Source organism: Drosophila guanche, unplaced genomic scaffold, assembly GCF_900245975.1.
Source record: "Drosophila guanche unplaced genomic scaffold, DGUA_6, whole genome shotgun sequence".
NCBI lineage: Eukaryota > Metazoa > Arthropoda > Insecta > Diptera > Drosophilidae > Drosophila > Drosophila guanche.
The window spans coordinates 6604086-6674253 of NW_022995743.1; the positions used below are offsets into that span (position 1 = coordinate 6604086).

General features: G+C 46.0%; 10 protein-coding genes across 11 annotated transcripts in view; 7 read left to right on the plus strand and 3 right to left on the minus strand.

Annotated features, from left to right (window-relative positions):
• Positions 1–2945, plus strand: part of LOC117582421 (phosphatidylinositol 4-phosphate 5-kinase type-1 alpha) — an 8788-nt gene extending 5843 nt beyond the window's left edge. For both annotated transcript variants that reach the window (XM_034270255.1, XM_034270166.1), the window contains exon 2: positions 1–2945. This exon is cut by the window's left edge and continues 169 nt beyond it. In XM_034270255.1, the coding sequence (XP_034126146.1) occupies positions 1–2272 (2272 nt within the window). In that variant the 3' untranslated portion in view covers positions 2273–2945.
• LOC117582347 overlaps positions 1–8775 on the plus strand; it is a 14657-nt gene extending 5882 nt beyond the window's left edge. The window contains exons 2-4 of the mRNA XM_034270040.1: positions 4897–5144; positions 5289–7055; positions 7408–8775. Coding sequence (XP_034125931.1) covers positions 4899–5144; positions 5289–7055; positions 7408–8025 — 2631 coding nt within the window. The 5' untranslated portion in view covers positions 4897–4898 and the 3' untranslated portion in view covers positions 8026–8775. The remainder of the gene's footprint in view (positions 1–4896; positions 5145–5288; positions 7056–7407) is intronic.
• A 4634-nt stretch (positions 8776–13409) lies between these two features.
• LOC117592491 lies at positions 13410–14141 on the minus strand. The gene is made up of 3 exons (XM_034286335.1): positions 13916–14141; positions 13668–13853; positions 13410–13593 (listed from the first exon to the last, which is right to left on the minus strand). Exons 1-3 carry the CDS (start codon positions 14111–14113, stop codon positions 13423–13425), a joined length of 555 nt encoding a protein of 184 aa, XP_034142226.1. The 5' UTR covers positions 14114–14141; the 3' UTR covers positions 13410–13422.
• A 22358-nt stretch (positions 14142–36499) lies between these two features.
• LOC117592492 (basic proline-rich protein) lies at positions 36500–37230 on the minus strand. The gene has a single exon (XM_034286337.1). It carries the CDS (start codon positions 37190–37192, stop codon positions 36500–36502), a length of 693 nt encoding a protein of 230 aa, XP_034142228.1. The 5' UTR covers positions 37193–37230.
• Positions 37231–37905: 675 nt separating this feature from the next.
• Positions 37906–38687, plus strand: LOC117592493. Its single transcript, XM_034286338.1, has 2 exons — positions 37906–38600; positions 38664–38687. Exons 1-2 carry the CDS (start codon positions 38034–38036, stop codon positions 38685–38687), a joined length of 591 nt encoding a protein of 196 aa, XP_034142229.1. The 5' UTR covers positions 37906–38033.
• Positions 38688–39201: 514 nt separating this feature from the next.
• On the plus strand, positions 39202–39852 carry LOC117592494. The gene has a single exon (XM_034286339.1). The coding sequence runs from the start codon at positions 39202–39204 to the stop codon at positions 39850–39852; it is 651 nt and encodes a 216-aa protein (XP_034142230.1).
• Positions 39853–40173: 321 nt separating this feature from the next.
• LOC117588455 (alpha-amylase-like) lies at positions 40174–40988 on the plus strand. Its single transcript, XM_034279745.1, has one exon. The coding sequence runs from the start codon at positions 40203–40205 to the stop codon at positions 40986–40988; it is 786 nt and encodes a 261-aa protein (XP_034135636.1). The 5' UTR covers positions 40174–40202.
• Positions 40989–45884: 4896 nt separating this feature from the next.
• Positions 45885–48344, plus strand: LOC117592495 (coiled-coil domain-containing protein 80-like). Its single transcript, XM_034286340.1, has 3 exons — positions 45885–46466; positions 46635–46851; positions 48067–48344. Exons 1-3 carry the CDS (start codon positions 45885–45887, stop codon positions 48342–48344), a joined length of 1077 nt encoding a protein of 358 aa, XP_034142231.1.
• A 254-nt stretch (positions 48345–48598) lies between these two features.
• LOC117591975 lies at positions 48599–49102 on the plus strand. The gene has a single exon (XM_034285410.1). The coding sequence runs from the start codon at positions 48623–48625 to the stop codon at positions 49100–49102; it is 480 nt and encodes a 159-aa protein (XP_034141301.1). The 5' UTR covers positions 48599–48622.
• Positions 49103–49986: 884 nt separating this feature from the next.
• Positions 49987–51505, minus strand: LOC117592496. Its single transcript, XM_034286341.1, has 3 exons — positions 51451–51505; positions 50785–51359; positions 49987–50715 (listed from the first exon to the last, which is right to left on the minus strand). Exons 1-3 carry the CDS (start codon positions 51503–51505, stop codon positions 49987–49989), a joined length of 1359 nt encoding a protein of 452 aa, XP_034142232.1.
• Between the last annotated feature and the right edge of the window lie 18663 nt (positions 51506–70168).

A 70168-nucleotide genomic window follows, 5' to 3' on the forward strand; every position in this document is an offset into this window, starting at 1 on the left:
ACATTTGCTGACCCCCAATCACGCCTTGGCAACCAGCAGCTCGGTGAACTCCATCCATGACCTGCAGGCCAGCCCCAGGACTCCGACGCCCACGCAGTCACCGCCGACACCGCAATTGAATGCCCAGCCCGGCACCTCCAGACAACTCTTCCGGGAGGCGGCCTTGGGCCACGGAGGCCTGGAGTCGACGGTCCTGCTGCAGCAGGAGCTACAGAGCATCGCGGCCAACCAGACGCCGGCGAACAAGCTGCGCAGCGCCAGCTCCACGCTGGACGCTAGCGTGTCGCGCAATCCCTCGACCACGGGCGGCAAGCAAGAGAAGAAGATCGGCCACAGGCGGGTGGCCGAGGGCGGGGAGGTGACCTATAAGAAGATCCAGTCGAAGCAGATCATGGGCTCCATACAGCTGGGCATCCAGCACACGGTGGGCAGCCTGGCCAGCAAGCCGAAGAGAGACTTGCTGATGAACGACTTCTGGGAGATGGAGACCATCTCGTTCCCGCCTGACGGCTCCTCGATCACGCCGGCGCACCACTACAGCGACTTCCGGTTCAAGGTGTACGCCCCAATCGCCTTCCGCTACTTCCGGGACCTGTTCGGAATCGCGCCCGATGACTTCCTCATGTCCATGTGCGCCTCCCCGCTCGTCGAGCTGTCCAACCCGGGGGCCTCAGGGTCCATCTTCTACCTAACGGACGATGACGAGTTCATCATCAAGACGGTGCAGAAGAAGGAGTGCGAGTTCCTGCAGAAGCTGCTGCCCGGCTACTACATGAATCTCTCCCAGAATCCGCGCACGCTGCTGCCCAAGTTCTTTGGACTCTACTGCTTCCACTACAACTCGAAAAACGTGCGTCTGGTGGCGATGAACAATCTGCTGCCGTCGGACATCAAGATGCACTGCAAGTACGACCTGAAGGGCTCGTCGTTCCGGCGCAAGGCCTCCAAGGCGGAGCGCCAGAAGGCCAGTCCCACTTTCAAGGACCTGGACTTTGCGGAGCACCATCCGAACGGCATCTTCCTCGAGACGGACAAGTACAATGCGCTGATGCGCACCATCCAGCGCGATTGCATGGTCCTGGAGAGCTTCCAGATCATGGACTACTCGCTGCTGGTGGGCATCCACAACCTGGACATCGCGGCCAAGGAGAAGCGCGAGGAACGCATTCGGAATGCGCGGGCCAAGCTGCAGCGCAAGGAGAGTGCCGCGCAGAGCGCCTCCTCCAATGCCCACCTGGACGATGACGCCCCCGAGGCGGACCAGAATCAGCTGCATGCCGTGGCCTCCTACGCCTCCATTCCGGGCACCTCGGGGGCGGCCCTCAATCGGACGCGTAGCATGAACCGCCAGCGTCTGGTGGCCCATTCCACGGCCATGGAGTCGATCACGGCCGACATGGATGTGACATTGGAGGAGGACGAGGATGTGCCGGCCGGCGGCATTCCCGCCCGATCCGAGAACGACGAACGGCTCATCCTGTACATCGGCATCATCGACATTCTGCAGTCGTACCGCCTGGAGAAGAAGCTGGAGCACACATTCAAGAGCATCCTCTACAACGGGGACACGGTGTCGGTGTGTCGGCCCTCCTTCTACGCGAAGCGCTTCCAGGACGCCATGGCCAAGCAGGTGTTCAAGAAGACGCCCACGTTTCCACTGAAACATTCCCCCTCCAAGCGCAAGACATCGGCCAGCCAGCTTCTGCGCACCCCTCAGACGCGCACGCCGGCGCAGAACACTCCCACCGGTGGATCGGGACGGCCGGGCGTCCTTACCATGATGTCGGGCATGTCCACACCCCCGCCAGCTTTCGACGACATATCCGAGGAGGACATCACTGCCGCCTCCACGACAACGCTTCAGAATCGCAGCCACACGAACAACAACCACGGGGAGGAGCATCAGTCGGAGCTGGGTCGCGTCTCTGGTGGCGGTGGCGGAGAGCCAAGCAACACCTACCACACTCAGTACTCGTACGACAGCTCCGGTCGGACAGGCAGCGCCTTGGCTAGCGACTACAGCGACGACGAGTCGACGCGCTCGCCATTGCAGCAGCAGCGCATTAGCCATCGCCTCACCAAGACCAGTGTTCAGGTGACGACGGTGGGCTATGTGGAGGATCAGCAGCTCTCCAACGCAGGCGGCCAGTTGGTTCATGCGGACACAAATGGGAAGGTTGGAGCGATGACCACCACGACCACCACAAAGACGGCAATCCTTCAGACGCCCAGTTTCACGTCTACGCTGGTGCTCAACGATTTGCCGCACTGAAAAAAGAGTGGAGCGGAATTAGATCCGCTGCTTACCGCTGCCTGAGTGTGTGCATCTGTATGTTAGTGTGTGTGCGTGTGTGTGTGTGTGTACCTGTATGTGTATCTTCAATCGATGTTTTCGCGTGCCTTCCACTCTTTTGACTTTGTTGCAAAAATTGTGTGCTTTGGCGCTCGTTTATCTTGATTAAACGAAAACGAATACGTATATTCGATATTAAAATTTATGTGGCGCCTCTCCTAATTGGCACCCCCTCTCCACCTATGCTGCCGCCAGCAAAACACACACACAAACACACACAGACAGACATTGGGGCAGAGGCAACAACAAATGTTTACCGTTCTGCCCATTAAAATGTATAATTATTCTATTTTGCTTTCATTTTGCAATTCTATCTGTTTTTCCATTCTATCCTTTCAATGACTTTTTTGTTTTGTGTGTGGCCTTAACCGAAGTTTGGTTTAAAATTGAGAAACGAAAATTATTTGGGTGCGAAATGGAGTGGGAAATGGATTAGGAAAATGTAGCCAAAACTCAGTTGTTGTCTATGTTTGTGTGGTGCGCGCGTCTGTTTGTTTTTCTGTATTATAAAGTGCGTTTACGTATTCTAAGAGATGCTCATGTGTATATACATATTTAACGAGAATAAATCTATATATTTTACATAACTGAATAACCTGTGTATGTGCCAGAAGCCATTAAACCGGCGACATGGTCGGACCACGGCTCCTGCCCATAAATCACTTAATGACTTTCAATATTGGTATTAAGTATCGTTAATTTTTATCGCCTTGCAGCATTGTTAAGCCTCTTTTGGCCGGTGGCAATTGTGGAGTATTTATTGGGCGAGAGCAGAGGCGATTTATCCCAGACAGGGCTCTGGCAATGGGATGGGATGGGATGGAGATGTATGATGGTACTGGGACTGCCAGACTGGGACTGAAAGAGCCTTGCATTAATTAGCCCATGGACCAAGCACGTTGCTTTTAATTTATATACCCTGCAATGTGGCGGGAAGGATTTGTCACACATTTTTATCATTGTTCTCCCCTTGAAACCACTGTCTCATTAGTTTTTTGCGCACATCCATTAGCTTATTATGTGTGACAACAAAAGTCGATTGACTCGTGTTGTTTCAAAGTGTAAAAAACAATGTAGAGATACCCTATAGCCATGTACGTACAAAGGATTGTAGTTGCGTTCGGGGAAAAATTTCAAAAGGTATCCGATAGTCCATAAAATCCTGATCCTGTCTCATTTATCCCCATTTAAGGGCATAAAAATGCTTTAAAAAATGCGTTAGAATTGTTTTAATTTTAATTTAAAGCCAAAAAAAACGAATTGTACTGTAAATATTAGCTGCTCTTTTTTAGTTGCAATGCACTTTGTGCACTAATTGAATATAATTTTAATTAATTGCTTAATTCATACAATAACCGCACCCTAGGGACAGGCCTGACAGGGGAACGAACAGAGGGAAGTACAGAGCTTAAAAAAATGTATCGACATGCTGTTTGCTTGAAACAAGCACTTTGTCAATATTTGCTATACCAGAGGAGGAAAAGGAAGGCCAGAGAGAAAGGGGAGGTTGGGGCGCATGGCATGCAAAATCAACTCGGCCCACTCATGCATATTACAAATAGTTGAAAATACTCCACGTAGGAGGAACACACTGCCCCCCACGCATTGTGTAATTATGGGCCTGGCCCATAAACAAACATTAATAAATATGTAAGCTGCAAAGTGCAAAAACCACGGAGCAACATAAAACAACATAAAATGAAACCCGAATATTTGACTGTACTCGAGTCGACTCTGGTTCTCTGGGTTGGGTTGTCGCACGAAAATTGTTTTGCAGGATAATTAGTTTATTTCATTTGCATAATAGAAACGGGAGGAGTCAGTGTCCCTGTCCCTGTCCCTGTCCCCGCCACACACAATGCTTGTCCAAAAATCATTTTCATTTACATTTGCATAAACCGTTACACACACACCCACACAGACCACCGCCAGGTGTCGCTCTACAGATTTTGGGGGGAAGGGCTGTGAAATCTACATAAATGCCCACAATTTGTGGCACTCACATCAATTATTTGGAAATTATTGTACAATAATATATACAGAGGAAGAGCGGGCAGGAGGAGAGTCTAGAGTCTAGAGAGTGTCCTGGGCCACATGCCAAATGTCATTTTGATGGCCCTAAATGTGGACTCAACTCTTGGCTGCCGCTTGGCTCTCGCCTTAAACTTATATTTACATAAATATATTTATGTACATTTAAATACGAAATGTTACTCAGGTGGCGGCGGGGTGACTGGGTCTCAGAGCATTTCATTGATTCAAATAATGATTTGTATCGTCGGGGCGGAAATTTAATTTTTTTGCAACGGATATTAAGCCAATGCTCAGGCATGTGTGTGCACTCTCCACCCTGCAACATTGCGAGAGTCCTGTCTGCAGGAAGGAGGCGAATGACCTGACCCCTGGTGGTGTCAAGTCTGCGAATCGAGGCGGCAATTGCATTAAATTTAATGAATTTAAGGCCATTAAATGAATGAGGCCAATTTATTTAATTGATGAACATCACTGATTTCCTCCATCTCCTGTTTGTCCCCTTTTCACAGGCATGTCCTTCCAGCGGAGCTACAGCAAGGTTTGGTGGGGATCCGACAGCCAGGAGCACTCGTCGCTGCCATCGCTCTCCTCCCTAACCAGCGGCGGCTTCTATTCGCAGTACAGCAACAATAACCACAGACAGCCCACATCGCTTCTGGGCAACCTGTCCTGCATCCAGGAGGTGGACGATGAGCAGAACATCTCCAAGATATCGTCGTGGCACAAGCAGGACAGCCCCGGCAGTCTACGCAGTCAGGTGAGCCATGATTCGAAGGAAATTGAAACGAGAGGCATTGATCGAATTATCTAAAAATCGATTTATCGCCACTTCAAGGATACTTCATTCGATATCAAAGGTTTTCCGTATTATTCCCCATGCTAAATGTTGAACTTGTTGCAGGATTCGGGATTCTCGGACAATGAGGAATCCCACCAGCTGGTGCTGCAACAGCAACTGCAAAAGGCGCCGCCAGATGAACAACAAACGCCCACGGCCTCGCCTGGATCCGTCCATTCCGTGGCCACACCGCCCACTGTGGTGCGAAGGGTGGGAAATTCCTCCTTCTACTCGCCGCTGGTCAGCGTTACGCGCCGCATTTCGTTCACCAGTGGACAGAGGACGCCCAAGGCTGCCACAGGAGAGGAGGACGACGTGGATGGGGAGCTAGAGGCCAGCCGCAGTCGCCTGTTTAATCAATTGGACAGCCTGAAGCTGGACGGCGATGCAGAGGAGTCCGCCACACCGCCACGTCCGGCCATTCGACGCCGCAGGCGACTGGCTCGCAAGCCCAAGCCCGAGCCGGAAGAGCTTTCGGCCAGCGAGGAAGATGATGTGAAGGCGCCACTGCCGCCGTACAACAATGAAACCGTGTATCTGGGCGAGGCCCCGCCGCCGTACAACAATGAGACAGTGACCTTTGGCGGCAGCGGCGACCCGGAGGAGACACTGCTCCCCGGCCTGCTCTCCCCGCTGCGCATGCCCGCCGCTGTGCGCTTCACCGCCAGCACGAGCACGCCCAAGACCAGAGGCAAGTCCACAAAGAAGGCGCACAGGGCCCAGCCCGCGCCAGTGGAGAGCTGGATGGAGGAGCAGCGCTGGAACGTGGACCAGGAGGTGATGTGCACGCTCCAGCACAAGTCCATTGCCCAGGAGGCATACAAGAACTTCACCATCACCACCAGCGCCGTCTCCAAGCTGGTCCGCCAGCTGCAGCAGCAGTCGCTGGCCCTGCAGGCGCACTTTGAGCGCAGCGAGCGAGTGCTCAGTGGCATGCAGGCCACCACTCTGAACGAGGCCCTGACCGGAGCAGGACAGCTGCTGGGCCACCTCGACGACTTCGTTGGCACCTTGGAGCGGCGGGCCATCTTCTTCAACGAGGCGCGGGTGGAGCGACGGCGCTACGAGCAGCATCTCGAGCAGATCCGCACGGTGAGCCGGGACACGCGGTACTCGCTGGAGCGCCAGCACTACATCAGTCTGGAGTCGCTGCTGGAGGATGTGCAGCTGCTGAAGCGGCACACCCTGATCACCCTGCGCCTGATCTTCGAGCGCCTGGTGCGCGTCCTCGTGCTGAGCATCGAGCAGAGCCGCTGCGACCTGCTGCTTCGCGCCAACATCAACATGGTGGCCACTCTGATGGGCATCGACTACGAAGGCTTCGCCTCGCTCTCGGACGCCTTTGTCCAAAACGAGGCCGTGCGCACACTGCTCGTCATCGTGCTGGACCACAAGCAGAGCTCTGTGCGCGCCCTCGCCCTGCGTGCACTGGCCACGCTCTGCTGCGTCCCGCAGGCCATCAACCAGCTGGGCGGCTGTGGCGGCATCGAGATCCTGCGAGACATTCTCCAGGTGGAGGCCGCTGGGGAGCGAGGCGCCATTGAGCGTCGCGAGGCAGTCTCTCTGCTGGCCCAAATCACGGCCGCCTGGCACGGACCCGAGCACCGGGTGCCCGGCCTGAGGGACTGCGCCGAGTCCCTAGTCGCCGGCCTGGCCGACCTCCTGCAGCCCGACTGCTGTGCCCAGACCCTGCTGCTGTGCGCTGCGGCCTTGAACAACCTGAGCCGCATGGAGGTCACCTCCCACTACTCCATCATGTCCAACGAGGCCATCTTCCGGCTGATAGCCACACTCGAGCACCAGAGCTGCGGCATCAGTGTGTTCCTCTATGTAAGTAGCAAAACATTTTCCTTTTCCCATTTCCCCATTTGTCATTCCCGAAGAAAAGGGAGTGCCTCGCCCGATAGGGGAGTTCGATGTGCTGCAGCCCCGTTTGATTTTTGAGCAATTTTATTGAAAGCATCCTGGCGGGGGCAGCAGGCTCGTAAAATTTATTTGTGCATTTGCAAAACGATTTCTTTGCCCCAGCTTGGCCACGATTCTTCATAGCCCCGCCCCACCCGTCCAGCCGCCTTACACTCGATTCTCCCTTCGCCATCTTCCATACTTTCTTGCTGCTTGAGTCGCTTATTTTTTGCTCATCAACATCTCTCCCGTCTTCTTTTTATATCGTTATACACAGGAGCAAATCGTTGGGATGCTGCATAACATGTCGCTGAACAAGAAGTGCCACAGCCACTTGGCCAACGGCACCATCATAAATTTCATCACGTCCGTTTACCAAACGGAATTCTACAAGACCTACGGATCACGTGCCGAATGCGATGCCCAGCGCCGCAGCATCAAGACCATTCTGCACACCCTGACGCGTCTGGCCCACGACTCGCCCACCCTTGGCGCCGAGCTGCTGGAGCAGTGGCATCTGCCCGATTTGCTGCGTCAATCTCTGGCTCTGCCAAAATCCTCCGCCTCTGGCTGCGGCTCCGGCTCCGGCTCCGGCTCAGGCACCCCTGCCGTCACTTCTGCTGGTCAGTTGGATGGCAGCTTTGCGGGGGATATATCGCAATTGGCGCGACATTTGCTCAAGGCACATCAGCAGGAGCAGATGCTGTTGGTCAGCGAGGCGACAGTTTCAGCCACGGCCACAGGAACCTTCAGTAGTGGGAATCAAACGCCCGAGGCACAGACCAGCGCCAGCTCCAGCTCCAGCTCCAACTCCAATTCTGTTTCGAGTGTCAGAACGAAGGGGTCGTCGTCGCTGCTCAAATTCAATTTAACACGTCAGGAGAGTTTCGTCTAGTTCTCACCACCTGGCCAGAAACTGGACTTGGACTGGGACTGAGACCCGCCCACAGAGCGTCTCCTCCGGGCACGTTCTCGGACAGGGACAGAAGCAGGAAGCTCAGACGTGCGTCAAGTGTTATTACTTTGTCTAGGATGTTGCGTGACCAGTTTGCTCTCGTGCTCCTCCGCGGATGTGGACTTGTGGATGTAAACCAAGTCATTTTTATATTTCCACTCAAGCAACCAGATCCAAGGAGAGTCACAGAGAGAGAGAGAGAGAGAGTGAAATAGAGTGAGAGAGAGAGGGAAATGCCAGAATAAATAGAAATACAATTTTTGTCTAGTTTTCGTTATTTTGTTTTTCTGCTTCTACTTCTGTTTCTCCGACAACACTTTGGCATTTTTGTAAGCTTTAAGCAAAAATGCTCTTAAAGTGCATTCCCCTGTCTGCCCAGATTTTTTCGTTGGATGTTTTATTCAATGCAAATGCGAACTTTGACTTTATACATTCTCATTGTAAATACTTTCACAAGTCGCCCCGCCCCACCCATACGGCTGGCAACTGACAAAAAAAAAAAACCAAAAACCCACAAAATTCCTTAGTTATATGTACTCTAAGTTGTTCTTTGTGCCAAATACTATGGAAAATGAGTAAAGGAATTCCAACCATTTATTTGTTTTGTACTTACAGCAATTCTATTGCATAACTTTTGTATCATAAATGCCAGGATATACAAACATACATTTATGCATTTACACATATGAATACGCATATTGCAATGCATTTGCATTGTTCCCGCCTCTGCATCTTGGGGGCCTTGTTTAAGTCTATTATTACGCTTTGATTACTTTGTAATTTCATCAATCGAATAAGAATAAAACTTTCAAGTGGAAACTTAATACTATTTAAAATTGTTGCTGGACTACTAAATCGTCTCGTTTCGTTTCGTTTCGTTTTGGGGATTGGGTTATTGGCCTCTGCTCAGGAAAAGCAATTTACGGAATTGGATCTAAATATTCATGGAGATTTTTTCGGCAATGAAATGACAGACAGTCCGGTTGGTTCTAATCAATTCATTGAGAAAAGATTGGATTATTGAGCCAAAATGTTAAAGAGCAAAGGAAAATCAACAACATATTCAAGCAAAATGTAATTATAATAGAAATTTCACATGCAAAACCAATTTAATCAGATCTAAAATAATATAAGGCGTTCTGACTACGCCTTGTGTTGTTTACACTCTGTTTCGAGGGATTTTGCGCTTAGTCCCAGTCTGGACATGAAAAGATACTCGTGAAAAATAAATACTAGTCCTGCACTGATCAGCATCTTGTCATGCAAATCCACAGCTTCGGCCAGACACTGCAAATCTGAGCTTAGCGTGTGAGCGAATGTGAGGCGAGCAAACGATTTAAACACATTCAAGCAAACTATTCGGCATCGAGCCAGCTGTGAACTGTGTGCCACAGAAGATGGCAAACAGGCAAACATTCCGCCCCCATATCCGAGGCAGGCATAAACAAGTTCTTTAGAGTAGATTGAAGTTTTATAATGCTGGCATATTTTGCATGGATGAGTCCCGAATGCCGAATGGGGGGTAGCTCAGTTCTTGGGGGGTGCTGGTGGGATTCCTTTAGAAATATTCCACACATACGACAGCGGCTATAAGCATGAAAAATCCTTAGTCTGTGTGGATGTGGATGTGGGTGTGGGGCTGTCAGGTTTGGTTCGAGGCATTCGGAATGCCTGAGACTCGGAGCCAAAGTGTTGCGGCATTTTATGGGTTCCTCCTCCATTCGCATGTGTGTGTGGCTTGTATTATGACAAGTATGGCTGACATTTGTGAGAAACAAAAAGTGGGAGACCAGGATACCAGCCATGGAACAACCAAAACTAGAGGTGCACCGCGCGAGGCTCATACTCGTTAGAATAATGAAACTTCTGCTCATGGCACATGACGTACGGGTTGAAAGTTTATGCATAATCTCGTTGTTCAGCGCATGGAATAAAGAATATTTTTTGAAGGAACACATATGGTAAGGAGCCGCAGAAACCGCATCTAAACGAGTAAGTTTTTGTTCAATGAAAATCACGCGATCATCTCTGGCGTTTAAGGCACCACATCGCATCCACATCGACTGACAGGACAACCCATTGACCTCGGCTCCAGTCTAACGCTCGTTTATCCTGGCTGGCTTATCTATACACATACTATATGCTCGCATGGACGTGTAGGTGTGCGACCGCAGGAGCAGGAGTGACGGAGTGATTTTTATAGCATTTGTTGCTGCTGCTGCTGATGCTGCTGCTGCTGCTGCACGGAAATGCCTTTAGTGATTTCCGCATGTGGCCGCCGTCGCCGCCACCACCGCCCTGTTTACACACCGAGCGAGCATATTGCGGTTGACACATTTTGTGCGTTTATGTTTTTGAAATGTGCTCGTTCTTTCTCCGCTCTATTCTCATACGAGGTATTTGGCAGAATACAAGGGTATATCATGGTTTCAACTGGCAGTGGAATATGATTTATATTTGTGTATTCCAAGGGGGAATAAAGCTGCTTAAAGACATGCAACTGCTGTCTTGAAAGACTATATTTGAATACATTTTACTGGTGTAGCGGGTATCACTCAGTCGGAATGCCTTCTAAATCGTGCCTCTTCGGTTTCCTGTTCCCTGACGCCGCGCAGAATGAAAGCGTTTCAGACAAATGCCATGAAAAATGCATAGCCAGAGGAGTAGCAGCAGGCGGACGGACAAGTGTAAGGGTGCGGGGTGTGTGGAGGTTCAGCTGGAAAGCGTAAACAAAACGATTTTTGAAGTAACTATAAGCTAAATAGTTTGCTCTGTGGAGCGTTGGTACTGGGGGACCAGTTCTTGTGTCATAATTAGGGCTTTTGCACGTGCCGAGGTGGGACAAGGCAGCTAACAGCAGATAACGGGTTGGCCCCAAAACTTTTCTGGCTACTATCAACAGCTAAAAGCGTTCAAAGTTGCAAGTTGCTGGAAAGTTGTACCAGCCACTGGCAGTGCAACAATGATGGTGAACCAGCAGCAATCAGCAAGCCAACTGTGGCAAGTGCCACAGGAAAACGAAGACTGGCTACCCTACAATTTCTAGCAGCTTTAAGATCGATTTCTGTTGCTGCATCTTTAATCTCAAGTTCCAGGAAGCGCCGGAGACAGAGTTTCCCTTTAAGCTGTGCCTGTGCCTGTGCCTGTGCCTGTCCCTCACTCACTCTCGTTGAGAGAGCGTAGATAATAAGGCCGGGATAAGTTTTTATGTACATGCACTCCACTTACAGGGTGTAGTTATCCGTGGGCACTTATCCGTACGTACTCCCGTGCTCCGTCACTCGGGCTGTTCGCCGGCAGCCAAGGACATGCAGGATGTGAGAACTGCACTTAAATGCAACTCTTGCAATGTTTTTCTTACACTCTCTCTCTTCTTTTTTTATCTTCCTTGGCTTATCAGACTTTTGCCGCAGGGCCATGCCAACATACAGACATCCCTTTTTTGTTGTCTTCTGGGACTCCACTGCAATTAGGATGGGGGTGAGCCAAATGGTGTATCTCGCGTCCCGTCTCCCTTGTAAGCCCGGCCATCGAGCTCCATTTTGATGCGGCCATAAACGAGTTGTCATTATTAATGCTGGCACGCCCCCATCATTCCACCATTCCACCATTCCAAAGTTCCAAAATTCCACCATTAAGCCAGCCAGCCCCTTCCGATTCCACCCAATAAACAGCAGCATTATTGAGTGCCGCTCCCGAAAGGGGAGCGGGTCCCAAGAGTGGGCGAGAACTTTTGCCGCAGCCGGGCAGAAATCCTCCGGCATTATCATGCGATTATTAGCCAATATATTATTTCGCAGAATTTCTCTCACACGCATACATCTGCTCCGTGCATGTGTGCGAGTGTTGCTCCACTCTTAGCGAAGCCATAAATTTTTATTTGTTGCAGCAAAGGGTTGTAAAGCGACGCCATTATGTTGTAGCTTTTCTTAGCTTATTTGTGTTTCTCTTTTCTTTTTTTTGAGTGTTTTCGGATTTGAATGGTCGTGGATGTGGTGATCCTGGTTTTTATTTCCCTTCGCACAGACGTGCACAAGATGCGTAGTGCTGGGCGTGGCAGCTGAATTTATGTCCGCAAATTGATTGTAAGTGCATAACAAGAGCCGAGCAAAAGTTGAGCAATTTCCGAATGTTTCACTGTGAATGATTCCCGTTCGAGTGTGGCCCACTGCTGTGGCCCACTGCTGGCCTTGTTTAACAACCGCCAAAAGACAGCAGTTGCAAGTAGAAGTGGCAGTGGACTGCGGAACGTGGACTATGGGCACCCTTAGCATGGCCACAAAAACAATCAAAACTGTTGACCGCAATTCGCAGCAATTGGTTCTGCCATTCGTTTTGTCAGTTTTTAGCTTTTTGTGGTTAAGTGATTCAGGGGATAGCAGAGGGTTGAGGGGAATAGAGTGGAGTGTAGTGGAGTGGAGTGGCTGTGGATGCCACAGTTTGGCAGAGATATGAAACAAGACAGGGAAACAGCTTCATTGCTGCTTGTTTGTTTGTTTGCTTGTTTGCTTATTTGCTTATTTGTTGTTTGATTTGATTCCTTCTTTTGCCACAGCATAGCACAGCACAGCACAGCACGGCACGGCATGGCCCTGCAAATGCATATTGAAAATTGAACAAACAAACTGTGGAAACTGTGGAAACTGGGAAACTGTGTGGCGAAAAATGCAGTAAATTTTCAGTCGTGTTGTGTTGTCTTTGCTGGGTCGGGTCTGTCTCTTGTTCTGCCACATCTGGCTACAACGAAGGATTCCCTTCTCTCTCTCTCTTGTTGTCCTCCCCCTGTCCTGACAATTGGCACATTGAGCGATGAGCTTTTTTTAGTGCAGCGAGGGGGGACGATTCTTTCAAATTATTATAAATGTTGGCAGCCAAAAGATACTATGAAATTACGAGGAGAGCATGAAAAGAGCTGCAGAGACATCTACAAAAATACCCCATAAATATAGGCGCTAAGCGCAACAAATATATTTATTTATAAAAAGAAGTAAATGCAGAAATACCTTTCATAAAAGAGTGTTATTTGTGCCAAAAGAAGGGAATATGTGCCCATGGTGGAACGGTGGATTTTTCACTCCAATCACACAGCCTAATGCCTTATTGTTGCACATCTTTGGGGCTCATTGAGCCGTCATGGATCGAAAAACGATGTACTTAAAGGCTAATTAGATAATTGGCATCGCTTCACGATTAAGTGATTCCAGATACAGAGGAGCCCGCTCAACCGTTTCGGTATTAAATCTGAATTATTAGAAGAACTATTTTGGATTATAATTCCAAACGGCCTTCCATTTACTATTTTCTGTGAATGTGAATACATTATCGAATTTATTGATTTCAGTGCTCTCTGTAGTTGGAGTACTCCATGGAGCCATTAACCGTATACTTAAGTATCTTTTTGTGATACAAACTAAACTGCAGTGCGTACTCGCCCGTCTCGATGGGGAAACGAGTGCGGAACTTCTCCACATCGAACTCCAGTTTCACAAGCTTAAGTACCTGATTGGCCTGAGATATGAAAACAGAGAAAGACTTGCGAATTTATGGCAAAAATGGATGAATAATCCGTAACATGAGCGCACCATAAAAGGACAGGAGTAACTACGGGTTATATAGGGTATGAGGTAGGCCACAGCTAGGCGAAAGATCATCCTGTTGTGGCTGTTGGGCTTGGTCTTATTCCTATTCAAGAAATCGCATACGTTCAGCGTGATGTTGTACAGAAAAGGGCGCCAGCCATTAGCACGTTTGAAAAACTCCAAGCGAACCTGCAAGAAAATGAGTTAAGGGTAAATTGACATTCAAAATCATTCAATGTTGGACAACTTACGGTCAAGTGACTGGGCACTGTGTGCTTGTTCAGATACGAAATGCTGATCGAGTTCCGGTACCGATTGATGGCTTGTATTTTGCACAGAAGAAACTCCCCATAGTCCATGTCAAAGCTGTTGCAGTGGAGGCTCTTGAACTTGCTCTCCGCCTGCGGAGAGGCTAGTAGCAAAATCCAGAGGATCGCCAGAATCATCATGGCTCCTAGACGGTTGATTAAAGACTGAACTCAGATTGCTCGTGACTCGTTTTTAAGAGCATATCTCTGTGCGGTATTTATGGTCATTATATACACCTGACTACGCCGTATAATGGAAATTAGCATTCAATTGATTGCTACAGTTCAAAAAACCCGCCAGCCGAAGCAGGTCCTTGATTGAATCACAAGGAAAGGCACTACTTGAAGGCAATTTACTACTAACTGATTACCGAGTCACAAGAAGTGTTAAAAGTCCATCAAAGAGCATAGATCTCTGAATTTATGATTCATTTTACATAAACTGCACATGCTTAAGGTGTTCGCTTGAGCGAAACCTTACTTTGCATCAATTGCTTCCGTAACAATTATCCGTTCAGTCACTCACCTGAAACGCAGCAGATGGATAGGAGCGGTTCAGCTAATTGTTCTCAAAAATTCCAGTATAATTGGTGTTTATGCCACATTATATTAAAAATGTCTATTTTTGTTTTAGACTTAAATATTTATACTTTACAAGCCACGCAAATAACGAGTTCTGCCGAGCGATAGCTACGATAGTCAGTTTATGAACATCAAACAGACCAAAGAGCACTGAGAATTATTTTCGAAGCTGACAAAGGCTAAAATCTGAGTTGGAAATCGGCAAGGCAATGGGAATATCTTACTGAAGTAACAGTCAACAAATGTAATAAGTAGATACAAAAATAAAGACATCTTTTTGGAATTTCTATCAAAGGGAAACCCTCTCCATTTGCATGCCCATTAAATTGTATTTTATCTCAATTAGCGCCAATATTTTTGTGCCGCTGCAACTGCCACTGCCTTTGCCATTGCCATGGCCATTGGTGGTAGCGTTGTAGTCCGGGGGCAAAGTGGCAGGCAGCCAGGAAGCTGACGCTGCAGCAGCAGCAGCTGCATTAGCATGGCTCCAAAGCAAATTTGACGCTGCGGCCCCCTCCTTTTATTTGCTTGGCAAATGCTTTTTCTTTCGTTTGCCCACACACCGAAAAAGAGGAGGAAAATGAGAGAAGAGAATCCTTTTTGTGCAATTTCTATTACAAACATTTGAAGAGGCTTTTAGTGGGGGGAGGATGGCTGGTGGGCGGGCGTGCGGGCGAAAATCAATTGCAAACGCATTAAAATTTGTGCAAAATTAATGACATCATTAGTAGTTGGACCGGAGCTACGTAACCCCCAACCCCGCAGCGGGAGGGGTCAAGGCTCGTGGAGTTTGTCATTTGTCAAATGCAAACAGGACCACTGCCACTGATGGCAATTTGAGTGAGCGAACAGCAGGAATGAATGAATGCATGTAATGAAAGCCAACAAAACATTAGAACTGAACCACACACAGAGCCAGAGAGTGCCGCATACAGCACGTAGCCCGGTGTCCGAGCAGAGCAGGGCAGGCAGGGTTCTGAGTCCAGGTCCGGGCCCGGGCCCGGGTTCAGAGGCCGACAGCTGATGCTGATGACGGACGTGACAGCTGAACAATGCTGGAGACCCCGCCACGACCCCAAAGAGCAGCGGGCCAAAATGAATTCTTTATAAATAAAGGTTCGCTCTCTTTTCGTTTTTTTTCTTTTTTTTAATAAATGAATAGCCCGAATATCACACGGCCTACGGAAAGTTCAAAACTGTAGCCAAGTCGAGTTGCCAACCAAAATGGAATATATCAAATGGGGAACTTGTGACCAGACCAGACCGTTTTCCATGTACTCAATGGAGTTCATTCACTAACAGATTATGGCCATATGGATTATAATACGGATGCCTGTGAGAGGCATGGCCAAGGCTCAAAAATATGAAATGTGAAAGCATTTTACTGTAGCAAACCAAGTTAAAGCTTAAAAATGAATTGGAAACTGACTTAAAAACTCTTGTGGCCAGTCGAAAAGCTCCAATAAGTACGAATCAACTACGAATTTTACTTTTATTTGTGAATTTATTAGAGTGCATAAAACATTAATGGCTCTGAATTGAATGGGGATTAAACAAGACCGTAAATAATATAGTTTTAACTGCCAGAGTAAAGAAAGCTAAAACTCTAGACGTGCTTCGCCCCATGGAAGTGTATGGCGGCATTCGCTCAGCAAAATGGCATTTTAGTTTTTTGCTGAAAGATTACTAAACTGAGAAAGTTACACAAAGCTGTGGCTGCTGCTGCTGCCCTCTCTCTCTCACTCTCTCTCTCTTGGTGAGCTTGTGGCACAGGTGGTCAACAGCGGCAAGCAAATGATGTCAGCCATTACAATGCACGAGTCAAAAGTTGAATTTTAATCAAAAAACGAAAATAAAAAGCAGACACAGACGCACAGACACAAAAAGAGAAAGAGGTCACATGTTGTCTCTGTGTGTGTGCGTGTGAGGCCAGCATGATTAATGAGACGGGGTTGACCGTTTGCCTGACATGGACCCAACCGCATACAGATACAGGCACACACACACGTACATATAAAAAGTAGCTCTGCGCCCCCATAAGTATGCAACACAAATTGAATTCAACTCGACTGCATGCGACATCGCTCAATTTGTTAGCCTTGAGAGCTGGCGACGCCGTTCAATTGTTCAATTTGCTGAAGAAAAAAACACATAAGGGTGTAGCTAGAACCTCTCGACTATTAGATACTCACTATAAAAGGGAATGGATCAGCCACAGCCTTGTGGCTGTGCAACGCATATAACCTTCTGCTTCATGCATTCCATTGATAAATGTGTACGAGTGTGTGTGCTTAGCCTAAACGCTTAGCGGCATGACCTTGCTGGACCCAAGCTGGAATTGAAATCTAATACGCAGACAAATAATAATATTTGCCTAACCTCAAAAGCCCCAAGAGCCAACAATCAGATCCCATCCAGGCACCCCTTCATGGGTTCAGGTTACCGAAGCACACACAAACGAGCACAGAAAAAACATTAAATACACTAATATGGATGTTATTTAAGATCAATTTAGTTGAAACTATCAACTGAAAGGAGAGACAGAATCCGACAGAATCCGTCTGGATGCAGCGCGAGGACTTTCTTTCTTTTCGCATATACATTTTACAGACCCAGAACCAGCACCAGAACCAGAACCAGACCCAGACGGAGGAGAGCGCACAAAATCATAAAATACAAACTGAATCTAGAGCGTGGGAGGTGCAGGCTGGCTGGCCCGGATGGCAGTGTGGCAGGATGCCTGAGAGGAGCAAGTAGTGAAATCGAAGTTCGATAATTTATTTTCCTGCCATTCCAAGCGATTTCTCTCATGCGGCGTAGTACATTTATTACTTATGCTAAGGAGCAGCAGACCTACATCTATATATATACATATATACACGAAGGATGTGTGTGGTGTGGTGTGGTGTGGCATTGGCACAGGCACAGGATCGGAAAGTTGCATGCCTCGGATTATATATGAGTGCGATTATTTTAAGTTACGTTGCTTAAATAGCAGCCAACGTATGAGGGAGCCTCCCACTGGTTTCCGGGTCAATGGTAACCTTGTTGGCATTTCATATTGAACATTTTACCCATACATATAGAAGCAATATGAGTTTAAAGAGTGAAAATCCATTTACACCCCTACCATCAGCTGTTCTTTTCGCTATCCCAAATGAATTTGCTGATGACTGAAAGGAAATTAGTCTGTGCTGCCAGATATACATAGGTAAGTCCTTTCACTGCTTTTAGTGTTTCGAGAAACCACACAAATCACCCAATTATCACTTGGCTTCACGCCCGCCCATCATTATGATAAGTAATCAGCCTAAACTTTACTCTTGCCCAATATGCTGATGGCTAGCAGCGCTCTCCCTCTCCCTCTCTCTCTCTTTCTCCCTCTATGTGCAGTCAATTTTCGGGCAACAGCAGCTTTGTAGACCGTTAAATGGCTTATGAAAACTCACTCAACTCCAGTGGCTGCCGCACAGTCAATGACACTCTCAAGAGCTGGTCACCAGCCGACGGAGAGCTTCCAAAACTCCCATCCATTTCAACAGTTTTAATGTGCTCAATGGATGGATGGATGGATGGATGGATGGATGGAGGAGTCAGGGCTGTTGGAGAAAAACTCATTAATATGGAAAACTTTTATGAGCCGATTTCGCTCTTGTTAACTTTGCTTGTAATTTCGCCTTTTAGCAAGGTATAATTTTAACGGCATTCTTCTCCCCGAGAAGAGCTCCGCGCGAAGAGCGACGAAAGCCGAGTCGGAGAATGGCATTGCATCCATCCACATCCATCCACCCATCTGTATGGAGTCGATTCGAGCCGATGATAATGGAGCACGCTGCAGCCATTGCCGTTGCCATTGCCGTTGCCGTAACCATTTCCAGCCAGGACAGGGACGACAGCAGTATACATTTCGGTTTGCATACTTTTTGGTCATTAGATGTTTAGTATAATGTGAGTTTTATGCTCGCAGCGGGCTTAACAACGATATAAAAAATTGAATTATGATCGATTGCATACCTGCCACGAATGCCTGTAATTTTTACGAGCGTGCCATTAAAAAGTGTTTCCTTCCATCATTCCATCCGCCTTTGTGCCAAAATATGATGGTCAGATGAGTGCTAGATATGGTAGCGTATAATTGAGTTTCTATGATAATTAAATGGGCATCAAACACTGGCAGGAGTGCTCTCCCGAGTGACTAATTCCACAAGGAGCATAGGATAGAAGCCAGCATCAGAAGCTACCTTTAATAAATAGTGTCGGAGCTGTGATATATTCGTTGTTGGGCTCGGAACAGACATCGCAACATTGATTGACTTGCTGACGGTTTGTTTGATGTACTCCCCATGGAAAATTCTTGGGGTATCGTCAAAAATCATTTACCAATTTTCAGCCCAATCGCCCTGGGATGCTCCCTGTTGCAACAGCTAAATTGGGAAATTTAAATCGAGGATCCATGGCCACCACCTTCCGCCACTGTTTATTGCTGCAGGTAATTTCAATTAGGCAGCAACAACGGATACCAACCGCTGAGTGAAGTGGCAGTGGCAGTGGCAGTGGCACTGGCAGCTAATTAAATTACAACATTCACTTCAGTTCTCTGTTTCTGTGTGTGAGCTCTATGCAAATTAGCATGTCCATGTCCATGTCTATGTCCATGTCGGATGCGTTCCACTCAACCAACGCATCTAACCGTGGCCTGTAGTTGCCAACGATTCCAGGTGTCCCCAATCTGACCCCATCTCAAAATGCGGTAATTTGGTTGAACGTGAACGGGCAGGCAACAAAGAGGAAAACACAATTTAAAAACTCTGATTTGTCACCGAGGAGAGTGAAATTATCATATAAATGTAATGTAATGGTTTTTTCTTAGATCAAAAGATTATTCATTGGAACATTGAGGGAGCAAGTCTAGTTACAAACAAAATGGAAGGTACCTCAAGGGAAACAATGCTAGAAATCCGACTTATCCTCTGCCAAATCGTTAACACGCTCTCCAAGACGCTTCATAGATATGTACAATAGAGCAAAATAAATTAATTTCACTATAATTAATTACGCTGATGCTGAAACGTCTGAGATTCCCCCCGAGGCATGCGCCTTAGCAGCTTAAGGCAAAACAATTCATATTAGAAAGTGCCTCACTAATACGTATAGTTTGTGCTCTAGACCGGAAAATGGTCGGAGTGACAATGGCCAAAATGCTGTAAACATTTTCGTTGTTGGATGGCAAATGAAACCGAAGCCAAGGCAAACAATTGGCCAACAAATTAATGATGGCACAACATAGAACAATGAACCGAGCAAATGAGTAGCGAACTACTGGCTTCTGACCATGGCTCTGGCTCTGGCTCTGGCTCTGGCTCTGGTGTTGTCTCTAGTCCTGACTCTGGTTCTACCCAGCTTAAATCAACTTGATTAATGGCATTTCTCCTGGCTCAAAGGCGGATTTTCATGCACGGCAAAGCTGCAGCTGCAGTTCCGAAAGCGCAGAAAGTCAACGTGGAAATTTTTGCATATCACACGGGTGGGCGTTTTCTTTCTGCCTCATTCCATTTTCACCTCTGAAGCAGCCAGAAAATTCTTTCAAAATGCGCGTTCTTTCCTCTCCAGAACGCCCACAGTTGGGGCTCGAAACAATAAAATACGTTGGATATATACCAATAAAATGCAGAATAGCAGTGGGCAAAAAATATCTCTAGACAATAAGGGAGAGGAATGCCCTGTAAAGCAAAGGATTAAGACTTTTTGTTGTCTGATAACTCAGGAACTTGACAAATTCTATCAAAGTGCGAAGGGTCCGCTTCGGTATAAAAGGGTATTCAAAGGCATTTCGCAAAAAGGGGAAAATACCTTTGGTACCTGGAGGTACAAAAAAATAACGAACCATTTTCCAATAAATTTGCATAAGTTGCAGCGGCAAAGGCTGCTGCTGCATTTTTTATTAGCTTTCTTCGACTTTTTCTCGCTGTCTCTAGTCTTCTTTGAGCTTCGGACCTTTGCGCTGGAGTATGCTCCGCGGCATAGTTGTGGGCTCGTCAGCTGGGCGCGGCGACAGTCGAGTGGCAGCTTATTTGGTGCTGGCTCCATGGTAGTCGGACTGGCAGTTGTTGTCATTGCTGCAACAGAGCGATTTAGTGCCTATAGCCTGTGGAATAATATATGTTTGTCTATATATTTTCTTCCCTTCTCTGGCAGAGATATGCTCCTTTTATTTGTGCGAAAAATCAAGCGCAGTTCCGAGTGTCAAACACTTTTGCTTATTCCAAATTGTAAGCTAATATTTGCACTTCTCAGTGACCACAACGAATAAATTGTGTGCAAAAGGATGTTTTCGAATTGATTTGAAACCAAAGGCCCAAAAAAGAGCAAGAGCAAAATGTACCGAAAACCACACAAAATAAACATGGGACTAAAGTCAATTGGGATGCATTCACAATGGCTGCAAATGAAGGCGGAAAGGCCACAACAAAAAAAAAACTTATAGCACACAAAAAACCCAAAAATGGTCAACGAAAAGCACATGAGCTGGCGATTATAAATTTTCAATGAATTGACACTTAAGGTCATGTTGGACTAAGCTCTTAATTTTGCACACGTAGCCTCCAAGGTGTCGTGGCAACGTTGCGTATGCTGGTTAAGTCCGTCCTCTGGCCGGGGACCGACCGACCGGGAGCCTTCAAGGCGAACCGAACTCGACAAAAATTCTTCTCTTGTCATTTCTTCTTTTTTTTTTTGTTTCCTTTTTGGGTAAAACTTTCATCGTCAATGTAGCCCTGAAGCTGCTGCACACAGCAGCGCACCCATCTATTCCCCATACTCCCACCTTTGCCTGGGACTCTGCCCACAAAAATTGATAGAAAAATGTAAAAGTTTTCATCGGGTTTGGTAAGGAGTGGAGCAGAGTATGCAAGCGGAGGGAGGATGCCAGGATGGCAGGATGGCAGGACTTTCAAGGACACAGAACGGCTACGGAACGCGGACTCGAACGACACCCTTGGTATTTCTAATTACCTCGAGGCAGGTAATAAATGTGCATTGAAATTAGTTAAAATCACTTGGCCACAGCCAAGAAAGAGCCCCCCATCCGTCTCCACTGCGCAGCCTCACAGAGCGCAAAATAAACTCTGAATCAAGGGATATTTTCTCTTAACGCTTTTACCCGCTCCATCTGCGACTGTCTGACATGTCTGATAATTGAATACAAAATGGCAAGCAGAAACAAAGCAAAATTAATGTCATCGCCTATATTCGGGCCAATTGAATTATCACTAGACTACAAATTTCTAATTCTGCACAAGAGTGAAATATTTATACTCGCTGCAGAAATCTCCTATGCCCACAGCCCACACAGCAGACAAGACAAATGCTAGCCGCATCATTGTTCAGAGGACCTTCGCATAATTGAGCAAACGACTAGTGTCCTTCGCCTATGAATTTGATGTGTTTGTCTCTCCGTGCCAAGCACAATCTAAACACCGATTCATCCCGAGATATTTCCATCTCGTCGTCTTGATTCTGTGATCTGCGGTCAACCAGATTAGCCTTTTCGTTACAGTACGTAATGAATGTCCATAAAGTTGCAAGTCCCTTTGATATGTGCTGACAGAGTTCATTCTTGTATGATCCAAATATGAGTAGGGAAAGTTTATTTTCTTATTTTTAATAGTTTGTGTGCAAACTTTTTTAGATTCTCTCGTTCGCAGTTGAGAAGTAATTACTTCAGTTTTAGCTGTTGGAAGTTTCGGGGAATCTGCATAGTTTATTTTTCCCATTATTTCGAGGGATTATTTTGTACTGCAGTCCTCGGGGTCAGTCAACTCCAGATCCATGCTGTAGTGCCTGCCAAAGTAAGTTTTGTGGTGTTTCGTTTCCCCATATTTTAGGTTGCTCGGAGCTGGAATTCCAGTCACTACGTACAACATGTTGTTACTAAATGAATTCCCCTAAAAAAAAGCTTGCCTTTTCTGGCAGGCAGGCAGGCTGGCAATTTCTATTTCCATTTAATAGCAAAAGTTTTTATACAACATTCGAAATTTGTGCCAAAAATATTCTTGCTCGCAAGGCACCAAAGTTTCCTGTTTTGCCATTAAACCAAAAGGTGTGCTCGAGCTGCAGGGTCTGGCATAAAAACAGAATTCGACTGGGATTCTGGATTTGCAATTTGATTCGAATTACTTTGAGCTGTTGCTCTTGATTCTTGCTGTTGCTCCAGCCCCCTCCTGCCGTACCGGTCCGTGCCACCTCCTTGGCCATTTATTAAAAGGTTAAATTTCAAAACTTGAAGATACTTCTTACGGTTTATGCAGAATTTAATAACCGAAACACGAGGAAAATGTGAAATATTTATGAGTGGCTGAGCTAGAGAGAGGCCGAGAGAGTCTCTGTGGGGTGTGGGGCCCCAAAATTATTTCCCCTCCCAGAGGGAGAGTAGCTCTTGCAGGACCAGGGGGCAAGTGTCGTGGGAGAGGGGCTTTGAATTTGCAATTTCAATTTGAAAACAATAAACTAAGTCCATCGATTAAATCCTGCGCACGTAAGGCCTGCTGGCTTAGATCTCCCCGCCCGCCAGGCAGTGTCCCCATTGTTCGGCTATTGTCCCCCACGACCATCCCTTTATTTATGCGGATTTCTGCAGGAGGAGAGGAGGGTGGTCCTTCATTATGCCAGCGATAGTATCGCCTCAAAAAAAAGAACACAGACCCAGAGGAATGGCCTCTGCGTCGGCTGTGAACCGAAATTCAAGAACAAGAACTTACGACCATAAAAAGCGGCTCTCCCTCTCTCTCTCTCTCTCTCTCTTGCTCTTTCTGCTTCATGCCATCCCACTCTGATTTGTCAGTGGTTGCGGGTGTGGCAGCATCTCTGACGATGTTTCATTTGTTGGTGAGGGCAAGAAATAAATTTAGCGCGTAATCAGGGCTTAATGCTGAGGCTGGCCAAATCCACATAACAGCTGTCAATTAAAAAGGATAATTTCCATGATATCCATCACACTGCAAATGGGAAAACTAACCGAGGCGTACGGTCCAAAAGGCAAAATGGCAACTGGGAAAAGGGACGAAGGATGGAGGAGCTTGAAAATGGTTTAGCCCTGCTTCTGGTTCCTTTGACTTTGGTTCTGGTTCGGGTTCTGCCTTCGACTGCGGCTGCGGCTGAAATGGAAGTGGAGTGAATTATGGCCAACAAATTAGTGCGGATTAACACGGCTGTGTGTGAATTGTGCAAATTTAATGGAGCGTGAAGTGGAGCCTCGATTTCATTTCGAGCCTCATTCGAGGGAAAGCCTTTTAAAGCCAAAGTCAGCTTGATTCATTGTGCACACAAGCGAGATTTTGATAGATTTCGATTTCGATTTCGATTTTGATAGATGCTTGGCCAGTGGCCAGTGGCTTGTCCAATTATTTCCGTTCTTTTTTTTGCCTTGCCGCCTTTGCCACTTAAAGAACGAACGCAGAGAGTGAGAGAGAGTTGTGTAGAGTGGTTCGCCATTTTGTTGCTGTCAAAGTCATGTGACTGGCGCGTTTACCAACACCATGACAGGCACACAGATATAAAGATGGAGAGAGAAACACGCATATAGACCCGCAGCCAGTAATCCACTGAACCAATTTGCTAGACAAGAGCCATGTATGAGCACCACAATGGATATTGACAGTCGGCATTCGTATGTAGAGAAGAACAGACTTTTAGCTGAAAATGCAGTGCAAAAAAAACCCGCCAAGATGGATGCTCTTTCGTGAAACTTTACCAAGCGAACAATGTCTGTGCAGGACACCCTAAACAAAGGGTTTACCCTGCTGCACATACACTGAAGAAAATGCAACATCTTTTGCCAAGAATAGGTAGTCTTTACGCTCAGTGTGCATATTTCTCTCTCTCTCTCTCTCTCTCTCTCTCTCTCTCTCTTTGTCGGAGCTAACTCTGAAAGACAGCTGTCCTTGGTACAGGCTGCATGTTGGAAGCGAACTCCTTTGGACAGAAAGTCTTTTAAAGTTGCATACACATACACACATGTAGCACACACACAAAGGCACTCACTTAAAGTCGACAAAATATGGAGCATAGATGTAGAATGCTGAATATGTAGGCGCCACCATTTCGGTCACTGACAAGGCCAAAGAGGCGAGGCGTCAAAGGAGTCAGACAAGTTTTTTGTTAGCCAGAAAGCCAAGAGCCATGGTCCTTTTTTTTCCACACACTGGCACGTGCCGCCTAGTGCAGGCACCCATATGGCCAGGACCCACGCACATTTGGATAAATGTTCAAATACATATGAGTATTTTATACACACATACGGACACATGAATGTGTTTGAGTCGATGTCCATGTGAGTGTTTCTTGTGGCAGTCAAAGCCATGGCCAAAGTCGAAGTCGAAGTCGAAGTCGAAGCGGCACTATTAAAGCACAATCACATTTTGGCATTTATTGTGGCAATTTCGCCAACAAACGATGCCATCCTCCCTCTTACTCTCCCACCAAACACTCTCTGCCTCTCGCTCTGTCTAATGGCTTTCTTTGGATATGCTCCATCTCCTGTTGCTGGATCACCACCCATCCCCCTGTGTGTGTGTGTTGTGGGTATCAGTTACTAAATTCAAATAGCATCCAACCATCAAAGACCATCCAATTCCACACCATTGGGATGCGTAGCATGTTGCTGCTGATGACCCCCATAACCATACCAATAATAATAATAATAGTAATAGTAATAATAATATTACAAGTAGGAAAATACCGAAAGGGCACCCGATATTTGATAGCGATCTGTGCACGCGTTGCACTAATTAATGGCGATGCGATGCCCATTGAATGGCCATTAATTATGCCTCTGCTTACCACAATTGTAACGAAATTTAACAGCAGCACAAACACCCAAACAAAAAAAAAGAGGAAAACTGAACCTTTGCCACAATAACAACGCCAAGCGCACTTGTCCTATTCATCATGCAATTATAATGACAATGAAATGGAAATGTACATTCGAGTACATTGTCTGGGCACGTCAAAAGCGGTCCAGCTGCTGTGCTCATACCCTGTACCCTGTGCTACTCGCAAATAGGAATCTCCTACAGAAACCACACCGCACCCTGGCCACATCAAAATGAAATGAATGCAGTTCCCCCACCGCTCAGCCCAGTATAAAAATGAAAATAGTGCCTAGACTATGGAAAATTTACATTGGAACGCATAATGAAGTGACGGGCTGGCATCGAGTAAATAAAGTGCTGAGTTTTCAGTGCAATTACATGCAGATGGATGGCGCTTTTCGGGGCTTTACCATTGCACAGCATTCAATAGAGAGGGTATTCTGGGACTCGGTCAAACCAAACTTTTGAGAGAATAAATATTTTCCCCACTTTGGAACAGTTGAAAGAACTCTAGAACAGAAACCAATTTTTAAGAATGACAACCTATTGTTAGTGCCTCTCTAGACTTGTTTACTTCTACGAAACAATTAGTTTAGAACTCTGCTTACAATTGAGTCAAGCCTGTAATCGTTTCGGGCTACCATTTTACCATTTTACCATTGAAACTCCACTGAACTAATTACTTTGAGCAAAAAGTGCACTTTCGCGGAACTAATTACCTTGGAAACAAATTGCCACAGTCTGGTCTGTTCGTGGAACTTTCAGGTGTAGCTCCGTTCCAAAATAACTCTTTTTGTGAATGTAAATTCGATCATTGTCCAACTCGTTCAAATATATATACTTAGTTTCCATTCCATTGGGGGCCCATTATTCTCGATTTGCAATTAGAGCTTTGCCGGCAACTGCAATTTATCAGTGGGGTTGGAAGCGGCCAAAATTGTTATTTGAAACATGCAAATTAAATGATTGTTAACTTGTGCGTGCCGTTTCCAGGGACTTTTAAGCTCCCTTAAATTCTGGCAATAGTACATGCAGCGAGCGATAGTGTGGGAGAGTTGCAATTGAATCAGCGTGTTTGTGTTTCGTCTAGCGCCTCTAATGGCAAGGACACGCCCATACACACTAGCTGCTGCCTGTGTGTGGTGTGTGTGTTTTTTCTGCTCCCCAGATGTGTGTCCTTGTGGGTGGTTTTCTATTGCCTCGGTGTAAGTATCTACAGTTTTACAAGCTTGTCGCCAACAGCTTCTTACGAGCCTGCGACTCAACTGTAGCAGCGGAGTGGAGCGGAGTTTGTTTGCTCTGCCGTTGTAGTCGCTGTAGTCATTGCTGTTGTACATTGCTACCCCTCTGTGGGGGGGGATTTACAATTACAATGGGGCAAAAGTGGCACATGCATAAATGATTGCGTATACGAGCTGCAAACGATGTTGTCAATTAAACCAATGAGGGAATCAATGCATTGTTTATATAGTAACATTAATGCGGTACAGTGTAGCCTCCACTACATGGCTAACAGCTTGCCAAATCACATCCAGATGAGCCACTCGGGACGAGTCTCCACTGTGTTTCGTTCTCGCCTTAATAGGCAACATTTTGTTTGGGGGCCACTAAAGCAAATGCGATACAATTGTTACATCGACACTCAATGACGCTCATTTGTGGTTTCCCTTGCACAGTCTACCCTCGCTTCCTCCCACTCACTGGGTTGCTTTTTGCTTCCTTCCGTTTATTGCCATCAATTATTTATACATACAATTATTCTTTTACCTCTGCCGTTGCCTTTGCCTTTGCCTCTGTATCCTGTTCGTACTCCTCGTGCCCTGCCTCCAATATACCTTAATCGGGGCTGAAGAGCAGAGTGCAATTGCCCGCTGCCTGCCTCTTTACTGCTCCTTGCTCTGTTTCCTCCTGCCGTTCTCGTTGACTGTTTTTCCTGCCAAACGAATGGCTCCCCTGCCCTGGCCCAATTAAAGGTGACTCTTGTGTGACTCTGACTGGTACTGGCACTGGGACTGCGACAGCGACCAAGAGTGGGGACGGGTGCCAGGCAACGCCAACTGCAGCTCTCGCAGCTCCTTCATAAATCAAACTTGATTAATTGGGGTCAAAGTGCACTACACCCATAGCAACAAAGAGCTCGTTTATTAATTATAGAATAGTCCAGTGCCCCCCTCGCCACTCAAGTTAGTGTTACCAGTGTTCGTGTCCATTGTTGCGAGTATAATTGCAATTTGTAGACCCAACCAACCTAATGCAAGGAGCGAGTATCGGCCATGAACAATGTATGGCATTGTGCATGCGGCGTATTGTCTCACGTTTGTTGTGTTTGCCGCTTCTATTGGCCATTCATTTTTAATCAGCTGCCAAATCAACTTTAACGTGTGAACAGGTGTGTCGCTCCCCGTCGCTGGCAGTGTGCTGTCTGTGCATATTTGTCGCTTCTTGAGAGCGTTTCACACACGCACAGCCCTGCCGAATATTCTCACCTTTGGCGAAGGTTGTTTTTCCCGCTGCCAGCTGCCACGTGTTTTCCTCGCTTGTTTTTATGGCTTTTTCTTGGCTTTCCTTCTTATTTTTTGTTTCTTTTCACAGGGTACTCGTAGGTTAATACGGTATGCTGGACGCCTGAGCAGCCACTCTTGGCAATTGAAGACAAAAAACAGTGTGAAAAATATAGCAAATGAATAAAGCAGAAGAAACACTTGTCAAGATAATAATTCGAATGATTGTAATTGTTTTGGGAGCATTCAAACGAATTAATAAATAAATACACAGTATCACAGGGTCGACACCAACCCCACTTTGTGCCGTGGTCTACTCTCCTTTTGGCTTATATTTATACGTTTTCTTTTCGCTTTTCTTGCTGCAGTTGCCTTAATTGGAAATGAACTTAATTTGGTTGGTTCCCATATATTTTCAACTCTTGAATGAGCCCCACACATGGTGGAATTTAGTTACACCCTGAGCTCTTATGAATATTCAAAAAACCCTCAACGTAGCTGCCTACGGCCCACGCAGTTTTTTGCCTTCGGAAACTGGCACTTCCTGCCAAAAGAATAGAAGCAAAATCTTGAGGCAAACAAATTCCTGTGATTGTTTTTAGCCAACTTGCAGGAACAGCTGGCGGAGCCAGCAAAATGGAAAACAAAAATTTTCCAATTTAGAGTTGATGGATACGGTTGGGTGTGAGGGTGATTCATAAACCAATATAAATACACAAAGCAGCACTGTTAGCAGCATGGCAATCTACGACTTTCTGTTTTTCTCCTGCATTTCATATTCCGATCTGGCATCTAATGATATGGAAATAATTATTGATTGTGTAGCCTGTACATGCACACACACACACAAACACACAAGAGCTCCCTCATGATGGCTAAAGTTATGCTCGGATTGTATGTGTATTTATATATTGGAAATGTATAACGTATTATATTCTCCATTGGAGCTTAATAGATGTTGGCGCCTTCGTGCGTACATTTCAGTTATCCTTAAACTTTTGCGCTCCCTCTGCACTTCCTCCGCAGCCACCAGCCTTCACATACGCTTGACTGTGTGGCATAAAAAAAAACAAAATCCTAAAAACGGAAAACGGAAAAACAAGGAAAAAGCTGTTCGTTCGGATGAATATATATGGGCAAGCCATTTGCAAATAAATTGAATGCTCAATTTCAATAATTTTGCATACTCTCTGACGCAGACAAAGTTGTTTCTAATCCATTCCGATGGATACCAAGGTCTCAGGCTGCGTACTCTAACGTTTAGTTGGGTGTAGAACGCACGTCAGCCATGTGTGTCGCCCACCGCCCACCGCCCACCACCCGTTTGCAAAATGCGCAAATTCATGATTAAAAAACTTTTCCATGCCTCGAAGCAATTAAAGTTTGGTTCTTAAGGGCTCCATCCATCCATCCGATTGCATAACTATTGTTCTGATGTGTAAAGGTCACAGTCTAGACGGGTGTAATGTGTACCCACACACTTTCTATCTTCATTTCTCAAGTATTTTAATGCGATTGACACGCTGTTGTGGGAGGGAAGTTCTTGTCGGCCTTGGCATAGGATTCTCCCCGCTTAACTGCACATTTAAGCAGTTCTCAGAGGCACTGAGAGAGTGTACAGTGTTCACTCGTACATAACCAAATCAACTGAACGAATAAATGAATGACTGACTGAATGCATGCCAAAAAATGTTGTGCACTTGAAAATGTACATTTTATTTGCTTATTTATTTGCATACATTTCCCAAGGGAAATTGCAAAACATACAGAATGCAGACAAATAAAAATGGGGAAGGCATACAAGGGCCTATGTTCATGGCCTCCCTTCATGGCCTTCATCCTTGGGCTAGTCAGAGGCATGGCAGTTCCCGTTGCCCCCTCCTATGCCAGTGGTTTGCAGGCCATCTGACGTTCTAGTTATATATTCGAGTACGATTTATAGCTTCTTTGGGAAGGCCCAACTTTTAATTTGTAGAGTAAACGTATACCCCAGCAGCCGACTTCAGTCAAGTGTCTCGGGTATCGCTTTGGCTTCTCATTTGTTGTCAGCAGAATGCACATGCAATTTTCTCCGGAAATTCCTTTGAGCAGCTGGAAAGGAGACAGAGTTTGATTGGGACGGACACATGAGATGTTTGTCTGTGTGTTTGCTTGGCCAACTCAAAATTTACCTAGGGGAGCCGCACATCCAATTCTCTTGGACATAGATGGGTTCCAGCCAAAAATTCGTACACAGATGCAATTAGGGTTTAGCCCTTCAGCGAAGAAGAGCAGTAGGGGTAGGGGTGGGAGTGGTGGGGCGAGGAGCAAGAATGAAAAGCTCAAACAATTTCCATAAAGTGGGTGGTGGAGGCAGTGACTTGTGGCAGGGCCACGAACGTTAGTTGTGCTCGACTCTGCTCTGTGGCAACTTCCGTTTTCCGTGCCCGCACGCTTGGAGTGGCAACAAGTGCCACTTGCACTTTGACTGACGCGCCAGCATCTTGGCCCGGCTCGGTCTCTGGTCTGGCTTGGGTTTGGTTGGTTTTGGCCGGGTTTGGCTTGGCTTTGGCCTGGCTTTGCGACTGCTAAAAAGTGCGCAAAATGAAGTGCCATGGCGCTGTCTAAAAGGTGCTTCACCCACTCAAGTGCGTGAGAAGAGGAGCAGACGAACGGGTCGGAATGGGACGGTCATATTTAGCGGCTTTAGACATTTGCCACGACTCGTGAAAGGCAAACGAGGCAAGCTGATGGTCCTCGACCAGGTGGAGGCAAGCGAAGAGGTACCACTGTGGCTGTTTAGTTTTGAAAATTGAATTTTGGACCGCGCGTAGGGTTGCCAGGGTGATTAATTGCATTCAGGGTTCGGAACAGCATCTGCTGCAGGTGGACCACGGCCACGGCCAGGCCACTTCCATAGCAGGGCCACGTGCTTCACACTGTAAAATCATTTGCACATATTTTCCCCAGCAGATATTTGCATATGTTTCCCCAAAGCGTTTGCAGTCAGCGAAAAAACAAGGCTTATTGCCAGCAAACAACAATAAAACGTTCAAACGCCCCTCCATCAAATTGTGCAAAAATAAATCTAAATCTGCATCACATCACATCGCTGCATTTGTTGTACATCGATCTATATAGCCTAGCACGCACGTTTCATTTGTGTATTCGCTGCCGAAAACAGTTTAGTAAGCGAATAAAACATATGGAAGTACTGGCAGATTGTGGCATGACGAAGTCTGGGTTCTCTGGTGAATGCTCCTCAGGATGACAGAATTACAGTTGTGGCAGATAGTCAACCACTTGTTTGACGACTCTCATTCACCAAAATGTTTCATTTTGGAGCAAAGATTGTTGGGATCTAGCAGGCATGATGCCTGAGTCGTTGAACCCCGAATTTTGCTCCAGGGCATCGCAATTATAAAACATTTTAAAATAAATTGTTGGCTTTGTCACTGTCCCGCTGCCTGTGCTTGTTTTGCGGCTACCAAAATGGGGCATGCGGCTGCTGTATGTATGGATGTGCTGTTGTTGTGGCACCTGTGTCCAGATAGAAGCGTGTGCACTCTATGTTGGTGCTCGTTTCGGCGGTATTTGTTCAAGGTACAAGCACAGCACTTTGATTTATAGTCAATTTGTCCTAAATTATGCATGTGGCAGACAGCAGAGGGCTGAGCATCTTCGAGGAGAGACACTGGTGCATTTGGGTACCTCAGATCTTGGCAGATTTCTGAGCATTTATCATATTTTATCACGGCCTAACTGCGGCCCATAAATAATTCGTTCGGTTCTTTTTGCCAACTGATTTAATAGACTGAACGCTGAAGAACACTTCCCGTTCTCACCTGCAATAAATTCTGGGTAAAGTCACAGCCACACGCTCCACTCCAAAACCCGCTAATAATTTGTCAGATGTGGTAGGCGCCAACGCGGCCCCATGGAATTTATTGAGGTGCTTAAGCCTTCGAACATTTTGTCTCATTTTGTCTGGCAGCACATTTTGTTTGGTCCCATGTCGCCCAATCGTTTCCCCGTGTGGCAGCCATTTCTGATCAATTAAACTGCAATTGCAACATGAGGCGGCGGTGGTAGCGATTCGGTGGACAGGGATCAGCTTATGTGACCATTAATTGGTTGCGGGTACTCTCGCTGAGTATCTGCACCTACGTAATACAGCTCTCTGCCCCTGCAACACTCGCTGTAGCAATTTATTCATTTGCAGGGCCGCAGTTTCATCTGACCGCTAATTATCCTCTGGCCAAAGAGCAGTAGCAATGGAAGTGGAACGCTTCTGCGGCAGAAGAAAGTAATTAGCCTGTTTATCGAGTTCGCGTGGCAGCCATCGAAGTTACTCGATATTAATTTTCAGTCTTATTCCAGGGCCCCCCGCCCCACCACTGCGGCCCCATCCATCTACTATCTTTCCCTCTGATTGCCAATTATTGAATTGTTTTCTTAGCTGAGAATTCTAGCCTCATTTACCGCACATGCTGACCATTGAGTGGTCAGGAGAAGGCCCTCAAGTGTGCCATGAAATAATTAAAACTTTAGGGCCCACTGAAAAGGCAAAAGAAGGAGCGTAAAAGATATAAAAATTAGTCCAAGTTCACTGACGGTGGCCCGAGCACTTGGTTCCGTTTGTTCCATCTCCCCACACAGTTGAGAGATAAACATGAAACAAAAGAAATGGGGAGAGGTCTTTGGATATTGAAGATGTTCTTGAACCAGTACTGTGGGGAGAATATCAGTCAATACATTTCTCTGCAAATTGTTAAGAAAATACATCTAAAAATATACCTTAATTCAGAGCTAAACATTTTCTATTATTTATGGGAATGCGAATATTTTCAATTGTTGTTTTTTGGCAGCAAATGCTTAAATATCTTAAATGACCCTCATCACTTTTTCAGGTATTTGTAGTAAAATCAATAAATTTCCCCCCTGGCTGGCCACTGGCCGCATCTCCAGGGAGAGAGAGAGAGCGAGAGAGAGAGAGAGATGTTAGCGAACCCCAAAAACCGTCACCACAAACACTTACACACTCGGTTCGGTTTGGTTCGCTTCGGATCGGATCGGATCGGATAGGTTTGTGGGTGGCGCTTTTGGGGTTTGGTTTCGGGTTTGCGCATCACGTGGAATGGGAAGGTGTGCTCCAGGACATTCTTTTGGTTATGGCCCTCTTCCAGTTTTTTTCTTTGGTTCGGCCATTTTACCAATGTGCTGAAAATCAAGCGGTCGAGTCGTAAACATTTTTTTAATTCATTCCCATGCGGGGCACTAGAAGTGCGAGGGTCCTCCCCTCCAACCACCCACACCCACTGAGAGGATGGGGGAAGCCATTAAACAGCTGCAGGACGAGCAGCAGCAGCAGCAGCCGCCGCAGCAGATGGACTCTCGCCAAGAGCCCTGGCTGGCACAGCGTGTTGAGTGTTTGCGTTTTTCAAATTGTGTGAATTTATTTTGTTCGTGCGGTTCCTTGTGCTTTTGTTTTTATGGCGCCTGGAATTATGCTTATTTCGCCATTTCTGCTTAGCTCTTAAAGAAATTAAAAAGAACAGGAACCTCGCAGCGAGGTAGCAGGGACCTTGAAGGTCTCTCTCCGTGTGTCTGAGAGTGTAATTTGCTGTGTGGGTATGTGTGTCTTACGCTTTGGCGCCTCCGCCGTAGACGACTTTTGTTTTCGTTGATGACGCCTGGGGCCCTGAGCAAAAACAAAACCCAAGGCGCTATGTTCCCTAAACTTTTCGCTTGTCTTCGCTAAACGCTGCCCATGTAGCGGCAGACTAGCACCTTAAATCACCTTTTAAAGTAGAGCACCAGAGCATACGAGACACTCTCTTCGGTTGCTTATACAGGAAGCTCTGATTTGTCCGACCACACTCTGATTACTTTGACAGCAACTGACGTGGCCATATATATAATTTTGTGTCTCTTTTCATGGTTTGACAGTAAACACTGTCCAAGCCTGACATTTCCGAAGCCATTTTCCAATTGACCACATCAGGAAGAAGACAAACGCCTGGGGAGGCTACACGTGGACGAAGGAATATCAAAAACTCATTAACATCACTTCTGACATAAACGGACCTAAAGGGCAACAACTACTCCGAGTATATGTAGATGAATGGGGGGACATTTCCTTCGTGAAAGTTAATTAATGTTCACCAATTATGAGTTTTTCTCGTCCAATAATTAAAAACTTCAAGAGCCAAAAAATATATACATAATTTGTTTTCAAGAAAAACTCAAAAAGAATTCTGTACACTATTATTCACGTCAATGTATGGACTACATACATATATCAATAAATGATTTTCTTTTTCTTTCTGTCTCATTTGTCTAGGCAATTTGTGTCTACTATAGCGCGCACAATACAAATCGACATTAAAAGGCTGCCATTCAAATAAATATGGCCTTGTGCTAAACGAATCGTTAACAACAAAAAGGGAAAAACGAAAGCGAAAACGAAAACGAAAAGCGAGGGGCCAACACTTTTTCAAAATAATTTCACACAATTAAAGTGAAAAGCCATACGCAGACGTCTATTGTCGCGAACAATGGCCAAGTGGAGACGGGGGGAGCGACAAGGGTCGACCAAAGGAGAGTTGGACGATTTATTTGTTGAGTGCAATATTATATTTAAGCCCATACACGCACATAGAAAAAATACAAAAAATACAACATTTGCCGCACAAATTGCTTTAACAAAAACACAAACGAATCAAGTGTCATTTTTTCCATGTTGCTGATTTTGCTGACTTTTGTTTTTTTACCGCGAATTGGTGGAAATTCCAGAGCAGTTTTAAGGGGAATTCCAATTTAAGTACAGTTGCAGGCTTCCTGGAAGACTCCATTTTTAATAACTGTGTCCCCTGAGCAACAACAAGCCGAAAAGTTCTACTAACAATACGAAATACCATACAAATGTTTGCTAAGTAAGTTCCACTGATATGACTAACTTCATTTGTATTTCCGCCGCTCCAAGTACTTCCGCCGAAGCTGACGCCCAACGGTTGCCAGGCTCTGGAACGGGAGCCGCTAACAGTCCAAAATGGGAGCACTCCTCCAGTGGCGAGTAGCCGCATGGGGCATACTCGTATTTACATTTGAACAGACTGTGCTCGTATATAGTTTATGGGCAGGCGACTAAGCCGGTTGGCATATTTATGGGAGGGACCTGGTCTGGGGCCTTGTTTTATAGTATTTTATTTGGCCTTTGCATAATTCATAAATTACGTGGTAATCTGCGTGTAATTGCCCCGTGCCCCAGTGCCGCCCGATGGCAGTGCGTAATTACCTTCTTTGTTTAAACAATCAGCTGGAACTGGCGACGGAATACATACATATTACTTCATCGATTTGCCAGATAGATCGCCTAAAGCGCGCACAAACAGTGGCAATTGTGAGTCTCGTTTGGATTTCAAGAACTCGCAACCCCGAACTTTTCCCCCCTATATATTCGGCACAAACAAATTACGATGCTGACCTCCTCCGTTTGGGTAAAAGTTTCGCCTCCGAGTCAATTGAATCCCACAAAGGGGCACAGACAATTCCCTAGCATATTTATAGGCATTATTCCTGCTCAAGGATTTCCAGTCAACGATTTTGGCTCGTTAGTGGACTGACTTCTCAGCGCTGCTTCTGTTCGCTGTTGTTGTTCGCTCACTGGCCGCAGATTTATGTATGCCTCTGCCAAAAGTTTTTTAACAACATCCAGAATTTACGATTTTCGGAACACAGACACACGGACAGGCAGACCCGACCATCCTTAGGCCAGAGAGAGGCAAGGCAAATAGTTAACTGGTCCCGTCTCGTCCGTCCTTTGTACAAGTATCTGCATCCTTGGGCTGTTGTTTGGCCTGCCTTGGAATTGTTTTGATTTAGTAATGGCGGGCGGACATTTAATTAGTGTCGCCAGAATGTCTGGCTCACAAAAAGAGTCCGATAAATAGGCCTACAGACATCAACTATTGTTCGAACTTCATAATGAGACATGCTTCCAATGCCGCCATCCGAAATCCCCCTTCAGCTACACGTGCCAAAGCACTTATTTGTCATTCTGGAATAATCATAAATTTCAATATAAAATGCGCGTTTCGAACCGATTTGAAATGTTAATCAGAAGCGAGCACAAAAGCTTAAATTTGGTTACATTTGCCCTCGGCCCCCACTCCACTCCAATCCACTCGCGGATCTGCTTCTGACAATCATGTTAATGATGCTGTCAACGTCAATTAGAGATGAAATTTTCAGAGCGCCCCATGGCGACACCGAATGTCGAACACGGCGTTAAATACTCATCCAGATTTGGACAGATCTCCAATCAATATTGTTGCTTTTTGGACTAAGAAACGAAACGACATGCGCGTTTAAAGAGCATTTTATGCAGTTCCTTTATTGAGTTTTGCAAATCTAACCGCTCTCGGCCAGTACTCTGATCTGAAAATATAACAAAAATAAACCGAAAAAATAGTTTCGTGTGGGTTGTTGTGTGCCAATTTTTTATTCGTCTAATAATTTAGAAATAAATATATGGTGGTTCACTACATGTTTTTTTTTTTTTCGTCTGTCTTTGCGTAGGGAAAGTCGCTGCGCGCTCAGAAGCAGAGGACGCCGAAGGGAATGATCTTCTTGCAGAGCTTGGGGGGTGCCTCGGTGCTGTCGTCTTGGCTTGGTGGTGGGCGTGGCCTTGGTGGTGGTGGTGGTGGTGGGGGTGGGTATGGGTAGGGGGGATAGTAGTGTGGTGGTGGGTAGGGTGGATAGTAAGGGGGGCCAGGTTTAGGTTTCTTCGTTGTTGTCGTTGTTGTTGTAGGAGGGGTATCAGGATCCTCAGGGCATTCAGGACCGCCGGGGCCGCCGGGGCCGCCGGGGACGCAGGGGCCGCCGGGGCCTCCAGGACCGCCGGGGCCTCCAGGACCGCCATGTCCCCAGCCAGGGCCGCCATGTCCCCAGCCAGGATATGGGTAGCCATTGAACGGAGGAGGTGCATAGTACGGTGGATAGTACGGCGGGTAGTGGTGGTGAGGAGGCCTCCTTGTCGTGGTCCTGGGCTTCTTCGTAGAGCTTCCGTCGCCTGGGAAGGTGACCACCAGATTGCCGCTGCTGTCGCCGAGACCAAACAGCTTCCTCCACATTGACGAGTCGTGCTCAGCGTCATTCGCCTCGACGCTGTTCTGCTCCGCGCTGCTCTCCAGCTCGTCCTTCTCGACGACAGGCTCGTCCTGGACATGGGCCAGCGCCAGGACTCCGCAGAGCGCCAGGCAGAGGCAAAGTGCCAACTTGGTGCGCATTGTGTGAAAGGTTCGCAGCGAACTGATTGATAGATCCAATCACATGCGCTACTTATACCTGATCATCCCGTCCGCTAAAGAAATGTCCCCCACCAGCGCGGTGTTGTTTCTAGAAACTATAACGATCGCTGTGATCCACTGGACACATTAACCCACTTCGAGAGCATTTTCAAACGGCAGTATACCGAGGCTGTCCCGTCACCGAGCCCCCAAGTTTGCATGCAAATTAATTCAGCCATTAAAATCAGCTCAGAACACGCCCCACAATATACTCGAGCCTGTGGCTTAGGCCAGAGTTGGCGATTAGTCTACGGCTAACGGTTAAGTTTTTGGCTGATTTTTGCATTTTTTATTGCTTGAAACCTGAAAGCCCATCTGGTTTCGACTTCTCAAAGAAAATCACGAAGAAGCGAACACTTTGTTTATTACATTTTATGGAAATTAAGAAGTGAATTTCTCGTGCCAGAAATATAGCAGTTCTTGTTAACGATGTTAGTCCAGAAGAAGGCAAAGTCCAGACACGTTTTGGGGGGCAAAATGTACTTTAGTTGTGGTCTTTTTTGATTTTCGCAATTATAAGTACAATTATATTTTATTTATAAACAATTTATAACACAATAAATGGTTAAGATTCCCCTTTTTAACACTGACAAAACCCCCAGAGTGCGTCCCCCATTTATAAAGACCTGTAGTGGATGGATGGTATGTTTGACGGGAAAACTGATCCATTAATTACAACTCAGATAAGTCGCAGAGTTCTGACTATATAAAAGGTCAAACTAGCCGTTGGTCTACGATCAGTTGGGACTTGAACTCTGGAATTGTGGGATCTGTTTTCATCATGTTGGCCGCTTCACTTTGTCTCATTCTGCTGCTCCAAGTCAATTCGATTCCTGGACAAGTTTATCAAGTCACCAGGATACCTGGGAATGGAAACGTGCAGATAATAAGCCCATACGGGAGCCAAATACAGGTCTTGGGCTCTACAGAGCAAACCCGTCCGTATCCCTGGCTGTGGGAGATAATGAAGAACCTTACGATCACCTCAAACTCAACCACCGAGGACGTGCAAGTGATCAGTCCTTGGGGCAACGGCAGCTTTCAGCTGAACACAAGCCCCACTCAGAGCAACGTGAACACACCGCTGCGCACCCTGCTCAAGAATTGGTTCTACCGGACACCAGCCCAGCCCAGCTACCAAGTGGTCAACCTCGGTGGACGGGCCCTAGACAATCAACGCTACTGGGACGAATGGAGACCAACTCAAGTGCTGCTACCACGCAGGCGGACATCTACAAGCAGGCGGCTTCAGCAGCGTCGCATTCTGATGCGAAACCTTAATTCCGGGCAGGCCGTATTGGTGAACACCCAAACCCTAAGAGTGCCCTTCTATGCAGAGGATTGGAAGGTAAGCAACTACAAAATTTGAACTATCATCCTAGAAATATGTTTAAAGAAATCTGCATTTCAGATTGGAACCAGTTACTCTCGCTGAAAGTTTGCGCTAATATTTTTGTGACTATGAAATAAATGATTTACGTGCGAAACCATTCGAGTTAGAGTTGCCATTAATAATTCTGGGAAGGTTCTAAGACAAATAGATGAGCTATTTTGATAGACAGATATTGTCGTTCTCGTGTCTCAAAATCGCTAAAATATCTAATTGGAGAAACAAATGCAGGACAGCCCCTGTGAAAGGCACTTAATCACTTTATATTCTATTTTTATTATAATATGATGTCGGAGCAGGCAAGTGATCGCGATCTGCCGATCTGCCTCTGCCGATCTCTCTTTTCTCTCGCTCTCTCGTATACTTGTTGAGCAAATGAAATGAGTAAACAAAAGCGTGAAAGAAAAGAAACTGAAGAAAGAGAAACAATCGATTTCACCACTGAGAAACCTATTAATTAACCGAAATTAGCATTTGCATATCGCAGATTGGAACCATCTGCTAAATATGCAAACCCAATGGCCAGGCAGCCTTAGTTGGTCGCTGAACGCGTTTCGATATGAATCTAGTCGAGTATCTACTGTGTCTGCTGACCTGCAGCTGGCTGTGGCCAGATCAGGCGAGGGCTCGCCGCTTGGAGGCGTCGGAACACTCCCGCACAGTTGGCCCCTGGCTCTATTTGCTGGCCTACCCGGCGGCCCTGCAGCAGGTAGGTGGTGGTGCGCTGCCTGGAATCCCCATTAGGAGGCCCCAAGACGAGACGCCCCTCAGCAGCGCCAACATCCAAGCCCCGACACTGTCCGACGAAGTGCCGAGCGGGCAGAACAATGTGATACGCGAGCAATTTCTGCAGGGCATTCTGCAGGGCCTTCAACAGTCTGGCGGCGGGGCAAGCGGAGCCACCGTTTCCCCCGCTCTGCTAGCAGACTTTCTCTCCCAGGTCCCAAGCCTGACCAACACGAGCACCACACGGCAGCCAGCGGCTGAGAAAGATGCCAACAAGGCGGGGAGCGATGAGAACTATGACTACATAGACTTCCAAAATGGTTCACGCATCAAATACGACTTGGACGTAGAGCAAAAGCCAGTTAATAAGATTCTCCAGCAGACCACCAGGCGTCAGGCGGTGGCTCGACCTCGGCCACAGGCACAGCCCCAAACCTATCTCTACTATGCCCCCTACACCTCGTATTACTACCGAGGGGGCTGAGAACCAACCAGTAGACATAATTTATTCATAAATTATAGATGATTGGCGAATTGGAGTTGTTTTGTAATGGAAGGGCGCATCACGGGTCATCAGTCTACTAAAATATTCGGTGATTGTGTTATTTCTCTTTTGGAAATTCGCCCATCAAGACAACAAATATTCAAATCAGTTAAATGGATCAGTCCGCACTTCAGTCCCCTTCTGTCCAATCTCATTTTCGATCTTTTGTTGGTCGTCTGCTCAACTCAAATTTACGACACCCCGAAAAGTGTATAAAACTCTTCGTGTCTGGTCGCTTTGTCATTAGTTCTGAACAAACCGGAGCGCCGTATAATCTCTCTCGAATCGAAATGATCATCAAGACCGTGGGTCTACTCTTCCTGTTGGCTGGCCAAGTCTATGGCCAGTCGTTCAGTTTTGGAATCCCCATTTACAACCTGAATAGCATATACTCCGCTCTAACCGGCACGAGAGGCAGCTCCAGCTCAGGATCGTCTGGTGGCGGTGGCGGCAGCAGCAACAACGACGATGCTCAGGCTGACTACGATGCCTACCTGAGTGAATACTACAGCAACTACTGGCAGAACTTCTACCAGAGTCAGGCGCTCTATGGTCCCTATAGACCATATGGTCCCTATAGGCCTAGGCCATTTCCTACTGGACCACCACCAACGCGAGCACCAACCTCAGCCCCAATCACAACCTCCACAGCTGTCATACCCACTGTGGGTCCCATCACAACTTCCACCGCGGTCGCACCCACTGTGGGTCCCATCACAACTTCCACCGCGGTCGCACCCACTGCCGGCCCTGTAACAACTTCCACTGCAGTCGCACCTGTGAACCCGGACACCACTTCGACAGCCGTCCCACCTGTAAAAACGGACACGACTGTGGATGCAGTGCGACCTAAACGGTTCCGCACCACTCCCCTGCCTTTCCACTACGTTCCCGGCACCTTCCTCAGTCCCTACGATCTGCACCGCATTAACTCCAACCCGATCGACGAGCAAGGTGTGGGCTCAGCCTCAGCAGCATCGGCAGCAGGCACATCGGCAGTCTATATCCCATACGATGCCGTCCTCCATCGCCGAACGCGTCCAAGTCCTTACTTTGAAGTGGATGGTAAGAAATAGAGCGGTAACCTTAATGCTGACTAAGCCTATTGAATAAAAGCAAAAGAAGTATTTGACTGAAAGTGTTGTTACCTGACTTTCTGACTTTCTAAGGCTCGATACAGATCATGACCCTTGCACGTGGGCTTGCTTTCCTTTGCAGACTTTGAATAGTCTACCAGCAGCCATTAACATTCGAATTTTATGATTAGTGGATAAGAATTCGAGCGTTCGAGCGTCTTTTGTTCGCATTGAGCTGGAATGTATAAAGGTCTAGGTTTCACGCAGTTTCCTATTCAGTTCTAGGCTAGCTGGAGCGCTGAATAAACTGTGTCTTGCAATGATACTGAATACCGTCGGCTTTCTGATCTTACTCGCTGGCCAGGCGTATGGCCAGTCGGTGAGCATACGGATTCCTGTGTGGAATGTAGCAGATCTGTACGCTCGACTTACGGGTACAGGATCTAACTCTGCAGCAGGGTCAACCAATGCAAATGACCAGGCGGAAGCATATGACCAATATCTGAGAGACTATTATAGCAACTACTGGGAGAGATTTTACCAGAGTCAAGCGGAGTATGGTCCATACGGAGACTTTGGGAATTGGGTTCCGGCTTCCCCAACTACCACCGAGGCTCCTGCTTCGATTCCAACCACCGCAGCACCAACATCAACCACAATTCAGTATATGGATTTCTGCACAGTTTTCCCTCAGCTTCCCCAGTGCCAAGAATCCAGTACAGCATCCACTCCAACCACCTCAACTGCAACTCCCATCACAACACAAGAACCAACCACAACTGAGTCGCTTTGCGCTGTTTTTCCTCACCTCCCAGCGTGTCAAATATCGACCACAACTGAAGTTTTAACAACCTCCACAGCGATTCCGCCAACAGATTCTACCACATCTGGAAGTGCAACAACATCCACAGCAATTCCACCAACAGATTCTACCACAGCTGGAAGTGCAACAACATCTACAGCAATTCCACCGACGGATTCTACCACAGCTGGAAGTGCAACAACATCCACAGCAATTCCACCGACGGATTCTACCACAGCTGGAAGTGCAACAACATCCACAGCAATTCCACCAACAGATTCTACCACAGCTGGAAGTGCAACAACATCCACAGCAATTCCGCCAACAGATTCTACCACATCTGGAAGTGCAACAACATCAACAGCGATTCCACCAACAGATTCTACCACATCTGGAAGTGCAACAACATCTACAGCAATTCCACCGACGGATTCTACCACAGCTGGAAGTGCAACAACATCTACAGCGATTCCACCGACGGATTCTACCACAGCAGGAAGTGCGACAACATCCACAGCAATTCCACCGACGGATTCTACCACAGCTGGAAGTGCAGCAACATCCACAGCAATTCCACCGACGGATTCTACCACAGCTGGAAGTGCAACAACATCCACAGCAATTCCACCGACGGATTCTACCACAGCTGGAAGTGCAACGACATCCAGTACAACATCCACTCCAACCACCACAACAGCACCTCCCACCACAACACAAGAACCAACCACAACTGAGTCGCTTTGCGCTGTTTTTCCTCACCTCCCAGCGTGTCAAATATCGACCACAACTGAAGTTTTAACAACCTCCACAGCGATTCCGCCAACAGATTCTACCACATCTGGAAGTGCAACAACATCCACAGCAATTCCACCGACGGATTCTACCACAGCTGGAAGTGCAACAACATCCACAGCAATTCCACCAACAGCTTCTACCACATCTGGAAGTGCAACAACATCAACAGCGATTCCACCAACAGATTCTACCACATCTGGAAGTGCAACAACATCTACAGCAATTCCACCGACGGATTCTACCACAGCTGGAAGTGCAACAACATCTACAGCGATTCCACCGACGGATTCTACCACAGCAGGAAGTGCGACAACATCCACAGCAATTCCACCGACGGATTCTACCACAGCTGGAAGTGCAGCAACATCCACAGCAATTCCACCGACGGATTCTACCACATCTGGAAGTGCGACGACATCCAGTACAGCATCCACTCCAACCACCTCAACTGCAACTCCCACCACAACACAAGAACCAACCACAACTGAGTCGCTTTGCGCTGTTTTTCCTCACCTCCCAGCGTGTCAAATATCGACCACAACTGAAGTTTTAACAACCTCCACAGCAATTCCACCGACGGATTCTACCACAGCTGGAAGTGCAACAACATCCACAGCAATTCCACCGACGGATTCTACCACAGCTGGAAGTGCAACAACATCCACAGCAATTCCACCAACAGATTCTACCACAGCTGGAAGTGCAACAACATCTACAGCGATTCCACCGACGGATTCTACCACAGCTGGAAGCGCAACAACATCCACAGCAATTCCGCCAACAGATTCTACCACATCTGGAAGTGCAACAACATCAACAGCGATTCCACCAACAGATTCTACCACATCTGGAAGTGCAACAACATCTACAGCAATTCCACCGACGGATTCTACCACAGCTGGAAGTGCAACAACATCTACAGCGATTCCACCGACGGATTCTACCACAGCTGGAAGTGCAACAACATCCACAGCAATTCCACCGACGGATTCTACCACAGCTGGACGTGCCACAACATCCACACCAACTCCACCTACAGCTACTACCACAGCTGGTCGTCCAACCACATCAAGACCAACACCACCGACGGCTTCTACCACAGAAGCTCGTCCGACAACATCAGAAGCAACAACACCANTCCACAGCAATTCCACCGAAGGATTCTACCACAGCTGGAAGTGCAACAACTTCCACCGCAACTCCACCGACGGATTCTACCACAGCTGGAAGTGCAACAACATCCACAGCAATTCCACCGACGGATTCTACCACAGCTGGAAGCGCAACAACATCCACAGCAATTCCGCCAACAGATTCTACCACATCTGGAAGTGCAACAACATCAACAGCGATTCCACCAACAGATTCTACCACATCTGGAAGTGCAACAACATCTACAGCAATTCCACCGACGGATTCTACCACAGCTGGAAGTGCAACAACATCTACAGCGATTCCACCGACGGATTCTACCACAGCAGGAAGTGCGACAACATCCACAGCAATTCCACCGACGGATTCTACCACAGCTGGAAGTGCAGCAACATCCACAGCAATTCCACCGACGGATTCTACCACAGCTGGAAGTGCGACGACATCCAGTACAGCATCCACTCCAACCACCTCAACTGCAACTCCCACCACAACACAAGAACCAACCACAACTGAGTCGCTTTGCGCTGTTTTTCCTCACCTCCCAGCGTGTCAAATATCGACCACAACTGAAGTTTTAACAACCTCCACAGCGATTCCACCAACAGATTCTACCACAGCTGGAAGTGCCACAGCATCTACAGCGATTCCACCGACGGATTCTACCACAGCTGGAAGTGCGACAACATCTACAGAAATTCCCCCGACGGATTCTACCACACCTGGAAGTGCGACAACATCCACAGCAATTCCACCGACGGATTCTACAACATCCACAGCGATTCTACCAACAGATTCTACCACAGCTGGAAGTGCGACAACATCTACAGCAATTCCACCGACGGATTCTACAACATCCACAGCGATTCTACCAACAGATTCTACCACATCTGGAAGTGCAACAACATCCACATCAATTCCACCAACAGATTCTACCACATCTGGAAGTGCAACAACATCTACAGCGATTCCACCGACGGATTCTACCACAGCTGGAAGTGCGACAACATCTACAGCAATTCCACCGACGGATTCTACAACATCCACAGCGATTCTACCAACAGATTCTACCACAGCTGGAAGTGCGACAACATCTACAGCAATTCCACCGACGGATTCTACAACATCCACAGCGATTCTACCAACAGATTCTACCACAGCTGGAAGTGCGACAACATCTACAGCAATTCCACCGACGGATTCTACAACATCCACAGCGATTCTACCAACAGATTCTACCACAGCTGGAAGTCCAACAACATCCACAGCGATTCCACCGACGGATTCTACCACAGCTGGAAGTGCGACAACATCTACAGAAATTCCCCCGACGGATTCTACCACAGCTGGAAGTGCGACAACATCCACAGCAATTCCACCGACGGATTCTACCACAGCTGGAAGTGCAACAACATCTACAGCGATTCCACCGACAGATTCCACAACATCTATAGACTCCACTACGATGGCAGATTCTACAACGTCCACAGCACTTCCAACTACCAGCAGCACCACAGAACTTGTAGAATCAACAACTGAATCCTCCCTTTGTATAACATTTCCCCATCTTCCGGTGTGCCAAGGAGCAAAAAGTGTTCCCTTGGAAAGTGGTAATGGATCGAGTATCGCTAAGTTGAAGCCGGATCGGCAGTTGTCCGTCATATCGGAGCCTCACTCTGTGACTTCGCTCTGTTTTTACTATCCTCGTCTGTGTCTAAAGCCCGAGCAGGCGCAGTTCGTGCGCTTGTCAGACGGGACTGGAAAGCCGCTTTTGCTAATATCACCAATCATCGATGAAAGACCAGCGACCCAGGATCATAGAACATTGTGGCGTGCTCTAAGAAAACACACCAGAGAATCAGCTTCTCGTCGATGACCAACTCTCACTCTAAATGTTGGCATTTTTAAATATAAATATAAATATAAATATAAATATAAATATAAATATAAATACAGTTAATTATCAAATGGCATTGTTTGCAGGTATACTAACTCCTAACTAGTTGGGCAATTGTGTTAGCTAGAGAGCTCTTGTGTTGCAGATGTCCCAAGGGCATCATCATCAGCATTATTGTTAGTTTGCAGAAGCCTCTATAAAAGCATTTCTTCCACTTGGCTATGGGTTCAGTGCGGTTCTAGGCATCGAAATGCGTGCTTTTCTTCTTCTTCTGGTTCTCAGTCCTCCAGTATGGAGCGTAAGTTCTGATAGAACTCTAAGATTGCAAGTTCCTCTCTGGGATGTATCTGATCTGTACTCCCGGCTTTCAAGCGCTTTCAATCCACCAAGCACCACGCAGATGCCGCTGGAGACTCCAGGGGCTCCTGCTTATTGGGATGATTATTACAATGAGATGCTCCTGAAATACCATAACAAGAAACAGGAGTACGGATTATATTCAGCGAGTGATCTGGTGCCAGTAGATCCAATACAACCTCTTCCTCCTCCACTGCCTCAGCGGCCCTTGCGACCACTAAGACCACTGAGACCCCTTCGTCCGAATCGACCGAGACCCAAACCAACTCGAAGACCTACTAGAAAAACCACAACTACCAGAAGGCCGAGACGAACGACCAGGCAATCTACAACCAGTACAACGAGTACAACAGTCACGTCAACATCAACCAATCAAGCACCCTGGAGTTCATCAAGTAGTGAAGTTTCATCAACGACCCAGTCATCCACCAGCACAACAATTGCTCCTGCAACAAACTCCACAACTCCAAGCTCTGTAATAACAAGTTCCACAACAACAGGGTCCACAGCAACAGGAACCTCGACAACGGGAATTGCAATTTCCAGCCGATATAAAGAACCAAGCACAGAATCACCGACTGCTCATTCACTCTGCACATTTTTTCCACATCTACCAGCCTGTAGCGCATCTTCGTCTACCCAGAGCTATGCCCTCCAAGCCCCGACAGTACTCAGTGTGGATGGGCAGGCGGCATTTGAAGTGGATCTCCGACCTGAACAGAAGTTAACAGTGCAGTCCCCGCCCCAGTCCATGACCTCGCTGTGTCACAACTACCCTCGCCTCTGTGCCCAGCCAGAGGAGGCGCAGTATGTCCGTCTAACCGATGGGAATGGGACGCCGATGCTCCTTATATTCCCAGGTCGGGAAACATTGCTTCCAGCGCTCAAGGAAGCCCCCCAACGGGTAATCGGAATACAACGACAGAGTTTGAGGCCCACCCGACGACCAGAGTGGCAGAGGAGGCCGCAAGAACGGAAATATGTTTACCGTGTGATTAAGAAAGCCAGGAATGCGAGATAATAGGTACATAAATTAACCCAAACAAATGGCAATTATGATCCATAAATGTATCTATCTAGGAATATCTGCAATGTTTGTAGCAATTAGTAAGGAAATTTGGAAATTTTCACATATTTTGGGAGTCATAAAACAGATAGAAGTGTGGATTGGAATGAGGCCATTGAAAATTAATTTAAAATTCCATCGATAAATGGGTTGTAAATGGATAAATGGCTGGTAGGCCATATTGTAGGCCGCATTATATCTAGGAGAAAGCTGCTGTAATTCTTTTGCTGGAACCATTTCCATATCCAAGCAGGAGAAGACATAAAATCAGACTTCAAAGAAAGGAATTTCCATAATTTCGAACTTGAAGACCTCCTCTAATGAATGAATTTGGTAATGTTAGTGTCGTAAATGAATATTTATACATAGGTCAGATATGGAACAGGTGTTCGTTATTTGCAGAGTTGGTACACTGATTAACTCATAACGGGTTCGATGATTGAGCGATTCTCTTTGTTTTCTTTTAGGCGATGGAATTTGCAAATTTTGAGACATTATAAGACTTTGTCTGTGGATATATAAAAAGGTACTAGTCGAAGTTCTGCATCAGTTTGGTCTCAAACGGTGTCCAGCATGCTGCTACTAGGGAACGCGTTTCTTTGGCTTATGTTTGCCGGATCCGATTGGTTTGCACTGCTGTCAAATGGAAAAGAGGTTCAAGTTCGACTACCCGTATGGAGTGTGGGAAACGTTGTCTCGCATTTTTCCAATTATGTGAATAAAAATAAAAAGAACGGGGAAAAGGACCGTACACCACCGTATCCGTATCCGTATCCGCCGCCGCATTACCATTATCCACCATATCCATATCCGTGGCCAAACCCGAAAACAACAACGCCACCACCTACTACAACAACGCCACCACCTACTACAAAAGCACCTACCACCTTTCCAACCACAACAGCGAGGGGAATAGATTATACCCTATGCGAAAAATTTCCGCATCTTCCGATCTGCCAAGAATTTAAATCTGCGCAACTGGAGGAAAATGATAATAGTATTCCAACAGTTCTGAGTGAAAGCGCCGAGCTCGGGACTAAGCAGCAACTGCAGCAGCTAACCATTACATCGGAGGCCCATTCCGTGTCCTCGCTCTGCTATCACTATGCCCAGCTGTGCAGGAAGCCGGAGGAGGCGCAGTTTGTGCGCCTCACCGATGAACAAGGCAAGCCCCTGCTGCTGATATACCCTGCGGAGGCAGAGTATCCGCTTGCCCTGGGCAAGTCCTTCAGTGTTATGTCGAAACCCACTCGAAGACCTTCTTGGCAGCGGAATTTGCCAGAATAAAGACCGTAAATAAAGCCGAATTTGACGAATAAATAATGTGAGCTAAGGTATATTTTCTGCTGTTGTTTTGGCCGAATTGGGAGCCATCGGAATGTCAAAAGTAATTCTCTTGGGATGCCGCAGATGCCAGCACAAATTGTGATCTATTCATCCAAACTGGTTTCAGTTGCCACACTCCATCTCCATCTCCATCTCCATGGCCGCGACTCTGGCTGATGGCACTCCCGACCCAGCCAGTCGCAGTCGAGCTCCATGAGCTGCTGGTAGGCGAAATTTAAATGTGCTCCGTCCAAATCGCTTTCCTGTGGCCACTGCTGCCATTCTTGTGGCTTGTGGCATTGTCCAGCTCTGCCATGACTACAACCCAAAAAGAAGCGCTGCAGCAGATACCGAAGCTGAATCTCACGCAAGTGCAGCTCATAGCCGGCAACGCCAGCCTCAGGTGCGGCCTTATTCCCGAGCTGTGCGACTGGCAACTACATCTGTACTCGGGCCACCCCTTTAGTGTTCCATTATCCTTCGGGGAGTCTACGGTCAGCACCCCCGCCACCATCACCACCACCACCACCACCACCCAATCGCCCAAAGATGTTGTTGTCGCATCCACGGAAGAGGTCTTTTCGCTGCCGTCCCTGCTGCTGGTGGCCCAAGTTGAACCTAAGCCGCGGCGGGAGAAGCGCAGGAAAAGAAAGCTCAGGCGACGACGAACTTTCTGCCTCTTAAGTAAAAAGCAATTTGTTTGGCTTTTCTTTCAATAGAAGAGTTCATAAATTCATAATAAATTTAGTATAAATACCCGAACCCGAACAACAAAGAGATATATTTAATCATCTCTCATTAAGGCCAATAAATCAGTGACCAGAGGTTTACCGAGTGAGTTACCGAGTGCCCAATGAAATCAATTCCGCAGCCATAAAATAAACAAAAATCCCAGCTCATTAATGTCGTTTCAATTCACGCTTTACCTGACGGGACAGGGACAGCACAGCGTGACCCGTTAAGCCCGATCTGGAAGCTGTTCGACCACTTTCAACTTGAACCTGCGCGGGGTCTGGGTCGGGGTCGGGGTCGGGGCCTTGGCCGTGGTCTAATGCCCATTAAGCTGTCTGTAAGAATTTTATTTGGCGTAAAGTAAGCCGTCACGGTTATCGCATTATCTACTTGCTTATTCAAATATTAATAGATGGCCTTTTAAATGGCAGCCATTTAATTAAGTCGTCATCTCTGTTGTCACATCTCAACGCCAATGAAATTTATATGAAAATTATTATGATTATGATGATTAACGACTCTACGAGTTATAATGTGTAAAAAGTACTCTGATACAGATGTACGAGTATGTGTGTGCGTGTTAATACTATTATTTGTCAGGGGTTTGTTTGGAGAGTCTTGCTACGGCTGCCTCTTTCTTAGTCGGCTTCTGTATTCCTTTGATCCTCTCTCCCCATTGGAGTTTCAATGAAAGTTTCATCAATCTTCATATTTGGTTTTATTGCAAATTGTTGTCGCCATTAAATTGTAATCAAATCCCATTACAGACTCAGTCGCAAGTTGATCAGTGCACAAAGTAAAACTAAAGTGTCTGCGGACGCCAGGGCGGAAATTCAATTCGACCTCCTGCAGGACGGACCCTCTATAAATACTAACCGCCCTGAAACCCATCGCGGCGGTATATTGCAGCGCCCGTGGCTCGTTCATCGTCGTCGTTGTCGGTGATAGTATCATAAATCGTATTCAAAAATGTTCTAATTTCCGCATATGGGAGTATCTGCCACCAATTTGTCGTAGTTTCAATTTCCTCCTGCATGACAGTGGTGGAGGGTCGCCGCTGGGAGCCCGGACGGCGCTTACCCTTGCCTTTGCCTTTGGCTTTTCCTTTGCCCTTGGTTCTCACTGGACGATGCGTGCTGATTTCCGGTGATTGTGTTTCCAATTCCTTCACTGGCGGCTGACGCTTGTCAACCGACAAGCTTGTACTTGGATGTGGCGGAGCTACAATCGGAGCTGGTGCAGGAGCAGCAGAAGCTGTACCAGGAGCAGGAGTGACAGCTGGGCTCGCTGTCATCTTTGTATCAATTTCATTAGGTGCTTTTGTTCTTGTTCTTGTTCCTGTTCCTGCCTTTGCTGGCTTTCGCCTGGCCTTCACTCGAGTGCGCTTAGCAACGGTCTCGTTTGTGCCGGAATGATAGACCAGCTCGCCGCCTGGATGACCCTTTGTGTGTTTATCATCGGCATTCCCCGCTGTCAGCTGGCTGACAATCTGCAGCATTCCTGTCAATGCCGTATCGATAATTGTCTCGCTAGCCGGCTCGGCCAGTGTTTCCTTCACACTTGTCAGGGACTCCCATGCCCCTGCAGGAGCTCTCGCATCCTTCGAGGCAGCCGTTGTTATCGAGCTGGAGGCAGTTGGTTTTTCCCCTTTGGTTATGTCGGACCCCACTGTACCACCATTGTGGTGCTGCTCCACTGGCTTCACTTCCTTCTCCTCTTCCTTCTCGGGCAGCTGTGGGAGTGCAAGTTCCACCTGCAATGGGTGTTCATCCTGTTCCTGTTCCTGTTCCTGGCCCATAACTTGTTCTCGGACTGGTTTACGTTCATGGCCGGCAGACAGGGTATTCAATTGAACAATTTTCTTGGCCCCTACACTCTGCACATGGAACTCGCTCGAATATAAATTTTCAGGTGCGTGGGCTTCGCTTAGAGTCGAATCCATTTGAACCGGCGTTAATTGCATGTTTACGGCCTGGGACTCTATTGTCTTGTGCTGTTCTTTATCCAGCTCCTCCTCGTGGGGATACAACTCTCCGGCATCATCGAGGTTTCTATAATGGGCGCTTTGGGCAGCGGATCTACGACTGTGCTGGGACAGTTGCTCCAGAAGCTGACCCATGGGCGGAGACAGACCCGATCGGGACTGATGGCCTGCCAGGTTCATTCTGGGCTTATTGTACGCATAGAGATCCACATTGAAAACCCCATGGGCTGGGGCACGACGCCAGTGTTTGGCAGGAGTTCCTAGAATGGACAGGAGTACATCCTTTTACTGATTTTCACTTGAAATGGGAATTGAAATGGGTGTGAGAGGTGGAGGGGCTGGAAGGCTTACCTCTGACCCTGAGGGCCAGTAACTGGATTAGCAACAGCAGAAGTGGCAGCCTCATGCTTGCAAATACATATTTTAGGCGTTGGCTCCGTCCACGACTAAACCGATTTTGGACCTCTCAACCATCTTTATGGCCATCCAATTTGGGTCAGTCCACAGCTAATTTGCATTGACAGTGTTCTGGGAATGTGAAAACACAGTGTGACCCGGTCCGGCTGAACATGCTTTGGCAGCACTGCAAATCATCATCGGTTATTACGGAGAGTTCACTGTCTCCCAGAACTCGTTTCCCACTATTCGATTTCGAGCAACGGAACTTTTGGTAGCTGGCAGCACAATCGCTATGTCTTTGGCCCTATTATTGCCGTGCCATAAAATATGATTGTATTACCACCTCAGCTGGGCTTGGCCAAGGCTCTGGGCCAATCTGGCTGCTTTCTGTTGTTATGTTGTGCCAAAAGCAGCGAAAGTTGAAAGTTGTGCTTAGCATCACAATGGCCTGCTAATGGAAAGTAATTGCCATCGAATTCCTACGAATTCAAAACAAAATCAAGCCTCGTTTTCTGCGATTATGCGTCAAATAGTTCTGACGGCGATGCAAGACAAGTTCTATAATGTGACATACCACATTGCTAAATCAGCTATTAAATGGATCTTCGTGATAAGCTTTCAATGTGATACATTGCCTGTGTGTATGGCAACAGATGAACTGTATGGCATTGTGTCACAGTAAGATATTTTGCGCCAGAGAAGAGTGACAATTTAATTCAAATAACCATTTTGGGAAATTGTTTATCTTTGAGAGCATGTCAGAAACAGTTGAGCAGGAGGCAAGAGGCAAGTGGCAAGAGTCAGCAAACAGGCAACAAGCAAACAATATTGGCCAAGAGAGAACAGAACAGAGCGACTGACAGCTTGCACTCGGAGCACTTAAGATAACTTCGTGGAAGGCCAGGCGCACGAGATGGAGCAGGAACCCTCAGCGGAGTGTGAGCTGACGATGTCGTCGTCCAGTGGCAGATTTATGAAAACTGTTGCCATTTAGTTCTTCGAACCGTAAACACGGAGCGAAGACAAGCCACAGGGCAACAGGGGATCGAAATTTCCATTCGGACAATGCAGGCGGTGGGTAGAAACGAAAAAGTATGTAAAAGAGATCGAAAGAGGGTTCGCAGAAAGGACATCAAACTGTGAAATGGGAAAAATGCAGATGACAGCCTTCGAAGTCGGACAAAGGCAGTGACTGTGGCAGTGGCATGCAAAGTATTTAAGAAGAAAACTGCACAAAAAGACGAAAGCATCAAGATGCATCCAGTATAAGCGGTATTGCAGGCAGTTCTTGTTCGCTCTTTCCACAAATGGAATTGCACTGAATTTAATATGTTTATGGATTAAAACAATAATGGATTCGATCCATTATTTGATAATGCTGAGGCTGTAATGTGCGTTATACTCGTATGCGATTATTTGGATTATAGAGCGGAGTTTGGGGCTGATGGGATGAGTACATAAGCTGATTGCGAAGCAGAAGCTTTTCCTGAAGGTGGAGCTGATGGCAGAGTTGAAGATGCAAATAAAAATATGGCCAGAGATGCAAATGAGACGTACAGATAGAGAGAACTGGACAGAAGCCGAGTAAAGCCAACTGTCGACAACGTCTTAATTAATCAGCAAAAAAACAGCAACAACAATTAACCATTGCTGATTGCTACTGTTGTATGCCAACGAATGAAAGCAGCTCCGGAAGGTGAACAAAAAACAAAAAGCAAGAGAGAGAGAGAGGGAAGGACTGCAAGAAGGATAGACTGCTGAAAAGTTAAGTTCCGGTTGAGATGCTTCCACTTGTGGTTGGGTGCAGGAAGCAGGGAGCAGGCAGCAGGGGAATACATCCCATGATTAATTAAATTGCAACGCCAGCTCATGGCTCAGGGAAATTGCAGCAAACTTTAAAACTTTTCCAATGATTGCGCCTGGATGCTTGTTTGTTTGACTGTTGTTTAGTCAGTCGTCGTTGTTGTTGCTGCTGCTGCTCTTCTTGTGCAAATACACACAATTTGTTTTGTCATTAGACGAACACTTTAAGCACTCGATTGCACTCTCTATCACCCCCTGCCCACCTCTCTCATTCTCTTTCCTTCTGACTGTCTCTTTCTACTCTTTGTTATCTCTGTCAACTGCTTTGGCTGCTCATTTTCAGCTGGCGATTTCTTTGTCCTGCTTTTATTTGGCCATTTCATTTGTTGCACCAGCCAGAGCCCAATATGGCTATGTAGAAGGGAGATGCCCAAAAAAACGGTAGGAAAGAGAGAGAGAGAGAGAGAGACAGATAAAGCAAGTCGGATAGAAATGGGGTGGAGGGGGGCTCTGTTCTCACAGCGCTTGCACAGTTTCTCTTAATTTGAATCTTTCTATGCAAAAGCCGTGCAACGGGACAACAAAAAACCGCAAAAAAAATACAAAAAAATCCCCCCAAATTCGACTGTTTTTCCGTTAAATAAATCTATTTTATTTTGCATCACATTTTTTATCCGTTTTTCGTCTGCACCAAATTGTTATTCCAATTTTCTTTGTGTACTTTTCCAAAATGTCGAGCTCTCGTGGTTCACTGCTCTGCAGATTATTTGATATTTGTGCGAGTATTGCCTGTGATTGATTATAAACATATAGAATAAACCCACGATCATTTTGGTAAACGGGAGATGATAAAATTAATAAATGCTCTGCGCTGATTCTGTTCAAAAAGTGTATGCAGTATTGTATGTTGGATCCCAAAATATTCTCAGTGTATTTCTATCATTTTGATTTGAATGAATTTAATATTCCATTGCTGTGCTCGTGCATGTGAGAGAGGACGCTTCGAGAGGATCATAGAAGCCAAACCAAAAGAGAACTGTCGTCGACTTTGTCCTGTGATGTGAGAGCAACATACATATTTGGTTACGAGTTGCAGTGCAGAAACCATTTGACAAAGTGAGAAAACTTCACAAAGCCTTGAAGTCGGGACACGTATGTAGATGTGAAAACATAATAAATAATAATTAATATAACTTAACCGAAGAGATCTTGTGAAAAAAAAACTGCTGGGCGGACAGCAAACAGCAATTTGCTATAATTTGCAATAATAACAAAATAACTAAAGGAAACAATTATCGTCACACAGAAAAACATACGAGCATTTGCGAAAAAAAAGTATAAACTGTAAAACAAGCATAAATAATCAATTTTCACTTGCCTTTTACATTCTTCTTTTCCTCATTGCGCTTCTTCTTTTCGCATGTGTCGTGAAGCACTTATTGTCCTCTTCACACACATGCATACGTAACCCGCGCGACGATACGACGAAACGAACGAAACGAAATAAATGTAACGGGATCGAGCGAGAGATTCTAATAAGAGCACACATATTGGGCACATTAATTTAGGGTGAGGCATTGGGACGGAAGATCGTACGCACACACTCAACGAGAGAGAGTCACACAAGCACGAATTGGGTTGCCTCACCCTATTAGGAGACACTTGAAATGAGAGCGCAGACACTCGCTCTTTGCTTCTTGCGCCTCTTCATTTTTCTTGCGCTTTTATATGATTTCCTGGTAAAGGGAGGGGACCACTTCGCGCCTTTTTTGGCACATTTTCACACACACACATTGCAAGCCCTTGGTGCAAATTTAAAACATTTTTGCTCTATGTACGTACATACATTTGTACGAAGATAATACACTTTTAACACTTCACTTTCAGATATTGCCGCATATTTCCAACGCCGATCTGCTTTTAGCTTTTAGCCTCGTTGTGCTCCTCCGCATTTGATCTCGCATTTTTTGCCCATTAAATGCTCAACTATTTCACCACATTTCACTGCATTTCACTAACACACACTTCACTTTCACATATTGTCGCATATTTCGTAAATGATCTCGCATTTTTTGTCCACTAAATGTTCAACCATTGCACCACATTTTCTTTAACTTCACTAACACACACTTCACTTTCACATATTGCCGCATATTTCCATCGACGATCTCCTTCTAGCCTCGCTGTGCTCCTCCGCAATTTTGCCCATTAAATGCTCAAACATTTCCCTACACTTCACTAACACACACTTGTTGTTGTACACTGCACATTACTCCGATACTGCACGATACGTTTTCCCGTTTAATTTCCCGAATTTTCCCGTATTTTCCCGATTTTTCGCGGACCGAATCCGTACCGGACCGAACGCGCTGACAAATTTTTAACTACTGTAATGGGGATGAGGAAGATGCAAAAGAGGTAAACTGCGTAGGTGTTGGTGGCTTAGGCCGCGCTCTCCTACTCTTAAATCTTATGCACATATATTGTGACGTGCACTTGGGCCTACTGCTCTCTGCGATTTTGTGCTAACCGACCAGATCAGTGTACGGTGAATCTACATATGTACGTTTTTCAAACAATTTACATAGGATTTGCGTTGCAGAAATATGGAATGTTCGCTATCTTTACATTTAGCTAATGAAGAAGTGAAGAGGAGAAAGAATAAGAAAATATTGAGCTGCTGAATACAAATCAAGGTAATCGGAAAATCTATTGGAAAATATAAAGGGAGTTAAATTTATGACATTTTAAAATCAATATGTACCGTTTTTTTGTTTTTTTTCTTTATGGTTCTCTAAGGGTTTCTTGTGAGAGCGAGAGAGCAACGTAACGGCGAAACAACGCGAGCAACTGTAGTTGCTTCATGGCTCTGTCGTTCCTTTTGCTTTGCATGAGTGAATAGTAAAGACAATTGGATTCTTGGTGTTGGTTGCTTTTGACTCGCTCTCCTACATGCAAATCAGATGCACATTTATTATGTAGAGCAGTTTGACCTTCCGTCCCTGGAATTCGGTGCAAGCCGACTAAACTAGTGCAGGGTGATTTCACATTTTTGGAACTCTCTTTGCATTTGACTAATTGTCATTAAAAAGGGGGGGAGGTGAAGATACGCTGCTGGAGTGCTGGCTTGAATCAAAATGAAATAAATCGTCTAGGAAAAGATTTTCTTCACTTGATCTGGATCGGAAAATGCTTAGAATAGTTCGGAAATTGTAATTTTCTTTGTTTAATTTGAATTCAAGCCAGCAGTCCAGCAGCGCATCTTCTTCTTCTCTTCCCTTTTAACTGTAAATTACACAGTCAAATGCAAAGAGAGTTTCAAAAATGTGAAATCACCCTACACTAATTTAATCGGCTTGCATCGAATTGCAGAGACGGATAGTCAAAGTGCTCGAAATAATAAATGTGCATTCGATTTGAAAGTAGGAGAACGAGTCATAAGCCACCAAACCAAGATTCCAATTGTATTTCCTATTCACTCATACAAAGCAAAAAGAACGGCAGAGCTCAGTCTCGCGTTGTTTCGCCGTTACGTTGCTCTCTCGCTCTCACAAGAAACCCAAAGAGAACCATAAAGAAAAATAAAACAAAAAAAATGGCGCATATTGATAGTTTATTTCAAATAAATCATAAATTGAACTCTCTTTATATTTTCCAATAGACATTCCGATTGGATTAATGCCAGCACTCCAGCAGCTCAATATTTTCTTATTCTTTCTCCTCTTCACTTCTTCATAAAAGATAAAGATAGCGAACATTCCATATTTCTGCAACGCAAATCCTATGTAAATTGTTTGAAAAACGTACATTCACCGTACACTGATCTGGTCGGTTAGCACAAAATCGCAGAGAGCAGTAGAACCAAGTGCACGTCACAATATATGTGCATAAGATTTAAGAGAAGGAGAGCGCGGCCTAAGCCACCAACACCTACGCAGTTTACCTCTTTTGCATCTTCCTCATCCCCATTACAGTAGTTAAAAATTAGTCAGCGCGTGCGGTCCGGTACGGATTCGGTCCGCTAAAAATCGGGAAAATACGGGAAAATTCGGGAAATTAAACGGGAAAAAGTATCGTGCAGTATCGGAGTAATGTGCAGTGTACAACAACAAGTGTGTGTTAGTGAAGTGTAGGGAAATGTTTAAGCATTTAATGGGCAAAATTGCGGAGGAGCACAGCGAGGCTAGAAGGAGATCGTCGATGGAAATATGCGGCAATATGTGAAAGTGAAGTGTGTGTTAGTGAAGTTAAAGAAAATGTGGTGCAATGGTTGAACATTTAGTGGACAAAAAATGCGAGATCATTTACGAAATATGCGACAATATGTGAAAGTGAAGTGTGTGTTAGTGAAATGCAGTGAAATGTGGTAAAATAGTTGAGCATTTAATGGGCAAAAAATGCGAGATCAAATGCGGAGGAGCACAACGAGGCTAAAAGCTAAAAGCAGATCGGCGTTGGAAATATGCGGCAATATCTGAAAGTGAAGTGTTAAAAGTGTATTATCTTCGTACAAATGTATGTAGGTACATAGAGCAAAAATGTTCTAAATTTGCACCAAGGGCTTGCAATGTGTGTGTGTGAAAATGTGCCAAAAAAGGCGCGAAGTTGTCCCCTCCCTTTACCAGGAAATCATATAAAAGCGCAAGAAAAATGAAGAGGCGCAAGAAGCAAAGAGCGAGTATCTGCGCTCTCATTTCAAGTGTCTCCTAATAGGGTGAGGCAACCCAATTCGTGCTTGTCTGACTCTCTCTCGTTGAGTGTGTGCGTACGAACTTCCGTCCCAATGCCTCACCCTAAATTAATGTGCCCAATATGTGTGCTCTTATTAGAATCTCTCGCTCGATCCCGTTACATTTATTTCGTTTCGTTCGTTTCGTCGTATCGTCGCGCGGGTTACGTATGCATGTGTGTGAAGAGGACAATAAGTGCTTCACTACACATGCGAAAAGAAGAAGCGCAATGAGGAAAAGAAGAATGTAAAAGGCAAGTGAAAATTGATTATTTATGCTTGTTTTACAGTTTATACTTTTTTTTCGCAAATGCTCGTATGTTTTTCTCTGTGACGATCATTTATTCCTTTAGTTATTTTGTTATTGTTTATTACCGTATCCTATGGCTTTACACTCTCGAAATTAACCAAAAACAATTCTCCTTACACTTGCACCTCTCGAAAAGTGAGTGTGGGTGCGTGCAAAGGCAGTTTTTAATTAACGTGATTAAATTGGCTTTCATCCTCCCAATTTTTATACCCGGTACTCGAAGAGTAAATAGGTATATTGTGTAGGGTATATTTGTGCACAAAGTTGATGCATGTAAGAAGTGCACAGAAGTAAACGTTTCCGATCCCATATATATTCTTGATCAGCATCAATAGCCAAGTCGATTGAGCCATGTCTGTCTGTCCGTAGGATCATTATTATAGCCAGAATGAAGAAAATAATTTTCAGTATCTAAACCCAGCCCGTGGGTGAAGAAATTGTAAAATTGGACAAAAAACCACAAAGGTACAGATGTGGTACTGAGTGCACACGTCCCTGACCGTTTTCTTTAAAGCGATTTCCATCGAGAAAAAAGCTGTGGCCACTGCACGAGCGAATAGCGAATGAAATGAAATTAAATCGTATCAAATCGAATCGAATCAGTCTGGCTAATTGTTATGCAAGAGGCCAAAATGAGGCCTTAAAAATCGGGAAGGCCAATAAACTTTCTCCATCCTTTGGTTTTTGGCCCACGGGAGGGGTGGCAGAATAGCAAAATGTTTGATTTGCTTGCCTCGCCTTTGCATGCAGCTGCCAAACGACACTTTGATTTAGTGCAACAACAAAAAGAACAATGTCGAGTACACAAAGCAGTGGCAATAATGGCCGAAATGGCAGTGACACAGAAGCGAGGAGCGAGAAGCGAGAAGCGACTGCTAGGCATAATAAAATAAAACAAAAGCAAATGGCCAAACAGAGCGAAACCGATATGCAGGCGGCAATTTTATGGCTAGCATAAATGTGCCATTCCCACAGCCACATCCCACATCCCACATTCCCCCTCTCTTTCTCTCAATATCTCACTCTGTATCTTTGGGCCCCAATCTGTATCTGTGGCGGATGCGGATGCCATCTGAATGTCAATGTGCAGCCTGCCCTCAAGGCGGCACAGAGTGCGTGTACGAAGAACAATTTATCGCCCTGCCACAGCTCTGCAGGCATAGTTGCGACAGCGGGACTTGTTGCTACAACAGAGACATAGATCCACAACTTTTGCCACCTAATGCCGCATCAATATGCAAAGCCGAATAAGTTTCGGTACCAAGTAGCAACGTCAAAGCGCCTTACTAAGCCGCTTAAAACACAAAGAACACGAAAAACACGAAAATAACAACACACAAAACTTTAAGTTCATTTAACTTTTGCAATCAGCGGGAAGGCCAGCCAGGCATAGCAAGGACACGAGACATGGCCATGGAGATGCTGGGGCAATTTATGATTTATTAACAAGAAGCGAAACTCAATTTGTGCCCCGAGACCCGCTTCAGTCCCCTCTCTACTGTTAAGTCAGCTAAAAGGATTTCTTTAACTTGAATGCTTTTAATTATTGAAAATTATCTCGAGGATTCTGGCTGTGATGGGATGTCTTTCGATTGTGGTTTTGGCTGTGAAAATGAAAGCAATACTTTGAGTGCCCCCTAGAAACTATTTCGTTATGATTTATAACTCCGAGTGAGAGGTGCTGCGCACTCACAGCCCTATTCCTCCCCAGACACTGCCGCCCATCAGCAATTATCTAAGCAAGTGAGCGTGTAATGGGCCCCGGGCCAGTCCCGGATTTTTTTTTGTATTTTTCCTCTTCGTGTCCTATCCTGTCCTGTCCTTTCTTGTCCTGTATTTTATGATTTATGATTGGTTGACTTGACTTGACTATAGGAAAAGCAGGCAGGAAAGGGAGCAAGCAGTTTCGTTTCAATAAATGCCCTGTTTTGGGCATTAAATTTTAATAGTCTCGTCTGGCAGCTAAATAAAGCCGGACGGGGGGAGTGGAGTTGTTTATGAAGTGACGCTCGAAATTTATTTAAAACACTTGCAATAAATTCCAAAAGATTTCCCTATGATGTATTCGTGCAACTTAATGCTAATGCGAATTTATTGACCAATGCGAGAGAAACGCTGCCTCAAAAGAAAGTCCAGCTTACACAGAGAAAGACAATAGGAGAGCCGGAGAGAGCGGGTAAATTTGTCCCCAATCAATCATAATTTGTATCTGTCAGCACAAGCAGCGACCGCGGCCATTGAGTGATGAAGTTGTCACCACGGCTCACACACACACACTCTCGCGAAGCACACTCACGCATACACACACACACACACACACACAGATACAGATACGCGCAGTGACAGAAAAGCCAACTAAAGTCAACCACAAATCCCTGCACAGTGGGGCACGTCTGTCAATTAAACAATTAATTATGAAACGATTCCTTGCCTCCAGAGACAGTTGGTGCTCGGCTGCGTGCCTGCGCGCAGCGCTATCAGCTTCGAAATATCTTCAAAAATGTCATGGAAAATATCAATTTTTACCCCATAGATATATTCACATTAATAATCCAGAATCTTTGCATGTTTGTGAACCACTGTGCACGGTAAGTTTGTCCATTGCCACGAATGCCTTGCATTCGGAATCATATTTCGGCCACACTCACACACATATGCATCCATTCACCTGTATACGCATACATATATGATGCGGTATGTATATGTAGGTTTATGTGCAGCTGTGATATATCGCGAATTTGGATTTGCTGTGACAAAAGCCCGAAAATGCAAACAAAAGAAATGAAACGAAACAAAACAGAAGAAACGAAACGAAACGAAAAGAATGGAAAGCTGAGAAAAGTTTGATGTGCTCCGAACTTGACAAATGTCTGACAAATCCTGTCAGCATCTAGCAGGCCTAATGAAACCCAATTGCTGCTTAGCCGCCAGCCGTCCCCACGATATCAGCTCAAACAAAACGAACTTGGGTTCAGCTCCCGGTCCCAGGTTCCCGAAATCCGGCCTAACTGTCACTGAGACTGGAGCGGAGTTGGGCAACGGAAAATCCGCGGCACGTGATTCCGCTCATCTGCAGTGCCGCCTTGGTTCTGTTTCAATTTGGACTTTGCTTTATGCCGTCCGACTCCGCCATAATTCTCTCCCAGTGCACACATATTTATTATGATTTTTTCACACACGTGTGCGCAAAAAGTTGCCGTTAATAACGATTAAATGCGCCTGATGACGGGGACGGAGAGACGGTACTGTGGCTTCGCCTTTTGTGTATTCCCAGCAGGTAGACGGCCAACACATTAGACTTGACCTCAGCTGGCAGTGGAGTCACAACCAATGCCTGAATGCCCTAATGGCGTTTCAAGTGAAAGTTTGTCCAGACTCACAAATTTTGCTATGTGAAATATGTTTGCTCCTGCCGTGCTCCTGCCTCGCCAAAGAGTGTGGTCTCCCCGAAAAATGGGGCAAACTTTCACTCTTGCCATGGGCTGACATTTAAAATGCCTCTCAGCTGTGATTTGTGTCAAACTGTCGATACTGACCAGCTCGCCGTCAAGTAAATCAAAGTCATCTACCTTCCCCGGCATCACCTTGCACTCCCCTCAACACCCTCTCTCACGCTGCTGTTGCTGCCTGCCTGACATCCGTCATTTTTCATGTCTGCCAGGAGTCGGGAGTAGCCAGTAGGTGGCTGTAGTTGAGAGAGGATGCGGATACCCAAAGCGAACGTGATTATTGATTGGTGCTCACCTAAATTCATGGCATCGCCCCTCGCACTCAGTCGTATCATTTATCTGCGAGTATGGCCAAAAGTTAAGAGCTTGTTAGTGTGTGTGTGTGGCGAAAGCAGAGGACACAAAAAGGAAGCAGGAAGCGAGGCTGTGTTGCTGTGTGGCTGGCCAGAACGATAGATAGATAGATAGATAGATGTAGATGGATACACAGAGGTGCAGGGATAGATGGAGGAAAAAAAATGTAGCCATGCAGCGCAAAAGTTTGACGTTTATGTGACATTTGAAATCAATTTGCACAACAATTGAATTTTCCCATTATCGATATCTATGCATGTTTCATGGTTATTGTTTGTTCGGTGTTGTCGTTACGGTCGATGTTGTTGCTATTTTATAAATGTAGCTGTCACTGCTGATGGGCAATCGATGCGTTTACATGTCAATTAGCAGTTTAGTGCGTGCAACATTGCCATCGTGGATATTTGTGTGCATCTATCTATACATGATTTTGCATATTTAATAGGCTGCCGCAATGAGGAGGAGGAACAACCGCAGAGAATGTCCCAAATTAAACATACACGAGACCCTTCAAATGTGAGCCAATTTGATGCATTTCCAACGCCAAAATTGATCATCCACGCACATTTTATGCAATCGGCTGCTCAAAACGATTCACTCTCGACATTTAAACTAAACATTTAATGAATATCTAAATGGAATGGAGGAGTTGGCCGTCCAATTGGTTGATTTAATGTTTGTGGCAGGGAAAGGCAGGCAATCAGGTAGGCAGATTCAGAATTTCATTCACTGGCTTTATTGGTTCTTAGCCAGTTCGAGTGCCAGTTAGCTTTCCAACCCATGCTAGCCATTTTACGATTTACAAGTGCAGTTTTTTCTGCCCCACACAGGGCACTGATGCTGGCTTTGGCTAGGGCAAACATCAACAAGCCAAATACGGTAATTTGCCAAGTGAGTAGATGGATAGGATGCTGCAGCTGCAGCTATTGCTCCTGCAACTAGTCAGATTTATGCCTAGCCTTATTTTGTAGCAGAAAGTCTGGCTGGGAAGCATTAACAGAGTAAATGGGAAATGAACATTGGAACTCGGATCGGACAGGACAGTGTTAAACATTTGTTAGTTACGCTTTTCCCAAGCCAAACCTCTGCCTCAGCTCCTGCTCCAGCTGCAGGTTTGGGAGGAGGTAATTCCTGGAGGCGGCAGTCCGCTTAGCAGTCGTTCGCATTGGCTTTTAATGAAAGCTGGCCGAAGTCCCAATTTCCTGGAATCAAGTGGCTTTGGCTCTATCTCTGGATGGGGAATGCGCACCCAAGAAGAAGCCCAAATGAAATGCCGGAAGTAATACTTTTCATATCAGCATATGTTGTGGTTCAGTAGGAGAAGATAAACACTGCCATATGCGCATAGCTGTGGGTGAATGGAGTCTTCCTTTGTGGCACTCTTCGGCAGCACACACTCCAAGTGGCAGCTAACTTGGCCATGTGTTTGCCGTTGCCTTTGCCGTTGCTGTTGCTGCTAATGCCGGAAGTGTCTGAGGCCCGGCACCCGTTTGCTTACTGGTCTGACCCGATCCGCTTTCTCCGCTCCCTTGGCCAAGGCAGGAGCCGGAATCCGGCAACACTGTGCATATGCAGATGCAGGGCCACAGAGATATGGCCTATAATATATGTTTATGTGTTTAATATTTAGTGGCAGCAGCTGCGAAGTTTTGGGCGAGTTGCTCAATTGCCTGTGGTTCGGGAAGGATGAAATTACACTCAGAAAAATGCGTTTATCTTGCCGCTATCCAGCTTCAAGTAGTATTTTTAGCTCCACGAATCATAATTGTTTGTTAAAATAGAGTTTTAGTTTTTTCTTACAGTGCATGAGACCAGAAAACCAAATTTGTTATTATTTATGCACAACGGAAAAGGAAGTTGGCTTCGTATGCATTCGATTTAAGAAGCTTTCCACCGGCGAAGTTTCCCGTTCATGCCACGCATACGGCATGTTGCACATGCACTTAAGCGGCCAACTATTGGCCTGCCGCTGCCTCTTGGCAACGTTTAGAGAACCATTTATTAGCAAAAGAATTAATTATATCAATGCCCCCCTTGGTGGCTGTGCGGCCCCGCCTGAAAGGACTATTTATTTCTGGCCCACTTAGCAGCGGGCAAAGCGATCCGGGGATAGGTAGGTTATCCTGGCCACAACAGGCTCCACCTGTAACTGGCAAAAACCAAATAAAAATAAACACAGAATGTGAACCAACACTCTGTAGATTTTGTGGCATTTTCATAATTTATTATGCTGCCAGCTTGTCGGGCTCATATCACCATAAATAATATCTATCCCGCGCAGACACATGCTCGCCCATGGATATGCATGTACATATATAAGTATATAACCACTACATATAGGCATGAGCATATAGTGTAACCCTTTTTTATGTGGTTTGGTTTGGTTGTTGGATGCTTAATCTACATAATTTTTGGCCCCTTTCACAAGCGGTTTGATTTACGCACTGTGTATGGTCATTAAAAGACCGGAGACGGCCGGCAAATAAAAAACAATTTTTAGTTGCCCTTCCCTCAAGGGTTTGACCCCTGAACTTGTTTATTTATTTGAGGTGTATAGAATAGTGCCGAGAGCGGAAAGGTCGGTTGGGCTGAATAATATACGATCCACGCCCCCCATTCGCATGTATATGCAGGGGCAAGCGATTAGAGTTTTGGCCCTAGTTTGCTGCTGATGGTGGGAGTTTTTTGCTGGTTTTGTTTCAGTCTGTGTTTTTTGGGGGGGGAGGGAAACATTTACATAAGTGCCATGCACAGGACAGCCTAGACATCATCGTGAACCCGGCGATTATCCCTTTTTAATAGACTCATAAAACGGTTATTAACTTTGTTGCACACACACTCTCCGGAAACCACATAAAAAAGACCACGGCTACCCACCCAGAGTACAATGTTTTATTTCATTAGAGTCATTTCTAGACATACACACTGACTGCCTCCCTCAATTTATTATGTCGGAGTTTTTTCTTTGCATAGCAGTTCCCTGTGGCTTTTTTCGTTGTCCGCCATGCAAGGAAATTACATTACATAAATTAGCAAGAAATGTGGAATTGGCAGCTGAATAGAGCTGATGCTGCAGTTCACGGCAGAGGAGCAGTTTGGCGTAGCAGTGGGCAAGTATCTAGTTCAACGATTTGCTGTAAGGAAAGATTTGTTAGATTTTTCGAAAACATTTTATTCATAATTTTAAAGAGCAATTATTTCATGGACATGAGCACTGCCTGCACGGAACAAAACTATTTTTCTAGTTATTTCTGATTTTGCAACTGGCCAAATGCAATTTCATTATTATGCTGTTGCCCTGTTGCCCTGTTGCTCTGTTGCTCTCCCCTCCCCACACTAGTCCTCTTTTTGCTCTCTTTTCCACTATCTATATCTCGCTCTATCCCTTGCTGCCTCTACCCCCTCCATCTCGCTCTGTGCGTAGAATATCCACACAATAGTAGCAAAACAAGATAAATGAAATTCTGATGCAAATTTGATTTGTTTGTAAATGTTCGACGTTCCTCTGCTGCTCCACAGGAGAGGTGGCATAGCCAAACATTTCTGCCTCTCTCTCTTTCCCTCTATCTACCTCTCTCTCTTTATTTGTTTCTTTTTTCAACTATCTGCGTGCTGCAACTGTTGCAGCTACTGCTCCTGCCGATGCTGATGCCGTGGTAGGTGTTGTGGAGTGGAGAGGAGAGAGCATGGAAGGACACCAGCAACATGTTGCAGCATTTCTTGCTTCCCAGATGATCATCTCATCCCCCCAGCCCCTTTCATTTCAGTTGACATTTTTATGCGCGCATGATTAATTATGCAATTTTGCCATCGATGGCTCTACTTGTCCCCGCAGCTGGCTTTGGGGTTTGTGGCTGGAGCTATTATGTGCCCCACTGGGGCTTCGGCGGGGCATCTATCAGCATCAGCGGATCAACTATTCCACTGAGATGCTATCGTTGGAATTGACACAATAGTCATGCATGCAATTAGCGGCAGTCGAAGGAGGGGACAATTTTAAGGCCAAGCTGGAGACGGCATCCGGACGAGTCATGCTAAGCCCCGTAATAAGCGGGGAAACGTGAGTGGAGCCCAAGACTTGGGACTAGAAATTCGCACGCCAGCCAGGGAGCAAAAAGAATGTTTCCACCAAATGGAGTTTCCTGTTTGCATGCCATTCCCCCCCTGCCGCCACCACTCTGCCCCCGCAGACACAGACGCAGTCAGAATCGCAGTGGCAAGCGCAGACTGGCGGAATCAGCAGGCAAATAGAACGAGAAATGTCGGGGCGTTAATGCTGAACGGCCAATTTGAGGCACGTTTCAGTTATTAACGTTTCTGGGAGTTGAACTGGAGCTGTTCCTGGAACTGGGACTGTGACTGGGGCGGAAGGTGGCGCTGTGGCAGGGAATGAATGGGGTACTGCTTGTAAAGTGCATGCCACGAACCATTTGGACACTGGCCATGCCGTGCTAACGGGCCCAATATGCTTGTCATGGCCATAATAATCAGCTTTTGTCAGCACTGGCACAGTGGCCAGGACCCTAGTGTTCCGCCTCTGACTCTGTCTCCGAGATAGACCATCTCCCCCCCTTTTGTTATTTGCCTCGTAACACATGAAGGGAGCATGGGGCGTGGACTATCATTGTGAGGACATGTATGTTGCTTGTCACGAGTTAGTTCTCGCTCGCATGCAAATATTTGCTGATCCAATCGCAGGAGATGACACTAAACTTAGGAGCTGTTTGCCCCACCAGGCGAGGGTGGACTCAATTAGGGTAGAAGCTATCTTTATTAACATCTCCTAAAAGGTTTTTCCCATGCAAATGCAATCGTTTATAGTTGGTACCACGAAACAACATTTAATTGGCACAATTAAGACCGATATAAACTATAAAATCCCTTCACAATTCACAACGAAAAAGCATACAAAAAATTAAATCAACAAGCAAATTTGACCAACAATTGATGTGTGACCTGACAAAGCCTTTTATCTCTGAGTATAAGGTATATTAACTATTTTATAAAAAAGTTGCTTCCGGCACGACAAGTTACTTACCTTCCCGTCCACATACTCAGCAGTGTTCAAAGAAGAAATGACACGAGAGTAATGAATTTTAGGGTGTTTTTGCTCAAAGTAAATTATGCTGAAAGCGTATCATATTTCTACAATATATTTCTGCCTGTGGGAAGGGTATTTAAGTGTTGCATGATACAGAACATAAAACTACTCGAATTACTTTATTATTATTTCGGTAGAATAATGGTAAACTATTTAGTGGCAGTCCATTTTAAAAGCTTCACTTTTGAATTGCCTTATAAAAAGTTTGGTGTTAACGAAATACACAAATTTGCATACATTTTTTGTGTTGATGGGATTTGTTTGATTTTGATTATGTTACGAGTGCGCAGTGTTTGTCGCTTGAACAATCAAAGACAGGGAAAAGTTGAATTTGATTTTTACAGCTGTTGAAAAGGCATTGCCAGGCAATAATTAGATTTTATAATTTACGTCATTTGATTGCCAGATGCGATTGTTTTACGTCCGAGCTGAGTTTCCGTTTTTATTGGCCACCAAATATGCATAACTGAGCGGTGCGGGGAAGGAAGGATGGCGGCTGGCGGCTGGCGGCTGGCTTAATGAAGTTGTCTCGTTGTAATTAGAAGTAATAATAATCTCCTAGCCTGGGCGAGTCATTATGAATTTGGATTGCGGCCAAGGAAATGCCATTAATCAAATTAGCGAGCGCATAACTTTTTATGATTATGCTGCGTGATAAGCGCAACTTACAGGGACTCTACTCCCTACGAGTGTTCCGAGGGAGAAACTTGATAAAGCCCCGAGAGGAGAGTATGAGCGACGATAGAGCGACAGAGCGTCAGAGACAGCTACAGCGACAGCGGCAGCGTCAGCGTGGTGGCCATTTGCTTCTTGCTTATTGTTTAATTCTATTTATTTTTTAATAAACAATTTTCCTAATGAAATGTCTGCCTAAGGGAGCAAACAGGCGAAAGGGAGAGGATAACCAGAGAACGTCAAAGCGACAGGACGACAGAGGGGTAGACAAGCCAGAGCCACAAAATTAATTACGATAAACCATCCAAAGCGAACAGTCGAGCGCAGGGGGGGAGTCCCCAAGTCGTGTAATGAGTCCCCATCAAGTTAATAGTAATTGAAAAATTGTATAATAATGAAATGCAGCTGTTGTTTAGGCAGTAGTGAGGGCCACCTGTTCCCACTCCCACCGACAAAACTTGACTAGCATCACCCATGCGCAGGGCCCGTGCTCAGCCTTTGTTTAATTAAGCCAAATTATCGCTCTATTGTTTGGCTTCTAATGCAACCCGCCCCGTCCTCTCTGCCTGCCACTTGAATCCTTGCCATTTGCAAGTGCCAATTAAATTTCCTGCCACATGAGTGGAGCCACTGAAGGCAGTCGGACCCCTCCTTGACCTCAGATGCGTACGGTAGTTGTGACGGCACACCGATCAGTACTGACTGAACGGAAATTAGAGATAATTTCCTATATGGAGATGACTATAACTGCTTCACCGTTCAGTTCCAGCCAGATGCTCATCTCCGAGTAGAGCCAGCCCTTGGTCAGTCGTTAGTTATCTTGTTTATTTTGACATTTCGTGTGGAATTGAACGCATTTTGACCTAATTTGCAGAGGAGAAAGACAGCAGCACACCAAATAGCCAAGTCAAATTTAGCTACAACTGCAACTGCAACTGCAATTGGAACTGCAATTGGAAATGCACTTTGCACTGATTATGGACAAACAGCATTTTGTTGGCTTCTGCTGGGGGGGTTTAATGCGGCTGATCCTGCGGATTCTGCTGCCGTTACTGTTGCAGTGTCTGCATTTAATGTGCCTTGTAAGTGAAATTAACAGCAAAACTGCATTTGGCCTTTACCATTTGCCATTTTCCATTTGCCATTCGCAAAATGTAGACATAAATAGCCAGCAAGACCAAAGTGTCACCAATATCTTAAAGTCATTTAAGCCGTATGTTGGCCAGGGATTAGGATTGGCAGGGACTGGCATTGGCAGAAGGAAGGATATGCAAATTGGGACAGACAGACAGACAGACAGACTTTTGCCTCCTTGTAAGTTTCAATCAAAATGCAAATATTGATGCAGTTGACATATGACGTTGTGCGGGACAGCAGGCGGAGCGGAACGGAACAAAGCCCCAGTCCCAGTCCAAGGATTCATACCCGGCTCAGGCTCGAATCAGTGCAGTAGCAGTCGAAACATGCCACAGCAGCATGCAGATTTACGATAACATCGGCAACATGGGGGAGTCAGACAGGCAGGGCCTAAGCCTGGGCAGGAAAAGCCATCCAGAATGCAATAACAAAGGATAAAATAATAAGATTTACTCATGACTTGCTCTTGACTCTACCAGCAGATGGAGGGGCCCAAAACTGGGACGGGGCGGGGACGCCCTGGACTGTAGTGTGGCGTGTGGGTGGAGGCATCCAACAATGTTTTATTAAAACATAAACACAAACAAAATCCCAGCGATACAAAAAAAACCCCTAAGGCTACCTCCTGATACCCTTGCAATCCTCTTACGATTTCTCCAGAATATCTTTATCTTGGTAATATAGAAAGCTGATCTTCGCGGTTCTACCTTGACGCCAAGGGAAACAAGGGACTGTTTAAAGTCACACCACTCCATGAAAGGGTAGTTTGGCAACATCATGAACATCAGCAACTATGACAGCGAGGATACCAACAGATTGAGTAATGGATCTGGATTGGGACAGGTGCTGTGGCAGGATGGTTACGGAAGGGCAAGTGCTGCGGGCCGATAGATAAATTAAAAACAAAAAAATACCGAGAAGTAGGGGAAAACTCATCGCATTAAATTAGAGAGAGAAGCAGCAGCAGAGGGCAGAGGGCAGAGGCAGCATCTGTAGCAGTACATCCTACAACAATAACAACAACGGCTGTCAAGGTGACTTTTTGTTATTATTTTTCAATTTCTTGGTCTTCTTTTTGTTCTTTTTCAGACTTGATATCATTTTTCAAGTGC

Excerpts from the sequence above, each read along its gene's own strand:
- LOC117588455 (XM_034279745.1), top strand. The coding sequence starts at position 40,203 with ATGATCATCAAGACCGTGGGTCTACTCTTCCTGTTGGCTGGCCAAGTC.
- LOC117592496 (XM_034286341.1), bottom strand. The coding sequence starts at position 51,505 with ATGAGGCTGCCACTTCTGCTGTTGCTAATCCAGTTACTGGCCCTCAGG. Across the intron at positions 51,360-51,450 it reads ACTGGCCCTCAGGGTCAGAG|GAACTCCTGCCAAACACTGG; the intron begins GTAAGCCTTCCA and ends TGTCCATTCTAG. Across the intron at positions 50,716-50,784 it reads AGCACCACAATGGTGGTACA|GATGCGAGAGCTCCTGCAGG; the intron begins GTGGGGTCCGAC and ends GCTGCCTCGAAG.
- LOC117592492 (XM_034286337.1), bottom strand. The coding sequence starts at position 37,192 with ATGCGCACCAAGTTGGCACTTTGCCTCTGCCTGGCGCTCTGCGGAGTC.
- LOC117592493 (XM_034286338.1), top strand. The coding sequence starts at position 38,034 with ATGTTGGCCGCTTCACTTTGTCTCATTCTGCTGCTCCAAGTCAATTCG. Across the intron at positions 38,601-38,663 it reads TCTATGCAGAGGATTGGAAG|ATTGGAACCAGTTACTCTCG; the intron begins GTAAGCAACTAC and ends TCTGCATTTCAG.
- LOC117592495 (XM_034286340.1), top strand. The coding sequence starts at position 45,885 with ATGCGTGCTTTTCTTCTTCTTCTGGTTCTCAGTCCTCCAGTATGGAGC. Across the intron at positions 46,467-46,634 it reads ACTCCACAACTCCAAGCTCT|AGCTATGCCCTCCAAGCCCC; the intron begins GTAATAACAAGT and ends TCGTCTACCCAG. Across the intron at positions 46,852-48,066 it reads GATGCTCCTTATATTCCCAG|TTCTGAGTGAAAGCGCCGAG; the intron begins GTCGGGAAACAT and ends GTATTCCAACAG.
- LOC117591975 (XM_034285410.1), top strand. The coding sequence starts at position 48,623 with ATGTGCTCCGTCCAAATCGCTTTCCTGTGGCCACTGCTGCCATTCTTG.
- LOC117592494 (XM_034286339.1), top strand. The coding sequence starts at position 39,202 with ATGAATCTAGTCGAGTATCTACTGTGTCTGCTGACCTGCAGCTGGCTG.
- LOC117592491 (XM_034286335.1), bottom strand. The coding sequence starts at position 14,113 with ATGATGATTCTGGCGATCCTCTGGATTTTGCTACTAGCCTCTCCGCAG. Across the intron at positions 13,854-13,915 it reads CAGTGCCCAGTCACTTGACC|GTTCGCTTGGAGTTTTTCAA; the intron begins GTAAGTTGTCCA and ends ATTTTCTTGCAG. Across the intron at positions 13,594-13,667 it reads GTTACTCCTGTCCTTTTATG|GCCAATCAGGTACTTAAGCT; the intron begins GTGCGCTCATGT and ends TTCATATCTCAG.